Below are 72089 nucleotides of genomic sequence, written 5' to 3'. Positions count from 1 at the left end.
TGTCCAATCTTCATAAAAATCACGTGAAAAGCTCGTGATTGACCCACAATTGTGCGCCCGCGAAGACGTCGCGCAGAGGTCGCGCAAACCTTCTGCCTTGACTCTGTTTTGGGCTCCAATTTGTGCGCCTTCTGACAGGGATGCGCGGCCGCGAGTAGTTGGGTAGCTCCTTGCTGTGAATTTGTGCGGTGTCGGTGTGATTGGAGATGCGAATTGGTGGTGGCTGCTGTAATTGGAGTTGAATTTGAGGTGAGGTGGTGCGTTGGGAGGCGTAGCAGGTGTTGCGGTGTTGGTTGCGGTGGTGTTGGTGATGTTGTGTTGTCGCTGCTGTTGGTGTTGTTGATGGCGTGAAGCAGGGAAGTGAGGGTTGCTGTTGGTGTTGGTGTTGGGTTTGTTGCGGGGTGAAGGTTGGTGCTGGTAGGTGGCTGGTGTAGTGGTTGCGGTGGTGTTGTTGTTGCGTGAGGTGCAATTATTGCTGGTGATGTTGGGTTGCTGTTGCTGTTGCTGTGTGTGTGTGGGATTGCGTGGGTATTGACTGGAGGCAGAGGTGGCGCGTTGGGAGTGTGTGGTGGAGGATAGGCAATGCTGTGGTGAAGGATAAGGCTGACAGCAGGGGCTTGACTCAAATTTGTGCCTCGAATCCCGGACTTTGAACTCGAACACGACTTTAAAACCCGAAACACCAAACTCGTCCTACAACGAAAACACGAGGGTATTATCAAAAGACAAAATAAAATAAAAATAACATAAAATAAAATAAACTTAAAAATAAAATCAAAAGAAATTAAGTAAAATAAAGTAAAACAAATATGAAAATAAAATAAAATAAGAAAATAAAAGAAACTAGGAACTTATTAAATAACAAGAACTAAAAACTTAAAATAAGAACAAAGAAAATAAGATAAATTAAATAAATTAAGAAAATAAACTATAAACTATTAAAAACTACTAAAATACTCGAAATAAAGATAAAAGACGAGAATAAGTAAATAAAAGAAATAAAGGACAACTAAGGTTAAATTATTGGAAAATAAGCCGAGAAACGACTCGATAAATACCCTAAAAGTGACATAAAAGTCACTTATCAAGGCTGGCACCCACATGTGTCTCTCATCGTACAACCCCTCCAACCAATCATTTCCCTCGAGGTCATACTCTTTCATTAAAGCACACCAACTACTTTCAAACTCTTCCGCCGTAAAGCTCTCGTATATGACGGCCTTCAACGGATTTCTGAAGTCGTTGTATCTGCTCAAACATTACAAATATTACTAAAACCATATCATTGGAATACAACAAGGGATTTTTGAAGTCGTTGTATCTATGCTCTATGTTTATTTCTTTTCCATTTTTAGATTTCAAAGGCATGTTAAATAAATCTATTCCAAAAAAATGTAGTTAAATAAATTCCGTCAAATTTCAATTGTAACAAAATAAAAATGTAGTTAGAAATGTAGTCTACTCCGTCAAATTTCAATTGTAACAAAATAAAAACATTTCTTTCTACTTTCTAGTTCATTTCTGTGTACTTAAAAAAAACAACTGTCAGGTTACTCCTCATGAGCCTCCCGTTTAAATATTATGACAATTTCAAATCTACCAAGTTTAATAATGATTAAACTCTAACTAAAAACTATAGCAAATTATGAACCTAGGAGCTCTCACAAGAGACATTACATACAACAAAGTTACCTGTAGGAATAAGCAATTTATAACTAAACTAATAGACATTAAAACATAGACAAACACGTATTGCTAAACAACTTACAGCTCTAGCTTCCTAAGTTTCTCTGGCAGTTTCTTCATAATATGCCAAATGCACCATCTATGCCTACAACCGGGCATAACTTCAGCCAATGCTCTACGCATTGCAGGTGCTTGATCAGTGAGTATTGCCTGAGGAGCTTTGTTGTTCATGGCCAGCAACCATTGCTCAAACACCCATATATAAGTCTCTGTGGTTTCATGAGAGATAAGAGCACATCCAAGGAGGATGGATTGGCCGTGATGGTTGGCCCCCACAAAATTAGCAAATGGCAACTCGTACTCGTTAGTCAAATAAGTTGCATCAAAACACACCGCATTACCAAAATCCTCATAAGCATCACGGCTACGAGCATTAACCCACATAACGTCTTTCAATCGACCCTCTTCATCTAACCGACTAGCATGATAAAATTTTTGGTTGTCCCGTTGCATGTATTCAAAATACCTCATCATGGCGGCAGCATCTCCACCTTGCATTTTAAGCCTCCTCTCCTTGTACACCTCATGTTGGAGGTCCTTAACACTTGGCATGTTTTCAACACCCCCTTTATCCACAGCTAAGCAACCATGAATCTTTCTAACAGGAACCCCTACACCAAAATAATTGGCTAACCTCCTCTTCACTGTAGCGGTGTACTTCTTCATACGGTATTCTTTGACTAATTTAGACAAATCAGGGTTCACCTCATGCACATGATTCAACTTAACCTTTCTAACCTCCCAAGAACCTTCTGCAGTAACACCAGCATATAACATTGCAAGGCAAAAGCATTTCTTGGACTTCCTTTTCCCACAGGCAAGCTCATCCTCACCAATTACACCATTCACAACACCTCCAGTACCACCCTCACTCATGGCCTTCGCCCATTTGTTTGCTTCCCTTCTGGCCCTGAGGTTAGGTGGGCCCCAACACTCACACCTCCATGTACATTGAACCTTTACATTCTTATCTTTCTTAGATGAAGACCACTGACACCTAGTCACCCCTAAACCTACTTGTTCAACATACTCTTTATAATACCTTTCAACATCTTCCCAGTTTTTGAAAATCATACCTACCTTCGGAGGCTCTAACACAAGGACACCCCTATTACTTGAATGTATGGTGTCAATTGTATGAGTAGTACCAATGGGTGGTGACATGACAGCAGTGCAAGTTTCTACAGAATCTAGAACCAGTAAGTTCCACTTTGGGGAGTAATGCATTTATTTTCATCAATCGAAACCAATGGGGATGTACTAGGACTGCTGCACAACTCAGTTTGCATAAACGCAATAAAATCACTAAGTTCCCCATCAATTGCATCCATTTAATCCTACAATCACAGATTGAAAACCATAACTAACCCAGAAAAAAAAAAATCAAATCCACACTACAGACCACACAACAATTGCATCTAATAAAACTTAAACACAACCACACTAAAATGGAGTGCAACATAAAACAAAAATTCAATGCAAACTCAACTCCTTTATACACCAATTCATTGTGCAATTGCAAAGGAGTGCAGGACAAAAACGAAGGCAACATCAAACAAAATTTCAATGCAAGCAAAGCTAATTAATACAAACGAAAACAATCCACACAAAAATTATTACCAAACTAAAGCATACACCAACCAAAAACAAACCAAACCAAACTCCAGCCGAAATCACAATTAATTTCAGCGATTAATCAACCAAACAACCCCAAAATCAACAATTTCAAACTTCAATCCAACAAGTACACGCAAATATGTCCGACAAAATTTAAATAACAATAAACACTAACAATTTTGCAGCTAGCACAGCAATATCAGCAATTACGCACCTTAAACAACGTCGTCACTTGCCTACACCACAGGACATTCGTCGATCGTCGACCTAATTGAGACACCACAACTACGGCTGTCGTCGAGCCCCCCTTTTTGTTTCCCCTGTCTTCGTGACTTAACCCTTCAAAACCTCAAGTTAACCCTTCAAAACCTCAAGTTAACCTCGTTAAACATATAACTCTAAACTCCTTCTTGCCAACTCACCTAGCCTCATTAAAATAACAGATTTAATTGCAAACCAATGCCATTATTTACGCTTAATGCCATTTGAGTGACATTTGAAGTTACTCATGATAAGTAACCTGGGCAAGCTCCTTTTATAGTAATGATGTTTTGAAATTTTGGTGATTATAACTACTATTAGTTTAACTTAATTCCATATTATTTTGAACACGTAAATTCGTGTTTTAATTTTTAGATTTTGGTTCGTTAATATTAATCCCGTTTTAATCTCGATCAGGTTCTGAACTCATCCGATTTTGATAAAAAAAGTAGTTATTTCCATATGGAAACAATGTTTTAAGAAAGACTCACTACAATTGGTAGTGATCACCACCCTCTCGTGGCCAAATTCAGCCTCTAAATATGATTTTCGATTTTTAACGAAGTTTTTTTATGCTTCAAATTTTATAATGAGTTTGATTAATAAAATTAATTATTAGTTAATCATAAATATATGTTTTTTGAAGTTTTAAGAGGTTTTTCATCATATTATATTTTTAGAAATTACTTGGGTTAGTAATATTAATTGTTGGTTGTTTTCTAGGAAGTGATTCTTCTCTAGGAGAATTTTAAGTGATTAAAAGTAGCACAAAGGATTGTTTATACGAGATACGTACATGTCTACTTCGTTACAAATAGTATCATGTTTAGGTACCAAAAGGAAAAAACTTAGTTTCATGATTAGGGAACACTTGGATGGAAAGTGTTTGGTTACACATTGATTTAATTCATGTGCTTATGTTTATGAGACATGTTTTGGTGAATTGGTTATGTTTGTATGGAATTATGGATGCAAACATGTTGAATTATATTGGATTGATTGTATTGTTTGCATATGAGACATCACCAAGTCTAAACCTGTAAATCACGTAAAGTGCAAGATGGATGAGCAATAAAACTCTAGATGGGTGCACTTCTAGATTAATGACAATCAGGGGTTAGGGTACATGGGGTATTAGCCGTGTACTTTTCTCGAGGCCGTCTGATCTACAAGTCTCTTGTTTCAAATATTTTTCAAAACTAGGAGTTAGGTGAGATCTCATATTAACTACGGTCACAGAGTCGCGACCGTGGTCATTAGATGTTTATTGATGTTTTCGAAAGGAGGAATGGGGTTTTCTTTATTGATGTTCCAAATGGAGCATGGGTTGGACAACCTTGTCTATTGCTTACTCCAAACTAAATAATTAAATTGAATATATAGAGTCAAGTGTTTGGAATTAGTTAGTAAGTATGTTGAGTCAATTGAATTGTTTAAGTGTAGGAAATATTTCAAGCATCATAACCCCAAACTTGAACCCCACTGTGATCATACACTAAAGTATGGTGACGTTCCAAAGGGAAGAAAGCTAGAGCAAAAGAGTCGCCAACAAGTTTTAGGAACTTGTAAACCAAAAACGATCCAGGAGATCGTCAACTCCATAAGGTCAGGAACCAAATAGGGTTCGGGGATGAGGGTACGAATCCAATCTACAAAAGAAAGGACCCGCCCTATAAAATAGGCCTCTACTTTGTTCTACTCGTATTCATGTGCGCTTTTTGACTAACATGCAAACATTAAATTAACCCTAAACCTGTTTAATCTATGTTAGTGGAATATTAATGCACAAATAAATCTATTATTGGCGATCACTTGAATTAAAATCATATTAGCCTAAACCAAATTATTAATTATCTTATTAAGCGTGATTTCAAGTACAAATTCCCTTTAACAAGCATAAAAGGCGTGATCAAGCAATAACAATAATATATCAAGCAACATAATAATAATCATAATCATGATAACATAATCAAAATCATGTTAATAATAAAGCTTAAATAATAGCAAGATCCTAGGCATGATACTAACAAGATTAATAACAAATCCTAGCATGTAACTAAGCAATAAAAATAAAAGCTTTAAACCTAACATGGTACTAACATAATATTAGAAATAATAAGAGGCAACCTAAACATGATTCTAGAAAGCAATAAAAACATCCTAACATGAAACTAGGAATATTAAACATCCTAACATGATACTAGGAATATTAAACAATAATAAACATGCTTTCTACATTGTGAATGAAATAGAGAGTAAGCTAATCTACTTACTTTGAAGCCTCGTACCTCTTTCTAATAACAAAATACACAAGTTTGTAAACTTCAATAAAAATATTAAATCAAAGAATTAAATTAAATAAAGTTTTGACTAGATATGGACCAAACCCTCAGAAAATATTAAACCTTGCACATCTAGGGCGAAGGCAACTTCGAACTTGGCTAGATGATTCTAAATCTTGTGAATGCGGAATTGTGTTTGTAAAAAGCTAGTTTAGAAAAAGAGAGAGAGAGAGAGAGAGAAAGCATATATTGCTCAAGAGAGAATAGAGAGAATTAGGTGATTCTGAATGAGAGTTGATGATTGAAAAAGGGGAGATATGACCTCTATTTATAGGAAAAAAGAAGGTCGAAGAATAAAGAAAAGAATCCGAATCGAAATAAAACTCGTAGACAACAGTTTTTGCGAATTTTGTTTTTATCATATCTTTTGATCCAGAAATCCAAATAAGGCATATAATATGTCGTTGGAAAGCTCTTGAAGTCTACTTTCCAACCAAATTAAAATCAGATTAAAATATTTTGTAGATAAAAAGACATGGCTGAAATAGTGGAAGGGTGTCAGTTTTGGATAGAGTTTCATATTCCTTTCATATCTTTTTCGTTATAGCTTGGAATTTAATATTATAATATATCATTGGAAAGATAATTTCAAGATCTATCCAACCATATAAAATTTGGATAAAAATTATTAGGCACGAAAATAATATCTGACTGTCTTTAAACATCTTTAAAGTCAAATAAAATTAGGACTTTAAAAAGGAAAGTTTTTTTTAAAAAAAGGAAAGTTTATATAAAAAAAGGAAAGTTTATATTTAAATCAAATTCCTTAATCTTATCTTTTCAAAAAAGGATAATCATCTGGTGCACACGACTTTAATGATGGTGATGAACATCGAAGTAGGCAGCAAGTTATGGACATTTTGCTGGGTACAAGGCATAGATGGTGCCCCCACCGCTTGCGTGCACCGGTCTTGAAACTTGCCCTTCGAGTTCCTCTTGACTTGAAGCTCAAAATACTAGCACAAGGCATTAAAAGCAATGATAATCGTTGAAGGGAAGCTCGGAAATCTTTGGATAATCTATCATAACCTACAAACAAAAGAAAAGAAACAAATAATAGAGAAAAACAACAAATAAACAAGAAAATGCACAAAGTAAAGAAACTAACTACGAAAAGCACAAAGTAAAGAAATAAAGAGCAAAACTAAAGAAAACTAAGGAAAAGAGCTATAAAATGAAATAAAATTCATCCAAAAAGAGATCAAATGAGTGCCATAAATGTCACTCATCACACTTACAGAAATGTTACTCTTAATAATCTAACGCAACAATATTTATTTGTTACCTTAAACTAAAGTAACAAAAAAAAATGTGTTGCTGTAGACACCCATTTGTGTCTCCCCAAAACCAAACCCAGTGATGAATACCTTTTGCGTCAAACCATAATCGAATGAGGTGAAAGTGTGAAAAGTTTAGTGTTGCGGTTACTTTTATTAAAATTCTCCTCTTTCTGTTTTCGAGAACAACTCTATTTTATGAAAACGTCCAATCCAGTTTAGTTTGGTCCATGATAAGGGTCCAATAATAGTGTAGTTGGATGGGGCTTGAAAAGACCTTTCCAACAATATATTATAAGCCCGATTCTGATGAATAATGAGGAAGTTATGTCCAAAATACTAAACTAGGCCCGGTTAATTATTTACATACGACCCAATGATCATGAGGAGGGTCCAAGGGTTTAATCCTATTCCTAAACTAATTAGGATTGATTAGAATCTTCTAAAAGTTTCTAAAAGATCTTAATTATCCTTTTTTGAAAAGATAAGATCAAGGAATTCGATTTAAATATAAATTTTCCTTTTTTAAAACTTTCCTTTTTTAAAGTCCTAATTCTATTCGAATTCAAAGATCTTCAAAGACAGTCAGATATTATTTTCGTGCCTCATATTTTTTTATCCAAATTTTATATGGTTGGATAGATCTTGAAATTATCTTTCCAATGATATATTATAATATTAATTCCGAGCTATAACGAAAAAAGATATGAAAGGAATACGAAACTTTATCCAAAACTGACACCGTCCTACTATTTCGGCCATATCTTTTTATCTAAAAAAGATTTTAATCTGATTCTAATTTCATTAGAAAGTAGACTTCAAGAGCTTTCCAACGACATATTGTATGCATTATTTGGACTTCTAGATTAAAAGATATGATAAAAACAAAATTCGCAAAAACTGCTGTCTACGAGTTTTATTTCGATTCGAATTTAGATTCTTTTCTTAATTCTTCGACCCTCTCTTTTTTCTTATAAATAGAGGTCATATCTCCCTTTTTTCAATCATCAATTCTCATCAACAATAATCAATTCTCTCTATTTTCTATCTTGAGCAATACTTGCTTTCTTTCTCTCTCTTTCTAAACTAGCCTTTTATTAAACACAATTCCGCATACATAAGATCTTGAAACACCTAGCCAAGTTCGAAGTTGCCTTCGCTCTAGACGTGAAAGGTTGATAATTTCTGAGGGTTTGGTCCCAAATCCAGTCTAAACTTTTTAACTCTTTCTTTCATTTATTTAATTTAATTCTTTAATTCTTTGATTTAATATTTTCATTGAAGTTTACTAACGCGTGTATTTTGTTATTAGAAAGAGGTACGAGGCATCAAAGTATGTAATCTCATTGCTCTATTCTTGTAGAAAGTATGCTTAGATTTGATTAATTCCTAGTATCATGTTAGGATGTTATTTATTGCTTTCTAGTATCATGTTTAGGGTGCCTTTACTCTATTCTAATAGCATGTTAGTATCATGTTAGGTTTAAAGCTTTGATCTTTATTGCTTAGTGACATGCTAGGACTTGTTATTAATCTTGTTAGTATCATGTCTAGGATCTCGCTATTACTATTAAGCTTTATTATGCCTTAACATGATTATGATTATATTATTATTATTATTATTATTATTATTATTATTATTATTATTATTATTATTATTATTATTATTATTATTATCATCTCAAAAACAAAAGCCATACAACCTACAATAAATTAGTGGGAAGCCGAGATACAATCTGGGCCCCCACTCCTCTAGCTATTGCAAATCCTACCTTAGTGAAGATATGAGCTGCAGCACGAGCCCCAATGTCTTGCGTCGTCGAGAACCTTTGAATCCGCTTCAGTAACGCAACAGCCTCTTTCTCTAATTCCCCAAGAGAAGAAAAGGAGAAGGGAATGAAACCATATCCAATCGCCTGACATCGAGCTTCATACTTAACCCGCTTCCGATGAGCTGCATCAGCCACAACCCGCCCAGGAATGAAGTCAGATAGCCCTGACTGTGTCAAAGGAGAAGACCCTGTCAAATCAACACAGACATCGCGACCACGATCCCATGAATAAAGTAACACATCCGCGGGTCTGAGGGCCTCGTCGTTCCCTCCGGCCAACCCAATGTCAACCTCTTTTCTCGCTGAAATCCCAGAACGAAAGCAAACATCAACAAGGGTATCCCGAACAACATTATGCCGATGTTTAATACCCACAATACCAGCACAAGACACTGCGTGATCACCGAAAATATCTCCAGCAAAAACCCTCGAACAAGCAGAGCACAACGTCGAGATAGAGAACAATGGTACACCCAACCGATAGGACAACACACAGCGATAAGTCTTGGCGTTCATCGTCTGACCCAACCCTGAAATAGGAACCGCTCGAAGCCAATCAGAGGCGTGATCACCTTGCTGTGATTTCCATAATGCTGATTGTCGAGGAGTTAAAGAATAAGCAGATTCTGCAGAAGCGGTAACCTTTGTGAAATATATATCTGCCAATTTCTTCATGAGTTTAGGGGCAGCGACCTCACTAGGATTACTCAAAATGTCAGACTCCACTGTTCCATTAAACAGACTCAACGCATCCTCAAAGGCTCGTCCAAGACCAACAATGCCAGCATGCCGAAGAAGTTGTGTCTGCAACCCAGCAGACTGTAACCGAGAAGCAAGAAAAACATAGTGACGAACATCACCTGCAGAATAAACACCAAGCCCTCCAAACTCAAATGGTAAGGTGGCAAGTCGCCACTGCCAATCACCAAACCCCGGCCCCGAAGCAGTAACAATACGCTCCATGGAAGATCGAAGAGCTGCATCAAAAGTGCGCTGAGCCACCTCAAAAGTACTAGGAGGACAAGTACGCAATGCAAAGTAGAGTTTTGAAACTCCAGTACATGCCCTAAGTAACAACAGCTCACACTGAGGATCATCGAGCATAGCGACCTTATCCATAAGGGCAATGGTCTTAGTCACCCTCTGCATCACAAGCTCACCACTAAAACCAGAATCGGAACTAGCGGGGCCTCCAAGCAACCTAACACCACGCAAAGGTCGAGCAATATTAGGTGGAAAGACACCCACCAGCCTGCTTCGAGGGTCTTCTGTAGGCCAGAAAACTTCAGTTTTTTCCACATTAAGACATAACCCAGAACGAGGTCCTTCCTCCATAATCAACTGCAGAACTTGCCCCACCACCAGAGTGTCACCAATAATCGTGCCGTCATCTAAATACCAAGCCTGAAGACATACATCAAAAGTCTCTCTGATTTTACACACCAGGGGTTGTAAAACCAAAGAAAAAAGCAAAGGACCAAGGGGATCAACCTGCTGCACCCCTTGAGATGACCATAAGGTTTGGTCCCCATAGTACAACCTGGCTGGATTAGAATAGCAGAATTCTACCCATCGCGAAATGCCCGGACAACGACGACGTACCTCACGTAACATGACCGAACGATCAACCAGATTGAAGGCATTTTGAAAATCCACCAACAACATAGATAAACCAACATCAGAACCACGGTCCTCAATCAACCGATTCACCGCATGAAGAATTGCCTCACCACCTGAAGAAACCCCAACACCAAATTGAAGGCCATCAAAGTAACTCCCTAAAGACTGACCAACCATAACAGCACCCACCTTCGAAACGAGACGCCGCCAAACCGTACCCACAGCAATAGGACGGATACCACCACCGGGCTTGACAAGTGGCGTAAGAGGAGCACTAGCAATGTACTCTCCTAATTCCATAGGACATCTCCCAGCTAGAAAGAGATTAACCACCCCAGTAATAGAGTCAACCAACTCATCTGATACTGCCACAGCCGCACCACTCAAGCAATCCATAAGATGTTGAGCACGCAAACAATCCCTACCACATGATGTGCCACGAGGGAAACTCCTAATCCGATCCAAAACAACAGCAGAAGTCGTAACGAGATGAAGGTGATCAATAGGTTTATCAGGCAAGGATGGAGCTGGAGATGAAGGGTGCTTTGACTGTAAATCTGCAAGAGTGGCGTCATTATAAGGTGCAACACCTGCTGAAGAAAGAACCCGAACCGCAGCAGTGTAATGGCCATCGCAAATCTTCCTACGACACTGCTTAATATTACACTCTTCCAAATCAATGTCCTCATCATCAACCATCGACAAAGTAGGAGAATCCTCTGCCAAAATTTCCCTCACAAGCTGCAAATTACCACCCGCTACACTCCAAGAACAAATAGCACGGGAAATACTCTCTTCTTGATGCCGACGTCTTACCGAAGACCGAGACTCACGACTACTCCGCGGGCGAAAGATTTTAAGGATGCAAAGAGGTAACACCAACAAAGAGACCCAATTAGAAATGTCATCAGGCTTAGAGATCACCTTATCAAGAGCACCTTTCAGAACCCGAGAAAACCCCAAACGACACTTGGGAGGGATAGACTTAACAGAGCGAAACCCCTTAGAAAATAAACAATCAAGGAGGGCCACATCAAAACCACCGTTATGATCTTGCACCAATCCATCCATACGATCAACTCGAGCAGGAGAAGAAGGAGATTGCGGCTTGGTGAAATTATGAAGCACAAAACGAACAACACCATCTCCTTCATCAGGGGGTGACACATCCTCATCCCCACGATGACGACACTTAATACGTACCGTGTGCGTTTTATAGCAAACTCTTTATTATTATTATTATTATGCTTATGTTGCTTGATATTATTTATATTATTGTTATTGCTTTATCACACCTCTTATGCTTGTTAAAGGGAATTTGTACTTGAAATCATGCTTAATAAGATAATTAATAATTTGGTTTAGGCTAATATGATTTTAATTCAAGTGATCGCCAATAATAGTTTTATTTGTGCATTAATATTTAATCAACATAGATTAAACAGGTTTAGGGTTAACCTAATGTTTGCATGTTAGTCAGAAAGCGCACATGAATACGAGAAGAACAAAGTAGAGGCCTATTTTATAGGGCGGGTCCTTTCTTTTGTAGATTGGATTCGTACCCTCATCCCCGAACCCTATTTGGTTCAAGACCTTATGGAGTTGACGATCTCCTTGATCGTTTTGGGTTTACAAGTTCCTAAAACTTGTTGGCGACTCTTTTGCTCTAGCTTTCTTCCCTTTGGAACGCCACCATATTTTAGTGTATGATCACAGTGGGGTTCAAGATTGGGGTTATAGTGCTTGAAATATTCCCCACAGTTGCCCTAGACTATATAAGGCAACAATCTCTTAAAGTGTAACCTTTTTCTTGTCTAAGACAACAAACATAATAATTGTTGCATCAAAAGATAACAATAGCAAAACTATTGTTTGAAAATATAACACTAATATCTATGTTGCCAGCTATGGCAACATTTATGTTAAAAAGACAACATAATTTAAGATGTTGCTTTTATAGCAAGCAAATATATATATATAGCAAGTTTGGTGTAGTTCGTGGGAAACTCACCTTATAACTTTGAGGTCACGAGTTCAAGCCCTACCAACTACTAAATGCTAGGGGGTGACAACATTTAGAAACATTTTTGAATTGTTCCCTTAGATGGCAACATTTTTCAGTTGTTGTCTTTGTAAAAGTGTTGTCTTCTGTATCATTTTACCTTGGCTTTCAAAATTGTTGCCTTTGAATAAAAATGTGTTGCCTTATGAATAGACAACGGGGGCATATACTACGCTTCATATGTGTTGCCTTAGCTACAAGGCAACACTTTTTTTACATTAGGCAATGGTTTTGCACTGCTACCTTTGCTTTATTTTGTTGTAGTTATGCCGACCACTAACACTTTTCTTATCAAACTAGCGCCTTATATGATGTTAGTGTGCGTAGGGGGGGAGGTCACTCCTCTAGTTAATTACCCGTATGTGCCGGCCTAACAAAGGCATGTGCCATCTTGGGGTGGTGACAACCTCCCTACGTACCCATATTGGTCGGGTGTCTCGAACCCTGATAAGCCTAGGCGTGATTTTTCTGATGAGTCCGGTCATTATGACTACCAGGTTTCAGGAGGGAGTGACAATAAGGTTGATCCCAACTACCCCTATGTTCACTCCACTTACCCCAAACTTTGTGTTCAACCCGAGGCATATGACCAATTGTCCGCATCCCAACTTGACCTCTTCAAGGGTCATTATAGGTGGCCACCAGGTTATACCGGTGGTTACCGATGGTTGGGACCCCCATGGTGTTGGGGTTTGGTGAGTCCGACTCACCGCGGAAACAACCCTGACCCAAGGAACCACTCGCAATTAATAAAACCATAAAGCATAAATAAATAATCACAAGAAAGGAAAAACGAATCATACCCTTGAAGCGAGCTTCGCCCTTACAAAACGGGCTCTTACTTGAAAGCCTCGAGCACCGCAAGCGCCGTGCCTCCAACGGTATCCACCCACAAAGGACGAACACGACTTTAAGGTCCGCTTCCTTGGAGTTAGCAAGGTCCGACCACAACCCGAGTGTTATTAGAGTTTAAGAGTTTTCCCAAAAATATGGAATGCTCTTTCTAACTCCCACTCAAGCACTTTTCTCCAAATCCCAAGGTTGGTATTTATAGAGGAAAGTATGAGTGGGAATTTCTATCCCATCAATGTGGGATCATGAAATTCCACAAATTAATTTAAAGCTAAATTAAATTAAAATTGCAAACTAATAATAAATCTACAAGTGGCATTACCATGTGAGATGGGTTGGTGAGGACCACATGGAGAGTAGGGGACCATACTTGCTCCCAACTCAATACTCTCCTTGTGCCACATGTCCTCACCCACTTGCTCCCATATTCCCATGCTTCCCCTAATGAACGGCCCTATGGCCCGAGCCTAGCCACGAGCCCAGCCCAGCCCGCACCCAGCCCCGCACCAAGCTGCGGGCTGCTGCTGTGCGCGCAAGCCACGCACTTGGTGCGGGCTTGCTGCTGCTATGGTGCGGCTGCTTGTGCTACTGTGCTAGCAAGCCTAGCCGCGGCAGCTAGCTGCTGCACGCACCACGTGCTGCGGCTGTTAGCTGCTGCTTGCCGCGGCTGCTAGCATGGTGCGCTAGCACGCACCAGCCAGCCATGCTAGGCTCGGCTTGGTGCTTGCTAGCCACCTATGCTAGGACACTTTTGCCCCTAGCATTCGGATGCTCGGGGCACTCCGATGCTAGGGGTATTTTGGGAATATGGTCGATTTATTATTATTTTTGCGCGTCTCGTCTTTTATTATTTTAACTCGACTTCCGACGATCGGTTTCGACGCTCCAAGCTCGAATTACCAACGTCTAAATTTTAACACTCGGGCAACGAATTAATTTCTTCCGAATTAATTCGTCGAGTCGGTTCGTATATTTTGCTTGGGTGTGACCCGAAGGGTTCAGTCAAGATTAAGCTGTAATATTAATTATATTAATAATACTGATCGGAAGCGGCCTCCACCTAGGCATTCCGATCACTTGACCTTGCTGAATATATTAGCTTTCTAATAATTCTGAACCCGCTACCAATATAATACACTTGTTCGAAGGACACCATTCCTTTCAATCTCCCACTTGTCCTTCCGGACAAGTGTGCATTTAGTGTATAGCCCCTTTCCTATGTCTCTTCATGTCTCTTCATGAACTACAGAGTAAGATTACTCGTCATCTCTGTTACGTCCAAAAGTATTTCTCGAAATCTGAGTTTGACTGTCAATAAGTAGATGATTTCTAAAATCCATCTGAGCACGGCCATGTGTTTTTACAGTCTCGCTCTTCGAGAGGCCTTGTAAACAACAAGACATGTTCCCTATCGTTAGTAGGGGGACATTTCCAGTCTTGTAATGTAGCTTCTCTTACTAAGAGGACTCACCCGCCTGATATCTGTCTTTATAATCCCCTGTTACGGCAGACGTTTGGGGATACCAAAGCGGACCAGTACTCAAACAAGAGATCTCCCATTACTCATGGTCAAAGGAAAAGAGTTCCGATAGTAATAATGAGAAAATACTTATGACGATTTTTAAATCTCTTAAAGTATCCTCATAGGTCGATCCAGTATGGTTCTAAACCAATACCTGTGCAAATGATTTATATCCTCATAGCACAAGAAACGGTGCTATAAATCATACTACACACTAATCTCTGATGGTCATCAATCGTCCACAAAATATGACCTTGATTAGGGATAATTTTCGATTAAAATATTCAATGTTCACTTAATAGGTGTTGCTTTATCCAAGCCATTGACTTGATACCCTATTTTGAATATTTATTAAAATCGAATGGACTCGTCATTTAATTCTAAACCACAATTAAATAGTTTTGTGGAATATTTAGAAATATTTTATTCCACTATGAAACTTCACAATGTTTCATCTTATGATAAATGGTTTTTCTAAATGTTTAAAGAGTAATACCCTTCATAAAACATTCATAGAAATCACACCCATATTTGATATGCTTGATTTCTTTCATGCAATTATGAATGCTGTCGTTCACTTATTGCAAAGGTTTAGTTATAATTACTTTGCAAACCTTAGCATCTTCATTATCCACCATTTCCATAATAAGATGATAAAATTTTGAGAATGTTAATGGATTACATGTGATACAGGATTTATTGTCCAAGCAATGGCTCTCACTCATTTTCATGATTTGAGACCTTCTACTTGACAACCTACAATCATTAATATTCAACAACGAACCTTTCCATTTAACATCTATCTTATTATTGCCTTTAAAGCAACAATATTCTCAACACATATTTTAGTAGACTCCCCGATGATGCCTTGCTTGGGTTTTACTCCAAACGACTCACAACGATTTAGGATACCCTAATCACTTGTGATCATGGAAATTTTCCTTAGATTCCCGCACATTATATATGGATGCACATCCATGTTACAATTCTCAAGCCACAACGCTTCTTGCCTCGTGCTTATAAATGGCTTCCTTGCTAAGGATCTAATCCTTATAAAGGTTTGTGCTTGCAACATCAAAACTCAAATTATATTTGTTTCCATGCGTCAAGAACTTCATCCAACTACTTATCTAAGTTCTATGGATGTTCTTGACTATAATCTAATGATCTAATACTTAGATTAATGTCGATTGGTATTATATACGTACTTCATATGCTCTAAGCACATAAGTCATCTGACGATTCCATATCATAGCTTTACATGATGGATTTAATTCTAGAATGATTCTCAATTTTATTCCATCCATGTGACATTTAGCTCATACAGTTGCACTGAGTCTTGCCAAATTGTTCGCTATATGATATGATTGAAAGTCTCTTACTAGAGTCTTTCTTGTTTGATTTAGTACTTAGCCTAGCTTATACTTAGTTCAAACATTTACTTAGCTTCATACATATGGGTCGAAAGCCTTTCAAAGTCCTTCATGTTTAACATGGTAATTTCCTTTACTCATTTAAACATTTTAATTAAGTCTATACCATAGAACTTAATTCCCAACATGTACTAAGTATCGTCTTTAGCTCAGTCCATTGTCGAAAATACTTTCAAATCTAAGCATTTAGCATTTGATAGTTGTTTCATAATAGAGTTCGTAAACATCTTGTTGGACCATTACTTTTGCTCCCACTAAACTTCTTGTTCATCAGAATTTCTATGTTTCTCCATAAGTCAATCCTCTTATTAACTTTATGAGAAAACACGCAGTGCTTCCTTTAATCCCATGACGGATTCCATGTGCTTGCTTTCAAATCTAGCATTATTTAGATTTTCAAAACCCTTAGACTATTCCATAGTCACTTCCAAAATTCTATTTTGGGAAGGCGGTTTTGGTATCTATTTTGCCATATTTCATATGCGCAATTTTGCTAGATCAATCACGAAAAGACTTGAGCATTCCGATTGGTGAATGGGATTTTATTAAAATCAACTCCTTGAAATTAATTATATCCTTTAAAACCAATCTAGCTATGTATGCATATACATTTCCACATTTGTTAGTTTTCTCCTTGAAAACTTATTTGCAATCGATGGGTCTTTCACCTTTCATGTAAATTAATCAAGTTTCAAACATGATTTTCAAACATGATTTTCAAACATGGAGTCTATTTCGGATTTTCATGGCTTTTAACCATTATTCAGAATTTGGATTTGCCGTAGCTATCTTACAAGACATTATTCCTTTACTATCTAATAGTAAATAGTATGCTTGTAAGTCTTAGGTTTGTTTCTAACTTAATAGAAAATTTATAGGATTCAATCCAAGCCTTTGGTGAATTCTATACCTATACGGGGCAATTGCATCAAACACTGAGTTTTAAGGCACTTTCAAAGCCCTTTTATTATGTTGATCTTACTCCAACATCTTTAATGTTTTGTGAGTAATGAATTCTCTTTTAAGGCACTTGTAAAGTCCTTTTGAGTATTCTTGATCAAGCATTATCACGAAGTCCTTTAAGGTTTTCCGAGATTCTCAGTTCTAGTTTGTTGCTAAGCTCGATGGTCATCGAGTTCATTTTCCTCCCACTTGTCGTTTTGGAAACGTGTTACTTTCCAGAAAGACACTACTTAGAGCAACATACATTTTTGTTCTCAATTAGGATGTGGAGGTAATACCCGTAGTCTCACTTGAATGCTTACAAAGAGACATGTATATTGTCTTTAGGTAAAAGTTCGTTGTGAAACAAACAGTTAGCTCCCACTTGTTAGTCTTTATTGAGTCATTCAGCTCCCACTGAGCCACCTAGCTCATACTGAGCTAGTGTACTCCCACTAAGACTAAGTGCCTTAGACATATACTTGAAAAGACGTTTAGAAGTTATTTCTATCCATAACTGAATATGGCGTCCTTTCTTAGCTTTGACATTTTGTTTAGTGTAACATTAGTCATTTGTGCAAATCTTTAAGAACTTTATAGGAAGGGTTGTGAACCATCATCGTTCGAGTCATTTTTAAATGACATCGAGGTCTCCGTGAGGACACACTATGTTCTTTGTGGAGTTCTTTATGAAAATTTCCATTCATAACTTTGAGATGGTCACGCTTGGCTCAAGCAAACATCGCTCGATCTAATCTAGACGTTTTGATATCTTGCCAAGTCGATTCTGTACTTCACTGGACTCTTGAGCTACTCAAGTCAAGTTTGTTCACATTTGATGAATATAGCCATATCCTATCAAATTCTTCGTGAAACGTTGAAGTAATTGAATCCTCTTTAGCTTTCGGAGTCAATTGTCTATACCAAGAACAATAGCTCTCTGTTTTGTCGGTTTCAACAAGTAAGACTTGCTTGTCTTAGAGCGATTCCAAATCGAGCAACTATCAAGAGCCTATCTAATAGAGCCTTGAGTACATTCTTGTCGATGCGACATTGCTAAAGATGTTCGGAATGCAAATCAAGCCCATGACCTGAACTTAGTGAGTTTATCATGTTAGGGAAATGTTTTTTATAATCAAGCATTCTTGACTCAACGCTTGGATAACCATCCCATTCAAATAAATCTCGCAACTATTGCTCATTACTTTGAATGTGAGTCTTTCCGTGTGTAAACGGATCAATTGCTGATTATGGAACATAATAACCATTACTTGTTCCAAACTTTGTCTTAAAAGGTCTTTAAACAAAAACATACGACCTTACAACTGATGTAGCTCTTCTTACTTCATTCTAAGCTTGTAAGTCGATGACTTAGCTTAACTTCAATAGTTTGAGGTCACTATCATAGTGGAACACTCAAGTAGTATCCGATGCTTGTGAAGATAACGAATTGCTAAGTTAACTACAATAACATGAACTCATGAGTTGAAATGAAATCTAATTCCTTTTCTTCGTTCCTTCTTTTCTATATTTCTTATCATACAATATCTCATAATCTTACTTTAAGAATCATTGTACCTTGACTCTTATACTTTGTTAGGCATAATCAAGCACCTAGTGCGCCGTTAAACAAAGTTCCATCTTTTCCATTAATTCTTACTCGAATTACTACATCAATGAGTCCTACTCAATTATGATGCGAAAAGATACGTTGGTTGTCAAACATTGACAATCTTGAGTTTGCAACTCAATACCTCATGTTTTATCAAAACTACCTAGTATTTTGAATACATAATGTCCAACCGTCCTTTCGGACTTAGTTATAAAAGTCATTTATGAGAATTGTATTTTAGAAATGCTTTTCCTTTCTTTGAGAACTATTCTCAAGGATTTCCTTTACCAATCATGGAAAACAATATCATTTGATTTAGAGTACTATAAATATAAGTGCAAAGTATAACCATTTATCAAGAACATAATAAGTTTGAAATAACATTCATGCAAACTTCAATCTTATTAAACGTCTTATTTACGCATAAAAATTGTCCCTATTTGGCGAAAATAAGGCGATAGCAGCGGAGAAGATCCCAACAACGGCTATTTGAACACCGCTTACTGTACCAGCGGTTGCTGATTCAATTTCCAAGATCCGAAGAAACAAAGAGTGGTTAAGCATGCTTTGGCTTGTCTTAAACACTCAATCTTCTAGGGTAAGCATTGCCTTGCTAATGGCTCTAAGCCACTCTTGGTTAGACAATCGTCGCATCTAATGCATCTTTGACGATGTATCTCTTTTGCCACGGTATGTGAGGACTCCTCACTTATACCGATGAGTTAAACCAAAACCAACGTGCACACCCGGTGTGCCTTACGCGCCTTGGAGAAGTGATGGCACCTCGCTTTGGCGTAGCCTACCATCATCCTCGTCCGGTCAATAAGTGTCGTTTTGGAAAGGCAAGTTTGACTCAATATTATTAGGGACCTAGGATTTCTATGTTGGTTGATTTAAGTGAACTTAACTAATCATCGCAACATCAAGAAAACTTAAACATGCATCTAACGAATAATTCACACATATATATAAGCATAAAATATAAAGCGGAATTATAGATGCATATTGGCAACTAGCATGACCCCTTGAATTCTTCAAATCTTCAAAAGGTCTTCATTTGCAATTCACAGCTTTGTCTTCCAAGATACGCCGTCTTCAAGACTTAACCAAACTATGCAAATACTAGTGTCTACGACTAGAAATAATCTAAATATAAAAGTACAAAAATACTTTACGGTGCGCAGACCGTATTTAGATTTACAAAAATACATAACGGCACGTAGTCCGTATTTTCTATCCTAGTCGGGTCCCACTAGTTGCCATTTCATAAAACCTATGAGAGAGAATATACATTCCATTCATCCATTCACTATTTGTGAATGGCCCATGCAATTTACAAAATCAAACAAGTAAAATGCATTTAAACAACGCGCGCACTAGTAACTAATCTAGGTGGTTAATCCAATTAACACACCTAATTAAAACCAGTCAAAGTTGTTTAACCGATTATGTAATTGACGTCATTAATAATTGAAGCTCCCACTAAATTCCGCATTTCCCTTAATTAATCTAATTAATTAAGTCGGTAGCACCCAAACTTGTCAAAATAAAAATTTTGCCAATGCCGCTCAAAACCGAGGCCTAGCCTTCCAAAATTTTAATTAAAATAAACAAAATTAATTAAAATAAATAAAACAGCAAAATAAGCAACATTAAGCCTATTACGGCTAGTCACCTCACCGCACTAAGCATACGCACACACCTAAAAAACCGCACACGCTGCTGCCACTGCACGCACGCGCGTGGCTGCTGCAGCCCGCGTGCTGCCGCCGCGCGTGTGATGCTGTCGTGCGTGTACTGCTGCCGCGCGTGTGGCCGCACGCAAGGCGGGGCAGCCACATGCGGGCTGCTGTGCAGCCCGGCTCGCCAAGGTGGTTCTTTGCCTCGTTTTGCGTGCCATGGCCTCGGGATTTGATCCCTTTTCGCGAGATAAAATTAATTAATTCTAAATTAATTTTAGAACTAATTTAATGAGCAAAATAAAAAATTTTAAACAAGTCTAACTTAATAAAATTTTCAAAGTGTAATAACCAAAATAATTCCAAGAACCATTCTTAATTAAATTGGTTTAGCTTGGTGCAAAATTAAATTGAGGCAATTTCTCACTTTCAATTTAATCAATTTAAATTAAACTTGAGAATTTGACAAAGTAAGGAGAAGTTGGAAAAATATGAACTTTAATGTTCAAATGAAAATTCCAACATCTAAATTTTGTGAATTTTTGAAATTACATCTTCCAACATGAAGATAACCAAAATTCTATCACAAAAATTGAAACTTTATGTTTCCAATCCACTCAAAATGATTAAAACAACAAATTTTAACATAAAATAACATGGAATTTAGTGGTTTTTAAAGTTTCAATCACTTATCACAAATAAAGATTGAATCTTTAACACTTAGGAAGCCTCAAAAATAAAATTTTCACACTAAAAAGCAATTAATTTGCAATTATGTGAAAATAAATCAACATTTAAGGTCCGCTACCTTGGAGTTAGCAACTTAAACCAGAAAATTAAGCTAAGATAAACCTTGAAAACCATGATTATAAAAATAAACGAGCGGGGCTCCGATACCGCTGTTGGGGTTTGGTGAGTCCGACTCACCGCGGAAACAACCCCGACCCAAGGAACCACTCGCAATTAATAAAACCATAAAGCATAAATACATAATCACAAGAAAGGAAGAATGAATCATACCCTTGAAGCGAGCTTCGCCCTTACAAAACGGGCTCTTACTTGAAAGCCTCGAGCACCGCAAGCGTCGTGCCTCCAACGGTATCCACCCACAAAGGACGAACACGACTTTAAGGTCCGCTACCTTGAAGTTAGCAAGGTCCGACCAAAACCCGAGTGTTATTAGAGTTTAAGAGTTTTCCCAAAAATATGGAATGCTCTTTCTTACTCCCACTCAAGCACTTTTCTCCAAATACCAAGGTTGGTATTTATAGAGGAAAGTATGAGTGGGAATTTCTATCCCATCAATGTGGGATCATGAAATTCCACAAATTAATTTAAAGCTAAATTAAATTAAAATTGCAAACTAATAATAAATCTACAAGTGGCATTACCATGTGAGATGGGTTGGTGAGGACCACATGGAGAGTAGGGGACCATACTTGCTCCCCACTCAATACTCTCCTTGTGCCACATGTCCTCACCCACTTGCTCCCATATTCCCATGCTTCCCCTAATGAACGACCCTATGGCCCGAGCCTAGCCACGAGCCCAGCCCGAGCCCAGCCCGCACCCAGCCCCGCACCAAGCTGCGGGCTACTGCTGTGCGCGCAAGCACCGCACTTGGTGCGGGCTTGCTGCTGCTATGGTGCGGCTGCTCGTGCTGCTGTGCTAGCGAGCCTAGCCGCGGCAGCTAGCTGCTGCACGCACCACGTGTTGCGGCTGCTAGCTGCTGCTGGCCGTGGCTGCTAACATGGTGCGCTAGCACACACCAACCAGCCATGCTAGGCTCGGCTTGGTGCTTGCTAGCCACCTATGCTAGGACACTTTTGCCCCTAGCATTCGGATGCTCGGGGCACTCCGATGCTAGGGGTATTTTGGGAATATGGTCGATTTATTATTATTTTTGCGCGTCTCGTCTTTTATTATTTTGACTCGACTTCCGACGATCGGTTTCGACGCTCCAAGCTCGAATTACCGACGTCTAAATATTTAAAACTCGGGTGACGAATTAATTTCTTCCGAATTAATTCATCGAGTCGGTTAGTATATTTTGCTTAGGTGTGACCCGAAAGGTTCAGTCAAGATTAAGTTGTAATATTAATTATATTAATATTACTGATCGGAAGCGGTCTCCACCCAGGCATTCCGATCACTTGACCTTGCTGAATATATTAGCTTTCTAATAATTCTGAACCCGCTATTAGAATAATACACTTGTTCGAAGGACACTATTCCTTTCACATGGCCCCCCTTCTGGTTTTTCTTATGATTAGGGGGATGCGGGTGATGGTGGTGCTGGCCCTAGTGGCCACTAGTTTTCCCCTTGGATGTTTGTTTCCACTTTTTGATCCCTCCCTTTTATTTCTATTTGCTTTTGTACATCGTGGTCGATGCCTTTATTTTGAGGGGGGGGGGAGTCAAAAGGGCGAATTGTGGGTAGGTTTAGGGGACGACCCACCATGGACTCGGGGGGATATTTAAGGATTTGTGTTGGTGAGTTTTTCATGCTTAGCGTTTGGTAGCTTATTTTGGTATGTTGTTGTTATGTTGTCTTGGTTTTGATGATGATGATGATTTTGGGATCTTTGCATTGATGATGATGATGGTTTCTCTAGTTTGTTTACATACTTTTTGAGTAGTTTTCATTTGTTTGCTTTTGTTTTGAAGTTACTAACAATTTCATTTTGTATATAGTCTATTTTTCTTTATCGCCTTGCCTCGTAGTTCATGCTATGGTTTTTGGAGCTTCATGACGGTGGTTGTCCTTTCACCTTATTTGTTATAGCATAGCTTGGACGCTCAGTGAGATCCTTCTTATTTTCCTTTATTCTTTACTTTTCTTGGATGCTTAGATTAGGATTAGTTTTAGGAGAAGTTGAATGGTTCGAGGATGTATGCTTATAACACCTAGAGTGTTTGGGATCTTTGGCGATGTTGCCATTTGATCACTTGTATGAAGATTGGGAATTCTGTGTTATACTTGCATCTTTGTTCCTTTCTTTATTTTCCTACTTTTCCTTTATCTTTGTTTTCCCCCCTTTTCTTTTCTTTTCTTATTGTTTTTGGTTTTGTACATAGCTTTTTTAGGCTTTATTTTTCACTTTTTCTCTTTTAAATTAGACAAAATATCAACGGACTTTTGCTTTTGAATAACCAACTTCCCAAGTGGTAATGGTATGCACGGTTTGAGAGTATGCTTGGTTGATTCTAGGATAAAGCATGCTAAGGTAGTTGTCTAGAACTAAGGGGATCATGAAGCCGGATTTTACTTGTTTGTGGCATGTTGGTAGTTGCTTCCTATAGTTGAATTGACACCAATAGTGAGTATTTGCTACATCCATGTGAGGTTCATTATTTTCAAGCCTTCAACATATAATTGCATGAGCGGCATGGATCCTTGACTATTACGGACCTAATCTAGAATCTTGACTTATGGTTCTCAAGACCGAGACCAAACCATTTAGGGAAGACAAAGCTTCGAGCCGCCTTGGGATTCTCGCCTGACTTGGGTGCCGCCTCGGCTCCAGACTTGCCTAGGTCAATTCCTAGACTGATGCCCTGCAGATTTATGCTCTTCCCCCCCCCCCCCCGATATTGAGGCAGGTCTTCCCAACCTGAGGCATAGAAGCCGTTTGGGTTGAGGAAACCTTCTGAGACTTAGATGAGTTGTCGACCGTCTCATCCGATTTTCGTTTGAAGAGTTTTTGGAGGGATCGAGGAGCACCCTGCAAGGAAAATGATACAATGAGTAAACAGCCACTAATAAACCGGCACTATCAGAAGACAAAGAAAATTTAAAGCAAATAGGTCAAACGGTGGATAATTGACCCTTGGTTGTCAAGTCACTCTTTTGTTTCACCGCCTTATCTTTGCGGATCTGGGCTGCAGAACATCTGGGAGTCTTCTCTTTAGAAACCATCTCTCTTCCTTGTTCTTCCCAAAAAACAAAAGCAGTTTGTCAGTACAAGTGAAGATGGGGAAATAAAAGCGAAAGCAACACAATAGCAGTACAGACGGCAAAATAAATGTCAATTGTATGAAAGACGTATGCCTAGTAAACGCGGTACTAAGACCGTAGGCAGACAAAAAACACCTCAGTTCTCAACCACACATGCTAAGAGATCATTTTCTTTGGCACAGAAATCAGCTCCCCGGTTGAGATGGGTGTAGTAGTCAATTCAAAAAAGCCTGACTCTAAAATCTTGTCATGGTCCTCATCCGGGATTCGGGGAGGACACACTTCTAGCCTAATAGCTCAGGCTTCCGATTGTACCGCCTGTACTCACGGTTCTCTCTTTCCTTAGAAGAAGACACCAGATAGAGACGCTCCTTTAATTATCCCACTGCACTTAGACTGCTTGTCTAAGGTCATTTTATACTTGGGGTATGTGGTGAGAGTATACCATACTCTCCACTCGCCTAGGCTTCTACTTAAGTAGTGCATGTGTGAAAAAGCCTCCCAGTCGGGGTGGAGCCCTTGCCATTCACAGGTAGCTACGTAACCTAGAATGTTGACCCAAGAATTTGGAGCCAACTACCATACGCCCACATTGTATTGAAGTGGGGAAAACTAGGTCGTTGGGCTAATCTTCCCTAAGCCAAACAAATTTTATAAACACTCAACAAACCTAAATACAAGTATAGAGGTAAGTCAAGGATCGAACCCAAAGGAACGGTAATGTCTAAGTGCTTCCAATTATGTGCCTAAGCTAGGTCGAAGACTAAGGGTAAAAGAAGACAATAACAACTACTAAGACAAAGAAACCAAACAAGTAAAATGCTAGGGATTAGGATTCACTTATAATAGCAATGAACAATGCAAATTGGAATGGAAAGTCGACTAAGTCAAGCAATGTGAGGGAAGATCAAACATGCAACCAAAAGAGCATATCAAGCTATTCTCCTAGAGGTCTAACTAGCGTCAACTACAATAAACTCTAGCTAGGAAACATCACAAGACACCTCAATCGTGTAAATGCAAGCCACAAATCAATGGTCCGTATCAATGTGAACCTACAATGCAATCTAGTGCAATAATCAAAGTTAGCTACTCTTTAATTAATCACACACATGCACATGATCAATCAACCAAGTTTAATCACATCATCAACTCCATCAATTATCCCCAATTTACATCAATCCATTACATCATAAGCTTCTAAACAACTACTCTAACATCATCATCAATCCAACAAACAACTAAAGAAATTAACAATCAACAATCTAAGAAGAACAAATCCACTAATCTAAGATCAAATATCAATATCAAACCAAACAAACATGAATATCAAATATCAATCATCAAATCATAAAATTCCAATCAAAATCAACAATCCAAACAATGAATATTAAACAAAACAATAAATGAGATAGAGTTTAGAAATTCTCATTGATAATAGAGTAGATCTCCAATACAATTGTCACCATTGAATCTTCAATCTCTCAATCACCATTGAAATTCTTCACTTTCTCTCTCTAAAATCTACTCATAAAACTAAACCCTAAATCTAGAGAGAGAAGCTCTCAACTAAGCTAAGAATATGATCTAATTCTCTTATGAAACTTGCTTACAAAAATTGGGTTCAAATAGGTAAAAGAAGAGAGAGAAAATCGTCGAAATCCGATCGGAAAAGACCCACGCCGGTGCGGCCGCACTACAAAAGGATGTACGCCCGCACCACCATGGTGTGCGACCGCACATCCTTCGTGTGCGGCCGCACCATCTGCGCGTGCGGCCGCACTCAGCTGGGTTTCTTCGAATCTTCAACTCTTCAAGCACAAGGGGTGCACACATGATTTATGATGGTGATGGGCACTAGGAGTGGCAGTAGCTAAGGCTTAATATTGGAGGGCACACACTCCCTTTGAAGGGAGCACCACAAGCGAGCACAAGAGAAGAGCCAAGACTTGGAACTTCCACTTCTTTGCATCTTGAGCTTCCCAAATTCCATGAACTTGATCCAAAAGCTTCTTCCACACTAGTGGATCACCAAAATCAAGACCCGAACCCCGTCCAATACCTACAACCACGAAAATAGAGCAAATAAAGGAGAAAAGGCTAGAAAACCAACGAAATGCACAAAAGCTACAAAATAAGAGAGGAAAGGTAAAACTAAGCAACAAAGCATAAAACTAAGCACTTATTAAGCATGAAAGCTATGAAAAGAGGATAGAAAGGACCTAAATGCTCGTCAAATGTGTGCCATTTATGACACACATCATGTATCCCCGGAGGATGGATTTAACTGCGTCATGAAGAGGGAAGCGGAGGCCGGCTAAGAACTCCGCATCATAACAACCAAAATACCGGTTGGCATTCATCTGTTCGTCCTCCCGAGCAATGGTTCCTAACTCAGACGCCACCCGGATGTCAAATCCGTCTACTAGAGGGTACTTAAGCTTAAAATTGTCGAAACCATCCACCATCGCAGCTCTATCATTGGCTGACACATGTATCTCAATCAGGTCGTTCTTATTTAACCAGTCTTTGCGCTCTTTCTCCTCGCTATCCTCAAGTGGAGGAAGATCATCGTCCTCACTACTATCCTCAGAGCTAGACCTTGAGGCGGTGTTTCCCCTGTCTCTTCCCTAGGAAACCTCTTTCCCGTCTGACCCTGAGACATACGCGGTGTCTTCCCCGTCTCCATTTTTAGGGTCGACTTCTTCAGACCCATCATTAGAGGCGGCCTCCTCACCATCTCTATCCTTATCCTCATTCAAGATCTCGTCATTTGGGGTCCTAAGGGTCCTAGACGGGGAGTATTCCCCCCAAATCAACTTGCATGTACTCCCCCTTAGTTGGAACCACTTCATCAGACAGTACCTCTAATGTATCGTCTCTCCTTTGCCGTTTAATGGTTGTTTGTTTGGTTCTAGCCATGGTGTCCTGCACAGACACAGAGACGGTCGGTTTGGGGGATGTATAAAATTGCTCCATTCACCCAGAGCTGGCACCCCTAGTCCTAGACTTAGCCGTACTAAGGGACCGGCTAACTACTGACCTAGGCTATGCCGTGTGTGTTGGTGATGAGCCCATTTATTGAATGAAGGTATGAAAACAGAAAAAACAATAATGAACTGAAGGGGGTAGAGACGGTACTTTTCAAATCGACTCTGAAAAAGGTCAAGCATTGACCAGCTGTAGTCGGATTGAAGGTAACCTTGCATGTTTATAGCACAAGCGGTTGCTAAACCGGCTAGGCAGTCAGTGGAAGGGGAGTTGCTTGTGTTTAATACAGACGGTTGTTAGAGCGTCTCTCTCTAGAATTCTTTGACTTTGTCTCTCTAAAAGTCTTTGGAAACGTCCAAAATGAGAAGGGTAAAACCCCTAAATTCACAGTCAAATTTCAACCAATGGTAGAGTGACACGTGTCACATATGCCACATGGTGTGCCACGCCACATTTGTGAGGGGCAAATGTTTTGGGTAATTTAACCATGCCACGTGGGCCAATCAGAGGGCAACACGTGTCACCCTAATGTTAGTCTAAAATAGACCTATCCTTGCTTGACACATTTCCCCAATATCTATCATGTTTAGACTTCATTTGTCTAGCCATATTTCTCACCCCTTCATTATCATTTTCACATAAATTAGAAAACACTTGTCCAAGACCATACACATCAAAAACATTTGAAATTGCAGTCACAAAATGAGAACCTGACAATCTCAAAGTAGCATCATAGAAAATTTGCAAAAAAAGGCACAAACACTTTCACTTTGTTCCAATCTTCCTCTTCTGGTTTACCACCAGATTTTTTAAGCTCTTTCACACATGTGCTATCTCGAGAATGCATGTTTGTAAACGCTTTTTTAAACCTCAAAGCAGATTCAAGCATAAGGTAAGTTGAATTCCATCTTGTTTCCACATCTAAACACACAAGACTCTTTGTATCCAAACCCTCTTCACGTGCACATGCTTTAAATTTTTGAAGTCTAGCAGGAGAAGACCTAACCTACTTCACACTATTACGGATTTTCATTATAGACTCATCCATATCTTTCAAACCATCTTTAACTACTAAATGTAAAATATGGGCAGCATATATATCTCATATGTAAATAGTCCCCATTCAATACATTAGTTCAACGATGATTCATTCTTCTTTTCAAATATTGAATGGCTAAATCATTTGAACTAGCATTGTCCACTGTCACAGTTAGTATCCTTTGAATCCCCCATTCAATCAAGCATTTTTCAACAGATTAACCAATAACGTCTCCACTATGACCAGAGACAGAACAAAAATTCAAGATTTGTTTATGCAACTTCCAGTTTTCATCAATAAAATGTACAGTGAGACACATATAACTCAAATTTTGACCAGAAGTCCATGTGTCAGTGGTAAGACAAACTCTGGAAGAAATCAACCATTTTCTTTTTTTCTTCAATATACAAACTATAATAATCCCTTGTAACAGTTTTACGTGTAGGAACAACAAAGGCGGGATTAAGACTTTTACAAAAGTTTCTAAAACCCTCTTTCTCCATAAAAATGAAAGGCAGTTACATCAACAATAATCATCTTAGCAAGTTCTTTTCTAGTGAACTCTTGATCAAAATCCCATAATTTGGAACATGTTGAGTTTCAATGGATCCATCTTCTTTTACAATTGTTTTTTTTTTCTTCAAAATCAATCATCTTTTGTTTTAGATCTATATTAGCAGGAGCCATTTTACATCTTTCAACATGATTTTTTTAAAGGGAGTAGTTCCCTTGCTAGAAGCACAACCAATCAAAGCACCACAATATTTACATTTAACCACATTAACATCAGAGGTATCATCATAATGAGCCCAATGTGGAGACTTTATTTTCCTTTGACGAGTTTGAGAAGAAGTTCTATATACATCATTTGGTAAAGGGGGGTTTTTTTTGGTTGGTTTGAGCTCATTGTAGGAGCTCTTTTCTTTCTCTTTGATAAAGGGGCAGATTTCCCTCCCCTTCCTTTCCCGCTTTCAATGGTTTCATCTCGTCATCATCAGATAAACACACATTAGGTATATGCATATCTCCTCCATCATCATTACTTCCACTAAATGTACTGCATTATAAACAAACAAAAAATAAAAAATAAAAAATTGGTTGAGACAACAAGTTGGTCTAAATCTAAATTAATTTAAAGTAATCTAAATGATAAGAATGATAAGAACTTAAGTAATTGCTGCCCATATAATCATTACATAAAAAACAAATTAAAATGTTAATTGAATTTTAACAAAATCGAAACAAATCTAAAGCTAAATCCATCTTAGCAACTTATAATAATTTAATTTCTAGTATTAATTTTATGAGCAATATAGAATTTTCCAAGAAAACAGAAAAGAAAGAACAATAAATATTAAATAACTTAATCAATTTTTTTAAAAAAATAAAAAATCAAATTACCTCATTATCAGTGAGGAGACGAGTGTCGAGTGGTCGACTGGTCGAGTGATGAGTGACGGTGGCTTGATGAGGACGGTGGCTCGACGAGGAAGGTAGATCGATGAGTGATGGTGGCTCGATGAGGAGTTGAGGACGGTGGCTCCAGTGAGATTTTTGGGTGGGCACACGTTTTGTGTCTTTGCGGCTGCGTGAGGGACTGAGAGGTGAGAGGTAGTTTGAGAGTGTGAGTGATAGAGTTTTAGGGTTTGAAGGTCTTTTGGGTTTTTGTCTTTTGAGTATTTTGGCAGCAATTTTTTTTAATATTAAAATATTAAAAATCGGATCGGATCATATATCCGATTTTTCAAAAATTGTGATCCAAATCCGATATGAAAATTTTCGGATATCCAATCCGAAACATCCGAAATGTTAGAAACCGGATCGGATATCCGAATTTTCGGATCGGATCAGTCGGATCTCGGATCGGATTTTTTGCCCAGCACTAGGTCAGAGTGACCTAAGAAAGGGCACGCTTTGCAACGACCCTATAAATAGGAAGATTCCCCCATTTTAGGGAATGTCCAATCATTTATTACAGCCCTACATTATCTCATATTAGAGAAAACACGTGATCTCGAAATCCGAGAAGATCTCACTTTACTTTCTGCACCTTTTCACATTCTCCTATGTATTCTAACTTGATCGTCGGAGGCAAAGCTCCAACCACCCGGAGTTTCCGTTGTTTTGCAGGTATATACACCACCGGACCAGTCTTCGAGCTGTAACTCCCCCGAGGGACTAAAAACACCCAAAACACATGCGACATGTAAGCTTGCAACTTTATTTAACCAAATAAATAAATATAGCTTGATCTAGATTTGAACCCACAACCTCTAACAAATAAGGTTATATACACGCACCATCTTTTCCAACTTTTATTAGTGTTTTAAAATACACGTAATTGACATTATTCTTCATAAGATTATAAAGTAAATACACATGAGGTAAAAAAAAAACCGTAACATTCGAGGTAATGCTCGGATCCCACACTAGCTACATAAACAATTGAATATAATAATCAAATTAAAGAAGTAAAAAGTACAAAAATTATGCGATCATCGCACAAGATTAACCTTCTTAAAAGAAAAATTAAAAGGAAACCCAATAAATCATGTTAGCCTACATACATTCATCGTTTGATTTGTTTCTCCCACAAAAAAAAAACCATCCAAAATTACCAAATTAAAACTCAAAACACAATGGACATAAACACAGCATCAGCAGCCCGATTAATTTAGAAAACCAAGCCCGTAAATCAGCTCAACCCAAACCCACTGAAACAAAATCCCCATAAAAAACCCTAGCAACAATTTCTCACCCTAAATATAAAACCCACACTTTCCTTCATTCCGGCCTCCCCACTTCCATCAAATTCTCTCTCCTCCTCCCAAAAACCAGAGTCTCTTCCCAAAAACCTCCGTCAATCCGCCATGGGAGAACAACTTCAGCTCCGCGGCACCATGCGCGCTCACACCGACATGGTCACCGCCATCGCAACACCAATCGACAACAGCGACATGATTGTCACTGCTTCAAGGGACAAATCCATCATTCTTTGGAAAATCACCAAAGAGGACAAGATCTATGGTGTTCCTAGTCGCCGTCTTACTGGACACTCTCACTTTGTTGAGGATGTTGTTCTTTCTTCTGATGGTCAGTTCGCTCTTTCTGGGAGTTGGGATGGTGAGCTTCGTCTTTGGGACCTTGCTGCTGGTACCACTGCTCGTCGTTTTGTTGGTCACACCAAGGATGTGCTTTCTGTCGCTTTTTCGATTGATAACCGTCAGATTGTTTCTGCTTCTAGGGATCGTACTATCAAGCTTTGGAACACCCTTGGTATGTATTTTCTCTCTCCTCACATTCAAATGTTTCGCAGATTTTTGTTCATTTTGTCGGATTTTTATATTAATATTTGATTTTTTGTGGAATATTGCTTAATTGTTTGTTTAATTAATAATATGTTTGTGTAAATTTTCGATAATTTGCTGTAATATGCTTTGGAAATGTGTCTTATTGTTGTAATTTGTATTTGGTATGTATTAATTATATATTTTGCAATGAAAATAATGTTTTTGATTATATGGGATTTGGTTTGGTTAACCTAAATTGCTCCTGAGATGTTTTTCTGTGTTGTGTTGTGTTAGGGTTAGGGTTATGCATTTTTACTTTCAAAGTATGGTTGAAGTTAGGTGTTTTGTTAGGGGATTTATGCAATGTGAATATTAGATATAGTGGGACTTGGATGGTATTTGTTTAGGACTATTGTTGTTGTGGAAATGTGGATTAGCTCTGTGAATTATTTTGTGGTACTTGTAATACAGTAGTTGTATACTGTTTAGGATTTTAACTATTGTTTAAAAATTTTGGGATCAATCAAGTTATTCGATTATTGTGTATATTCGTGGATTTTTTGTTTGGAAGAGAAATGGTGTTATTTGTTTATGTGTACTATGTTGGGTTTTATACTGCTCTGTTTAGAAATTGTCTAATGAATTTTGGCGATGTTGAATAACAATGTAGGTGAGTGCAAGTACACTATCCAAGATGGTGATGGTCACTCTGACTGGGTTAGCTGTGTGAGGTTCAGCCCTAACACTTTGCAGCCAACCATTGTGTCATCCTCATGGGATAAGACCGTCAAGATTTGGAATTTGACCAACTGCAAGTTGAGGGCAACCTTGGCTGGTCACAGTGGTTACGTGAACACTGTTGCTGTGTCCCCTGACGGTTCCTTGTGCGCTAGTGGTGGCAAAGACAGCACCATTTTGTTGTGGGATTTGGCCGAGGGCAAGAGGCTTTACTCTCTTGATGCTGGTACTATTATCCATGCCCTTTGCTTTAGCCCTAACAGGTACTGGCTCTGTGCTGCTACTGAGGGCGGTATTAAGATTTGGGATTTGGAGAGTAAGAGTGTTGTTGAGGACTTGAAGGTTGACCTTAAGACTGAGGCCGATCACGATGTTGAGGGTGCAGGCACCACTGCCTCAAAGAAGAAGGTAAGTCATGTCATCTACATTAATGATTGCTTTGTTTTTTAAGGTTGTTTAGAAGTAATTTGTATCTGTTTTATGCTTTAGCTCAGCTTGCTAGCTACAATATTATGTAGTAAATGTGCCCTACATCACTGCTGGGTATATTACTACATGGCGAACTTTGCTCTTTGTTGCAATGGTTTAGACTTGTTGATAATTTCTTTTCCGTTCAGCTTATTAGTGCATGTTTTTTCTGCTGACTAGCTTGATTAATTGTGATACTATTTGGGAGTTTATGCAGTATTTTGAAAGCAGCTTTTTAACATAAGCTAACTCACTTTTGTTTTACCAGGTCATTTACTGCACAAGTTTGAGCTGGAGCGCCGATGGGCAAACACTGTTCAGTGGATACACAGATGGTGTTATTAGAGTGTATGGAATTGCCCGTTATTAGGAAGTAGGCTTCTGTGAGGCAATTGGCATGGACAATTTCCAATGTAGTGAGCTATAATCTACTAGGGTTTCTCTGTGGGACTTGTTTTCAGATTTTTGATACATGTGCGTATGGCGTTTTAAGGCCTTTTTTGATTGTCATTCCTAAGGTTGATATTTAAACTTGAATCATGCTATTTACTTTTACATCTGATTTTGGATGTTACAGTAGTTTGAATTTCAACTTGTCACCTGCCTAAATTTGCTTGACCAGTGACTATTAAAACTGTGCCTGATAATATGCACAACTTATATTCTCAGAAGTGCATGATTAGTAGAAAATGCTGGTGTACTATCCTCAAAAGTGTGATTAGTTTACGGCATGTTCACTTAAGTTTAATTTCAATTTAGTTCAGCTCTAATCAGTTCAGTTCAGCAGGTAAGAAGCATATAGCATGTTTTGTTCAATGCAGAAAAGGGTTTGATGGAAAGTTTTATTTGATTGAAAAATTCATAGTAATATTATGGAAAAATTCATTGTGTTATTATGGAGTACGTACATTAGGTTATGATCTTTCGCTGCCCTTCACAGTTTATCCTTTGTGGGTTGCACTCGGATACTCGGGATAAACTAGTGTGGTATTGTTATTTTTTTTGTGGAGTTAATTATCAAGGTAAACAACAATTAGAGTTGGATATTGGTTTTCTTGAAAATGTGTGTTAAAAAGGAAGGCTTTCATTCAATAAAGCACTATATATTTGGAAGAATGATCCCCCAACTCTTGCTCTTAAGCATTAGCCATACAGAAGTGGATATGATAGGTTTGGAGGCTCAAGCAGCATCAGTATGATTTTTCAAGTTTCAGAGCCTTGCTCAATCTTTCAATAAAACTAGTGTAATATTTTGTGTGTTGACAGAGAAAAAAAAAAAAAAAATCAACAACAAAAATCTTATATCATATCAACTAAAAAGAGTTAAGCACACAATTAGGTACTCAATTCTTTAAAATTTTACCTTTTAGGTACTCAATTATTTTTACTTTGCTTTTGGGTACTGAGTTAAGAATTCAGGTGAAAAAAATTAAATCAACCAAAGAATTGAGTACCTTGGGTTAAAGAATTTGGCACCCTTGGTTAAGTATGTGGGCCCCACCTGATTAAAAAATTCGCGGGTCAACCCATTTTTTTTCCCTTTCTATTTCTTTATTCCCCTTTTTGCGAGTTAATTTTTTCCCTTTTCTAGAAATTTGCTGCGCACTCCACTGTAGAAGAACAACGACACCAGAAGCTTTCTCTGTGCTCGAATCTGGTGAATACGACACCAAAAGCCGCCATTTTTTTGAGGTAAGCTCAATTTCTCATCATTTATGTTGTGAATTTGATATAAATTTTGGATTTTTTTCCCATTTGATGATGTTTGTTGCGACCTAGGTTTTTCGAATTTTGGGGTTTTTTTTGAACAAATTTTGGGTTTGCAGCAACCCTTCTGTTTCTGTTTTTTTATTATTATTTTTTTCTACAAAATTTGGCAAAACCTTGCAGAATTTATGCCTAAATAACATGCTCAATGAACCTGTTTTGTTGTTGGTTAAGCTGTTGTTGTTGATGAACTTATGGCTGGGAGCAAGTCTTTTTTTGGTTCAATTGGTGCTTGTAATGCAGAAGCTCATGCCATGTTTTTTGGCCTCAAAAATGCGTATGATGCTGGGCTTAGGAGATTAAAGGCCTTTTCGGATTGCCTTCATCTAATCAACTTGCTGTTGTCTGTTTGATGTTCTAAGCATGGCTAGTTTGTTTGATGTTTGTTGCTTTTCTTTTCAGTCTAGAACTTGTAATAAGGTAGCTGTGGATGATATTCTAAGCAAAACTTTCCCTCAATTTGATTGAGGAGCAGCCGTGGATGGAGGACTGCCCATCTGTTTCTTTTAATCGAATGCTTGCAGGTTTACACTAATAAAAATTTTTGATGAATTTTCTTGCTGTTTTTGATGAAATTTCTGCCAGGTTCATGCCTCTTTAAATAGAGAAACCAACGACTAGTTTCTTAGTCTAATTTAATACAATTTTTTTTTTTTTATAAATATCTATTTTTTAATCGGGTGGGGCCCACATACTTAACCAAGGGTACTAAATTCTTTAACCCAAAGTACTCAATTCTTTGGCTGATTTAATTTTTTTGGCCTGAATTCTTAACTCAGTACCCAAAAGCAAAGTAAAAATAATTGAGTACCTAAAAGGTGAAATTTTAAAGAATTGAGTACCTAATTGTGTGCTTAACTCAACTAAAAAGAAGGAATCAAATGAGGTATTTTTAAAATTTTTTTCGGAATAATTACTTTTCCACGTATACATATCAATCAATTTCAGATTAAAATTTAAAACCCAATGTTAAACACGATAATGCCGTTCAAATGATAGAGATCTGGCGCATATGCCCTATGGATTTAACATGCAAATAGGATGACATTTTTGCAAATAATGGGAATATGAGAGTAAAAAAATATGATAACAAAAAGTATCACTACATGCATAATAGTACACAAAAAATACTATTCAGACAACTTATACTTTAATGATACATTATACCTGCATAATAATACACAAAAATATACCATTGTACCATTAAGAAAGGGAAAATGTACCACCAAACCCCAAATTGTTCTCCTATGTGCATGACAAATACATAGGCTCTATGCGCTTAGATGCATGGAACAATCAATAAGCACTCCATCCGTTTTTATAATAAGTGTTCCATTGCATTATTTGCACTATGTACTTGAAATATTTTGACAAATGTTTTTATACATAGCTCTACAAGCATTAAAAATACTTTACAAAATTGTTTAAATTTTAAAATCCACAAAAAAAACTAATTACACTTATTTGCGCGTGTTTTTATAATGAATTCCTAAATTTATATAATTTTCAAGAGTATATTTAATGCTTATATGCAGGCATGCAGCTCTAATGGTTATATATAGCATTACCCTTAAATATATATAATTGATCAAAGATTTATAATCTCTTTCGAAAGACAACGTTTTTCGAACTCCTTCGAAAGACATGGTGTTCTCTACGCTTGGAAGAACAACAGTTTATGCAGGGCTACGATTGATGTTGATGACTCTGATTCATGATAAAAAATTGTCACAAGATTTTTCTTCCTCCAAAAACTACGAAGCGTCGACGAATCCACTCAAAAAATTGTAATAAACCACGAATCGAGAATGCGTCAAATTGCTTTATCTATGTATTTGGATTCTAACGGTCTGTTCTCATTGACTGAACTCAGCTGAACTGAACTGAACTGAATATTTTATAAGAGAAGGAAATTATGAGCTGAACTCAACTGAACTGAACTGAACTGAATTGAACTGAATTTCAACGTATGAAAACAGGCCCTTAGTCTTTCTCCCATTTGATTTTGTTAAATCTATTTTTTTTCGTCATATGACTTTAATCAATGAAAATTAGTATTCTTTGTAAATTCTTTTAAAAAAATAAAAAAATTACATCTATACAAGTAGCAAAAAAAATAACACTGAGTTAAAAACAGAGCAAGCAACACATTGTAAATAAGGCGATCAATATTGAAAAAGGAAGACAAGCAGTCGATAAAACCCACGGGCTATTAAAAAACACCTGTCAAATACAAAAAAACAATAAAAAAGACAGCGGTATAGTGCATTGTTTTGCCCTCACACGTGGTGCACATTACTCATCCCACTGTCTCTAAGTTTCTCCCTCTATGCTCCTGATGCATGCATGCATACTAGTGTGTTTTTTTCCCAACCTCCTGTCCTATATAATACAACACAACCCCGACTTGTTTTCTTCACAACTCCCAGTCTCCCATTTTCACATACCAAACGCCCCGACTGTCTCTTGCGCTCGTGCTCGTGCGCGCACACATACATACACAGATACACTTATATGGCCGCATCAGTGGATCCGTTGGTTGTTGGTAGAGTGATTGGAGATGTGGTGGACATGTTTGTGCCGAGTGTAAGCATGTCTGTTTACTTTGGAGCTAAGCATGTTACCAATGGCTGCACTATCAAGCCTTCTATTGCTGCTGATCCTCCTCGCCTTCTCATCGGAGGCCATTCTGATGTCCTTTACACCTTGGTTAGTTTGTCCATTAATTTCACTCTATATATGTATGATGTATCTCTATTTTTCATCTTTGTATTAATATTTAATTCTGAACAGTTGCACCATTATACCTTTCATACACTGTTCACTTGTCTTACTTTAAACTAATGAATATAGCTATATGCTGTCAGGTAAAATCGAATGTATGTGTGCTAATACACGAGGTATAGTTGCAAAGGGATATAATAAAGCTATGATAATTTTTGTTTTGTTTTGTGTTTTTTTTTGTTAAGAGTATCAAGGGATAGAAAAACTTTACTTGAAGATTAAGGGTACGGTTGTAGGGATGTGATTTAAAGTTTTTTTTTTAAAAAAATGAGTCAAATGACATTCTCATTTATACGTAGATGTTGTTAGGCTGGTCTCAATGTAAAATTTTATGCATCTAAATTTGATAATTTGAGTTAATACTTCATAGATATTAATAACAAAAAAATAGTGCAATTACTTTGTCCTTTTTATTAAGCAACTATTCCTGCATGTAATCGGTGTTGTTATACTCTGTATTTTTTATTTTTAAATGCAACATTTCTAATTAAAAGAATTTCTTTTTAGTTGCTACAATTTCTTATTTTTAAAAATTTTTATTTTTGACATTTTTTCCTCTCTATCTCTTTCCTACTCACGTGGGTCTATCTTATTTTTTCTCTTTATCTCTCTCCTCTTATAAAATTGTCTAGGAGATCATGAAAATAAAAGTGTAACAATTAAAAAAACAGAGTAAATATTATATATTTCCTTACATGATCTCCACTCTTATCTCAATCACATTTTTTGTTAATATTTTTCTTCTCTCACATCCCTTACTTTTACATAAATTGTCACTTTTTTTCCAATAAACTCTACAATTCTGTGTGGGTCAATGTGTCTCGAATTAGCTGTCATATTGAACCAACACTTGTAGAGGAAGTAATTTAAAATCAGGAAAATATATTACATGCATATGTTATGTCTCGAATTAGCTGTCATGTAGAACCAACACTTGTACTTATGCATGTTATGGGCCGGATATTAGGCAATTAAAAACACGCGTTCAATGAATGGAATTATTCGATTTATTTCCATTTTAATCCCTCATATACTCCTTTTGTCTCAGAATAATTAAACTTGACACACGTGCCAATGTACTAGTTTGACGTTAGATTTATATAATTTAATATTAGTAAAATAAAATAACAAAATTGATAATTATTAACTTTATATATACCTATTAAACAATATACTTCATGATAAAATTCGTTTGGTATATGTTACCAAAAATATGATGGTCAAAAGTAATATGTAGATAGTGAAAAAAAAAAAAAAAAAAGTTAAGCGTGTCAATTATTTTGGAGCAGAAGGAGTATATTTTTAAATGTTAGTTACAAAAATTAAAATTGACATTATAAAACCTTATATATTAATACCTACAGTGTATAACAACATATTTCATTGTAAAATTTATTTTTAATACATTACTAAAAAACTGTGGTCAAAGTTAATATATGAAGGTAATAGCTAACAAACCCTAGGGCGTCGGATATATTTATATATGATGACTAAAAATAGAAATATTAACTTGAAATGAATACCCATTGCACCGATAGATGTGTGATTTTGGCATGCATTAAAAAATTATTACCTTTAGGAAGTCTATAAATTAGATTGTTGTCTGTTGCCTCGTTAGAAAAATCCATATATGCTTGTCGAAAAAAAAAAATCCTTACATGAATAATGAAAAAAGTCAAAAGTGTCAATTATATTAGGCTGGTGAGAATACCAAGTAGCTTAATTTCTCTTCAAGTTCAAAATATTTTATCTATAAATTAAATCTACACACTAATTAACCATAAATTATGAAGCATAAACTTGTTCTCGTCAATAAAACCCAAATATTATCAATAAATATACTAAAACATTAATGAGTTAGGGTCTATTCTCTTCAGCTTATTTTCAGTTCAGTTCAGCTACAATAAGTTCAGTTCAGTTCTTATTTTAATTTCCTTCTCTCATAAAATATTCAGCTCAGCTCCAATAAGTCCAGTTCAGTCAATCAGAATAGACCCTTAATATGTATAATACATTGATCAAACACGCATGTCGATAAAATTTGACCATTAATTTATCTTATTATATATGAAATTATAGTAAAAATATATGTAATTGGATTATTCAAAATTTCAATTTCTAGAAATTTTGTATTTTACCATCTCAAGAAGCACAACAATCTGAGAGTGAGGGATAGCTCAAATGGTTAGAGCTCCCTTCACGCAGGTAATCCTGGGATTGATTCTCATCACCTGCCCTTGTGCCCTCTAAACACCAATAAATAATAAAAAAAATAAAAAAAAAAAAAAAAACATAACATTTTAATTTCAGCACTTGTTTTATGTTTATTTTAAAAACCACTTATCAACAAAAAAGAATTTCACCACCACTGATCTTAAGAGAAAATTTTCGTGTCAATAACTTGCTCTATTGAAGTTTTGGGGTTTATTTTTGCCCTTTAGAGTCCAATCAAATTAAAACATAATTCATATGTATTGTTTTACGTGCTAAAAAGTACCTCAGTTTGTGTGACACACATAAAAAGAGGCATTTTCATAAATTTTTTGTCAGTCAGTTTTGAATTTAAATCGGACTTTAATCGACCAAAATAGCCCCAAAACCTTAATGTAGTAAGTTTGGCATAATAATTCGTGTAATCTGAACATCCTTGTGCATAAGATAGTGTACGGAAATGCTCAAAATCATTAAATGTATACATTTTGACTTTGACATTGCAGGTGATGACAGATCCTGATGCTCCTAGCCCCAGCGAGCCCTCCATGCGAGAGTTGGTACATTGGTACTATTCCATCCTTTTGTAATTAGTCATGTATCACTAATAACACATTAAATTGTAGTAATTTTCTTTTAATTGTCTCTTGTAGTTGCATTTTTAGTAATTTAAGAGTTAAATTTACACTTAATTATAATTAAATTTTCAGGATTGTCACTGATATACCTGGTGGTGCTAGTACGTCTTGTGGTAATTTTTACACCCTTTATTTCATATTGTTATTTTTTTTGTCCGAATGAAGCATAAGGACATCTACAAACGGGAAGGGAGTTTACATGTACTTTGTGACTCGTCGTACAAAGACCTTGTACCTAAGAATTTTAGTACTACCTCCGTTACATATTATTTGCAACGATTAGACATTTTTCCATGTAGTAATATGGACTTGTTTGAGGATGCAGGAAAGGAAGTGGTTGCGTATACTGGGCCAAGGCCACCCGTGGGAATACACAGATTCATACTGGTGTTGTTTGAGCAAAAGCAACCATTGGGCATGGCCGTGGAGCCACCAATTAGTCGTGCTAATTTTAATACGCGACTCTTTGCTGGTAGACATGGGCTTGGCCTCCCGGTTGCCACTGTCTACTTCAATGCCCAGAAAGAGCCTGCTAATAAGAAACGATGAACCTGTCAGGTGAATAGGTGATGATATATTTGTATGATGAGGCATATGAAATCCTAGTACATTGGTTTAAGTCATCATTGTTGTAAAACCTTGTCATTTTAAGTTATGGTATGGTATATGTATGGTTTTTATGCATGTACATTTTATAAAATATTTTACTTCTTTATTACCCCTTTTACTAGTTCTTTTATTCAATCTATCTGTTTTTATACATATTCTTCATGTTTGGCATATTGGATAGTATTTTTAAAAAGTCAGTAAATTGTTATATAAATGCAAATATTGTAATATGAGAGGGAAACAACCAAATAATGTAGATTACCTCCCCATAATTCACCATCATAGTGATTTATACTTTAATCTAACCTAATTAAGCAAATGCACGCTCTATCTCTCTCTAACCTACGCTCAAATGAAGGGTTCGTCTACTCCGTTATTTCTCTCTAACCTAAGCTCAAATGAAGGGTTCTCTCCAACCTACGCTCAAATGAAGGGTTCGTCTACTCCAATATTTACTATTGGACGCCGACAAGCCTAAAAAATCTTTGTTTTAATTTTTCTTTTTTTGCTATCTATTGTAAGTTATGTTGTTAGTTTGTTGAAAATTTGTTGTGTAAATAATACATGTTGGGTTATTCATTATATTTATGTACGAGGGATTGAGGGTTTTTTTTGTTAAAAAAAAAAAAAAGTACAGATGAGGGTGTGGTAGATTAGTAGAAAATCAAGTGATGTGGAAGAATTTTTTTTTTTTTTTTTAAAAAAAAAAGGGGGAATTTTGCTAATTACCTCAAAGGGGGGTTTTTGTGAATTACTACTCTTAAACAAATTGTTAATTAATTATTACCCCTAAAACAGATTAATTCTAGTAACTACTACATTTTTCCTTAGTCAGCCTACTTAAGCTCTTAATGACATCATTATTTGTCCAAAATTGTAATTAAGAGCTTCTGGACCTTAATTAATTAGATAAACCCTTACACCACCTATCCACCACCTCCGGCAGCCCCACTTTACCACCACCGGGAGCTCACCCACCACAAAATCCACCCCCTCTTGGTCATCCACCACAAAACTTTCCCACACCATGAAACCCAACGCAATTACCGCCCCTCCCTTTGCCCCAACCCTTAAAACTAATCCCCTCCCCTTTTCCCAACTTCGATTACCGCCCCACCCCTTCTTCTATGATGGAATAGGAAGGGAGATGGGTTGTAACACCCCCGATTTACTAACTAATAATAAACAATAAATAGAGGAAAAATAGACAACCTTTAAATAAAATTGCGGAAGCATACACCTAAATCGGAGGTATTACCGCCACACTCGACAACCTGTCAAGTGTTAAGGCTTACAAAATCCCAATAATTACAACCCAACAAATCTAGGTGAGCTATATATACAACTTTACAAACTCGATTTAAAAACACTAATCGAAACACTTGAGCTCCTTTAGCTACGATCACTTGATCAACCTGCTTAGAAAATCTTGACTGCTCACCATTATGGACAAATTCCAAAATAGATCGTTGCAGGGCCACCATAAGAAAAAGACATGGCCGCAAACACAAGTAGCATAACAAAACAACACACACACGTCAGCAAAAAGCTGAGTAATCACCACTTATCAAGATATTATGATAAATAATAAATTAATTAATATAGTAGCTCACTTTAAAATGTAGTTCAAATCTACATTACACATTGTACTCTGAAAATAACATTTGTGAACTCAACCTCGAATAATAATACAACCCTTCACTCAATTAACTCATAACCAATAAGTGTGCCACGCTCTTTATTTTATACCTAGTCTTGGACAAGGGTAATTCGAATAACAAACCAACAAGTATAAAAACTTGAATACTCCCAATAACCAGAAAACACCTTGAACCAGACCACATACGGGCCAATTCCCACTATAGGGGACCATAGAAAAATAAATAATAAAGATTGTACCTCATTCTTAACTCATGATCATTATCTCATTACCAAACATGCCAAGCACTAAGGTCTATATATAACGCCGAGCCTCAAACCAATAACAAAATAATCACCCTCAACCTTTTGATCTCATACATTGATCAAATAATCATTCACAAATTAATAAATAATATCTCAATACTGGCACAGGTTCCCAAATTAAATAACATAACAATTTGATTCATAAATATCTCAACTCTTAGGGAAATAATACTAGCACCCAAAAGTAATTAATTCTCAACCCAAAATAATACTCTGCATTAATAACCCAAAAACCTCGAAACAATACTCCCTAAAACAACAACATTAAAAACCCTAGAAATAAAACACAATCAATCAATACAACAATTAAATTATACAATACAACAACCAAACACATATATATAAATTTTGATCATACAAATAACAAATCATAAAATTTACATACAATAATATGGAATACAATTAATGCAAACAATATAATAATATATAATCAAACAACTCTAAGAATTAAGGTTCGTGTGATTACCTAGTAATTAAAGGGGCTCAACTAGGTTCTACGCCTCCACTTACTTGCGGTAATCTTCTCATATACATCAATACATGACACATACAACACCAATAAACTATGATGATAGTTGTAAAAAGAATGTCACTAGTATCCAAATTGTGCATGACAGTGATTGAAAAAAAACAATTCCATTAGTGCTCTTGCTACCCAATATTCACACGCCAATCAAGATTGAGCTTCAACAACAAAATATGAAGGAGTAAATCTAAAGGGCAACCAAAATAAACGGCAAGCGGAAACAGAAGCTATGTGCAAGGTTTTATATAATTATAGCTTCTAGGGTTTAAAGATATATATACTAGTATATGATAAAAAAAATAGAACAGTCTATTTAAGTTAAAATAAGATTCATAAAACTAAAATACTTGTAAAATAATTTTTTTTTTTACAGAATATATTATATGATCTCATAAAATATTCGGGTATTACAATCTTCCCTCCTTAAAACAAGTTTCGTCCCCGAAACTTAAAATAGAAAAATTTAGGGTATTACAATCTACCATCCTTAAAACAAGTTTCGTCCTCGAAACTTAAAATACATAAATAATTTTGTAAAATTGAAAGAGAGTAAAAACTAAACTAAAGTTTTCTTAATAGAATATATAAATAGAGTACTGAAATATTAGGGGTATTACATGGGTTTTGTGGTGAGGCAAGGGTAGGGGGTGGGAATTGTGTCGGGGGTGCGGGAGGGAGGTGGGAATCGTGGTGGGGGAACATGAAGGGATAGATTTTGTGGTGGGGGAACGAGAGGGGTGGGTTTTGTGGTGGGGGATCAAGCTGTCGTCGGTGGTAAGGGGTCAAAGGGGGGCGGCCGGAGGTGGTGCAATGGTGGTGAGGAGGTGGTGCAAGGATTTATTTAAATAATTTAGGTTTATTTAGAATTTAGACGAATAGTGATATCATTAAGAGCTTAAGTAGGTTGATTAGTGAAAAAGGTAATAGTTGCTAGAATTAATCTATTTTAGGAGTAGTATTTAACAACTTTTTTTAGGGGTAGTAATTCACAAAGACCATTTTTTGAGATAATAATTAACAAATTTTCCTTTAAAAAAATGAATTAAATGATTGAATATTGGACTATAGGAAGAACTTTTTGATATGCCTAAAACAAGCGGCCTGTTTGGGTGTAAGCATTTCATTTCAAACAATGGATATTAATACCTACACCCCCATCCTAAATAATTACTAGTCTATTATCAACATGAAAAAAAAAAATACAATTTTCTACCTTTTATTTCTCCTCACTAGATTATCCCCGTGCGATGCACCAAAAAAAAAATATAGTGTGTGAACTTGTATATACAACAAATCTTTTCAATTTTGTTCTAAATTCATTGAATGAAGATTTCTTGAAAGGAATACAGTTTGAATATTTCAGAAATTTTTGGACGTTTGAATATCAATGTTAAGGAATTGAGGAGAGGGATTGATAGATTTTTAAATTAAAAGAAAGGAATACAGTTGCTATTCAATTTACTATACTCCGATTTCTAAATAAAAGTTGTTGAAAGAATTTACTTAGCTTGTTTACGAAGTATCACAAACACACACACACACAAAAAGTATAAAAAAATGACATCATTGGTGGTTTTAGGCGGGAAAAAAATTCATTAAAAAGCGACACGTATACAATTTTGAAAAGAGATGATGTCAGCAATGTTTTGTTTTAGTATTAGTTAATAGACTAGATATGAATGCAACTTTTTTTTTTTACTACTACATTTTCTCTTTCTTCAAAATTTTGCTTACTTTTCTACTTCATTTTCTTTGCTCATCCGCCTAAACTAATCTTACCATTGTCTCATCCGTCCAAAATAATCCATTTTACCTATTTAACAGGTTATTGATCACTAGAGACCATTTGAAGTGGACAAATATTAAATGTCGGATTGTTGAAAAACAATAAAAAAAAAAAAAGGTGGGACTATGTTGGACGGATGAGGCAAAGGTCGGATTATTTCGGGTAATTTTTAAAAAATTAAAAGACGATATTCAAAGTTCCCTTTCATGTTTAAGAAACAATAAATATGTATTAGTTTTTTTCAAAAAAAAAAAATATGTATTAATTTAAAATGATTACAATTGTAATTAATTAAATAATAAAACAAAAAATAAATAAAAAATTGTCTAAAAACAAAAGTGGAAAAAAAAAATTATAATTTAAATATAACACATTGTGTTAATAAAATTGAACATTTAATGATATAAAAATAAATATTTACATATACAAAGCTCAACAATTTATACGTGATTCAAAACCGGAAAAACTATAGAATAACGTCATTATAAAAAGAGAGAGGGTGCAGGTAGTGCTATGTACGTATTGGTGTAGGCAAAAATTTGTAGTTTAATAAAGACTATCTAAGATTTCATTATATAATCCTATTAATTTTTCTTTTTGCTCTGCAGTAACATTTCAAAATGATAAGAAACACATCCTAGAACTAAGAAATTAATGTTGAAGAAGGCATAAACTATGAAACTAATACCAATCTATTGAGAAAAATACTATTTACAAGTACATGATGATTCTCTCTCTAATCTTATACAAAGTCATCCATACAAGTAAAATGTTGCTTGTATGTGCTACGAACTAAACTTAATACAACTAACATGTACAATGCTGTAAAATTAAGCATGCTCAAAAGGTACCTTGGTACATACTTTACATTGCACAATATCAAAATTTGGTGTTAATAGCTTAAAATTAATCATTCAACCAAAAGTACAGAAAACAATGATTGGCTCTTAATTAAATGCGAGCAAAGAAATTCAGTATACTACTTTTTTTATTTCCTGAAACTTTGCAGTTGCTTATCTTACCTTTTTTCAGAACTTTGAACTGTTCTTTGTTGTCATCTAACGATTGAGTTGTAGAGTTTACACTTTCCTGGGAATCAAGAGTTTTTTTCATCAACTCGGACTGATCATCCTCAGTCACTGATGATTTTGTTGTAGGGGTAGTTTCTGTGTTCTCTGAATGAAGTTTCCTTTTTCGGAATGGATTGTTGTCTGGTGTCTTTACCGGTAACTCCTCAGAAACACTAGAGATTTCTTCATCATTGTGAGCCTCTGATGCAAGGACTAATTTTGAAAGAGCAGCAGCTTCATCCGAGAAATTTCTTTCCTTCAAGACTTGTCTAGGTGCCGTCATAGTACTTGTGCCTATAAAAACAGTTGCATAATTATCTTGTCAATTTGTGTAACTGGACTTTTAAAAAGGCAAACAGGATATTCTTTGATGAACTTACTTGAAATGCTTCTCTCTTTTTTGCTTAGGTATGAATATACAGTAAAACAGCTCTGCTCTTGTTTCTCTTTGTCCCCATGAACTTCGAATGCTGGATAAGGTTTCGCTGCTCCTGTATGCAGTAATTGTTGCAGCTACATGTTATTTTCGAAACCATATCTTAAAGTAATAATTATAGGGTCTTTTCTTCACTGTTTTTTTAAGGCAGAGGTGGTAGGAATGGAGGGAAATGAACTTACGTTCCTTATTTCCTTTTCTGGTCTGTTGAGATGAAGCAGCACGAGTCTCTACAGCATCTGCTGGATCAGACGCCTCATACTGTTCAATTTCAGCCAATCCAGAATTTTTCTGGCTCAGTGAACACTCGTATGCTTCCATTGTAGAGGGGTCTAAATTTCCTTCAGCAATAGCAGTTGCAATTGATGGGGGAATGATTCTGAATGGTTTCACCAGTAGTTAAAGAAAAAGCGAGTGCGCAGCACTAATACACAGACACAAGTAAACAACCTTAGGAATGGGGGAAAATTTATAAATTTATTATACTACGTACATATATTTTTTCATATAAAGCATCACAAATAATGTTGGTAGGGAAAATTTTGGCTTTAATCTCAGCTTTATAAATGGAATTTTCATTTAGTGTTAATTTTTTGTCATTTCATTTAAGGTTTCTCAATAAGCTAGGTTTGTAAGTGAGCTTAGACCACAGCTTTCATGTAACCACTTGCAAAAACATCATTTCAGATACAGAAGCTTAGACACTACTCCTAAGAGCAGTGGTAAATTTACACTCGGTATTTGAATAATATGTCCAATGTCGATGGACATTTTGAGGTTATTTCTAATAATTTTGGATCTAGAGGCATTTTGAGGTTTTCCTGACTTAGTTGTAAGAAGGCAGTTTTGGAATGAAAATAGGATCAAATGGTTCTATCCTGGAGTAGACAAAAGTTCCTCCTTACTGTAGTAGTTAATATCAAAATGTGGATTATTCAGTCTCATGTTCAAATAACCTCATAAGAGGTATATGATCATTGGCATATGCATCTCCAATGAGCCTAGTTAAAGGGAAGCAATAAGAAGGATACGGTCCCAAGAAATCAATTTCTCCTCCGAGTGACTCCAAAAGTGTTTCTGGGAGTTCTTTCATGTGCTCAACTTTCTTCTTTTCTCTATTATATCTACAGATAATGTAGGAAAAACAACATCAGCAGTAAGCAAGAATAGAAGAGGTAAATCTACCATTACCCAGTTTGATGTATATATTTATAGGAAATTGCCAACTGGTGAGGCACTGAGGCAGCCCTTTGAGTATCATTTTCTTACATTGTAGCATGTTGGAACACCGCCACTGCTTCCTTGAAAGATCTTGCATAATCATCAGGCACTTGCTTACGCTTGTCAGTCTTTAAAACTGATAGCACCTGCAAGAGTAGACGAGCAGGTGGAAAATGCAGTGTTTTAGTGTCTTGTTCAGATATAACTCAAAATGTTATGACATTTAATGATGCACCCTTGTCTGCAACAGAGAATCTATCATACAAGAAGTCAATGGCAGAGTTCAGGTTATAAAACCAGAAGCAAGCAAGCAGGTGTAGGAGGATGCCATGCTAGCCATTTTATTCTGATATGTTGACTGTTAAAACTTAAAAGACTAACACAGAGCGGGTCTAACACTCTAGCCTGCAAACCATGGGTTTAGGTATCCGATTAAATTAAAGATAATTAAGGTTAACATGGATCTATAAGGACATAGTCTTTGATAAATTCACAATAGTTCAACATGACAAATTGGACATATTGAATTTTTTTTTCTTCAGATTTTAGCCAACAAAGCAGAGCTATTGGAGAAGCTTCAAGGTAAAGAAAAGGGAAATATTCTCACAAGTTTACAGCAACATTTGAGTTCCATTCACACTAAAGAAATAATTGATGGGAAATCAGCATTCTTGTTACAGAAATTGCAGTTATTGTATTTTCAAAATTCTTTTGTAATTGTTTGAGAGTACTAGCTCAGCTATCTGTAAATTAAGTACTTGAAAGATGTAAGACTATAGAAAGCTAACTTAATGCTGAGAAGAGGGCATAGACACTTCTAGAAAATATTTCAAGAATTATGCTCTTTAAAAGCTGGTTGTATTCAACAGTGAGGAAGGTCTAAATTTCTGAAGGGTGAAGCTCCAAAGAACCATTTTATATCTAGACAGCTTAGGTAATTTTATTTGATTTCCTTTAGCCTCATATGCACATAAATTCAATTGCATTAACTTTAATCCAATTTACTTCTTTTCTCTTCTTTCAATCAAATTTCCTGAGTATTATTTCCATTCTGCACGAAAAACATTCTGAGAGAAATAAACATGAAATCTAGAGTTATCCTAAGGGTTATAATCCTATTATGCAAGAGCTAAGGAGATTCAAACAATTAGGGTTCAAGAATTGTGTCGTTAGTCTTATTTGAAACCTTGGATGAAGTGGAAAGAAGACTAACAAATCCTAATATGATTCTATGTCTGATCTCCTAGAGAATAAACACTCATAATTCTGATATGCTTGGCTGACAAAAGACACTTACACGATCTATGTTGTGGTACTTTGCGACCAGCGCATGAGCTTTAACAATTCCAATACCAGGAATAGATGGAAGAAAATCACAGCCTGCCAAGACGCACATATCTGTGGGCAAAAACACCATAAGTCACAATTTGAGTTCAAACATCTACGAAAAGAATATTTAAAAAAAAAATGCCAGATAAAGTAAAGAGGTTTCCTTGTTTAACCTCTCCAAATACATAATACAGATGCTAATGCAAATTATAGGGAAGAGATCCAGCTTGAGTACTTCAGCATTTAAAACTGAAAATTTTTCGAAAGTAATAAATAAAAAAAAATTGTTTGAAAATATACCTATGAATAAATTGGTGTTGAAGTTTTGGAATGATGGTTTATTTTCTGTCGAGTTGAAAACCTTATCTATAATGATCTCCTCACCATTGCCAAATCGATCCATTTTAAAAATGATCTGTTCACCAGCATATATTATTAGGTGAAACCAATGAATGAACCAAAGTAATGGAATTGGAAAGTTGCCAGCAAGCGGTATAGCTCCCATCTACAGGGACAGAGAGTTTACGAAGTTCTTACAGATGGGCAACCATATGCCAACAGATCACTGTCTTCACTAATTATAGCCACGATACCACCATGTTCTTCTCCAAGGCTAGACAAGTATGCTAATTGTGCATCAGCTTCATATGGAGCAACAATAAACTCAACATTTTCTGTTTTCAAAGTCTGAACATAATTACACAAGTGAGCCAAAAGTCTTATTAGAAGCAGGTTAGAAGCATTCCAAAGAACAAACTCAAAAATATTTATCGTGTCAATGGGTAGAAAAACATTACTTGGGTGAATGACATACCTGTATCAATAGGTGTGCCATAGATGGAGTGATGCTGATTGCTCTCTACGGATAAGAACCAAACTAGTCAATGTCGGAGTTTATGCATGCTTTAGGCAGACACATATAGGAGATGGATGGGACTTCACTCAACAATCAATATTATGGAGTACAAAGTGAATTTTAGTTGTTAATTAATCTTGCAAAGACTTAGTTAGGAGTTATACCTACAATTAAAACAAAATAAAATAAAAAATGTTAATAATGTTTATACTATCACATATTCTGATAATAACATTCTGCAAAATAACTACAAGATTAATATTTGAAGTACTGCAAGATAATATAGCATTATTAGCATACTACAAAGTCTACAATATAAGATATAAATCCCCTAAAGCAATTAAGCAACCGATCTGTGCCGGAACGGGTCCATTTTAACATTCCATTATGGAGTTAAAAGAAGATATTGGTTATTTAGGTTGATGTACATGATATTTTCAATGGTACAACCAACAGACCAGCTCATAAGAACTGCAGGACAGGTTGCATTAGTTCCTTTACACAGTGCACTTGCAATGGAGAATTTTACTTCCTCCTCTTAAAATTTATCTTAGAAGATCTACACTAATTTTAGTGTCTAAAGAAGCCAGTTGAGGCTCTGGTAAGTCTAGGAAGGAACAGAAAATAACCAGTAGCTACAACTTTTGTCCAGAAAGTAATACTCCGTAGTGTTCCATATAATTTGGTTCAAGTGTGTACAATGTACATGATAGCTGATCTAGAGATCTCTTTTGTTGGCGATGTCAAAAACTATTTCTAATTGAGAGACACACAAGTTATTCCTCATTTTGGTGAATCTGAAGAAGGTGAGGCTCGTGAGAACTACTGAAATAGTGCATAAAACTAAACCTAGCAACAAACATGCCAGTCATTTGAGAGTCAACTTGCACACATTTTCTATTTTTTAGGACTTCCTTTTTAAGGTTATTCAGCGATACCCACTTCACATCAAGTTTAACAATAATTTCCAGTCCTGCTGACTCATTTGATATCTTAGAAATTGGCAGAACTTGTAACAATAGTATAAATTAGGCTATCTTAGGGTCAACAAATTAGTTTCATATGTGGGAATGAGAACTAAATATATTTACACTTTGATGATAGTTGGAAGTCCAAGGTAACCTAAAGTTTGATTTTTTAGAAAAAAAAAGCCAAAATAACCCTTATTTCAGGATAACATTGAAGAACAGAAAAAAAGTTACAACCTTTTCAATCTCAACATCTTCTTTTTGCTCCATATCATTTTTGTTTCTTCCACATCCAAAATATACCCTATTCTGAATCCTCCATGGTAGTTGTTGCAACACCACTTAGACTCGTAACACTTTTCTATTAGTCCTCAAGACTAAAAGCTATCACAAACTTGCTGCATCGAGCACAGGGACCTGACTGTCCAAGTTATGGCCCTTTATAAGAGCTATTTACTGGCTTTAGTGTTCATAATGAATCCTAATGACATAGTACAGCAAGTACAAAACTAAGTAATGTTTATCTCAAACATTTCCATATTCCACATTGTAAAATTTGAAGTAGTAGCCCAATTTACACAACTGGACATAGTGGAACAAAGAACTTTTCAAACGTTGCAGGGTCAGACCTTTTTTCTATAATCCTGTGCTCCGAAACTTGCAAAGTCGGTCAACATCAAAAATAAAGATTCCAAGATTTACAAGCTTGGTTAGTATAGCTCAGATATATCTCGGCGTGGTTATATCCAAATTATATAAAACATTCCTCACAATTTCCAAACTTGATATGTTAACTCTCCATGTATGCTGCAAGCAGCCAATTTCATTTTCAACTAATGTAGCTAAAAATTAAGCAAAGATACCAGCAGAAGAATAAAATTATCCATCAAACTACTAAACATGAGAGAAACTAGGCTGATTAACATAATTTAATATGTAACCAAACAATTCAAAACAAGAATAATCACAAATGCATCCAATTAACAAAGGTAATGATTCATCGAAATTATACAAAGAGACATTAACCTAACCTGAAAGAGCTCAATGGCACCGCCAACATTCCCCTCTTTAAGTTTCTCCATTGCCATTTCCTTGTTAACTTTTCTTCTCCTGAATCAATATATAGTATGACAGATCAATTACTCAATTAGTCTCTACCACAACCATAAACTAAGCACATAAAACAGGAAATCGACTTCACATTCGAACAAGCGGTATTAAAACATGCCTGTATCGCTCGTTCTCAGTCCCGGCTTTACAAGGAATGTTCCCACCATCAAAAACCACAACTGGGGTAATCTTATGGTGCTTTAGTAACTTAATTCTGTGCATGAAATAATTAATGTATTGCAGTTTCTTTTCTCCCTCTGAATTTAAACTCAGCTCCATGCTACATGAGTATGCTGTAACAAAATTTAAAATGTAAAAAAAAAAAAAAAAAAAAAAAAATCATTTGTACTTCTAAAAATCAAACCCATTTTGAACTCCAATTGAAAATAAAAAATGGCAGTAGTTGGTACCTCCTCTGTGAAGCCAAGCATAAGCATCAATACCCACCTGCAAAAAAAATATAATATATTAAGTCCGATAAATTGAATAACAGAAATTCTTATATGTGACGAGCCACATTATAAATAGATGGTGTGACGAATGTAAAGAAAGGGAAAATACTCGTTTGCCGGCGTATTTTCGAACGTGGATGGGTTCGGTGTATGGTTTAAGAAATTTGAGTAGATCTTTGATGCCCATTATTGAGGGTGTTGTGTAGGAGGAGAGGCGGAGGAGACAATGGCGGGAAGAAATGGGGTAAAATGTGGATTCTACTGAATGAGTATGTTTTCTGTGGTTCAAATGATAAGACAACAACTGGGTTTCTGGGTTATTTGGTTTGGTATTGTGTGACCCGGAGTTTGACCTCAATTTACCGGGAATCAAATTCGAATTGGGGAAACAATTAAAATTCAACCGCGCTCTTTTGTTGTTCCTCATGGGACTTGTATAGTTGTGTTTGGAGTTTTTTTTTTTTTTTTTTTTTTTTTTTTTTTTTTTTTTTTTTTTTTGGACAAAGGACAACTCGAAACAAAACAACCTAGAACAAATAAATAATTAACTGACGTCACCTAGCTGAAGTAGCCGGGAGGTGAGTAGGAAGAACTAGGGATGGCAGTGGATCTGGACCCGGCCCGGATCCGTGGATCCAGATCCGTTTTTCACGGATCTGGATCTTCAAATTTTGGACCCGGCGGATCCGGCTCGGATTTGGGTCCTGCTGAAAAAAACGGATTTGGATTCGGGTCTGGCCCCCAGATCCGTTTAGCCTTTTTTATTTTTTCAATTTAAAAAAAAAAAAAACTATAATTGTTTGTTTCCTTATTAAAAATGTTGACAATGTTAGTATTGATAAAGCCCTTTCAAGAGATAAATTTTGGATGCCTCATATCAGATTCACTAGCTCATTTGTAAAATCGTACTTTTATCGTTATTTAGAATTTTTATTCAAAATATAAGTGTATAAGTTGGTTACTTTGTGTTTTTAGATTAGTTGTATAACTATAATTTAGGTTGAACTTAATAACCCCCGACGAAAGTTTTAAATGCATTTTTTGACCCAAATATTAAATTTTTGTAAAAAATTAGGCAAAATATATTGGACCTGGATCCGTTGGACCCTTCGGATCTGGATCCGAGTCTTCATTTTCCAGACCCGACGGATTCGGGTCGGATCTGGATCCTAGACACCAAAACGGATCTGGATCCGGGTCCATCTAGACCCGGTCCAGATCCGACCCATTGCCATCCTTAAGAAGAACATCATCTCTATAAACCTGCTAATTAAATAATACAAACTTGGAACGAAGAAAGGATGTCTCGAAGTTGTGTTTGGAATTAATACTAGAAGAAGTTTGGAAAAAGTTTCACTTAGACCATTATCACTCATGGTATAAAAATTTATATCACCCCTCTCTCTCTACCACTTTTTCACTCCTCCACATCATCTATACCACAAAACAATATACTTTCGCCAAAAATCACCCCACCCATGGTATAAAAAAGTTTACCAACACACTTTCTCTCTCCTATATATATGAATTATACACTTAATTAAATTATAATTATATTTTGTTTTATGTTGAAAATAACTAATTACTATTTATAAACTTAATTAAATAAAAATAAGCAATTTAGGTAGAAAACAGTGAATTTCAAAAATATATAAAACTAGGTTAGATCACGTGTCATGCACGGTAATTTTCAGTAGTATTATCAATACTATTTTAATTAGCGTAAAATAATAATCTAAAATTTTGTGAAATACTATACTACCAAAATATTTAGTAAAATAAAACATAATCATGAAAAAGACGATAATAAAATAATTATGTACTTAGAAATTATGCATTTGATCGTATGATTACTTTTATGCATTTCAATACGATAAAGTTAAAGCTATATATGTATCTAACCCCGCGAAAATGTTTCCTTTTACGCACTACATATTATTGAAGATTTTCTCAAAAATAAATAAATAAATAAATAAAAGAAGTGAAATATGACATCTCTAAGGGGGCGTTTGGTTCGCAGAGTGGTATGAGGTTGCAATAAGGAATGGGGTTAAAGTGCTATTGGGTTGAAACTTAATACTTAATACCATGTGTTTGGTTTAATTCTGGAATGGAATGTCTCACTATTCTCTACTTTTATTTGATACCTAAGGGAATGGAATGAGCCAAACCCACATCCCCCCTAAGGTTTCTAAACCCCATACCTTATGGGTTTGAGGTATGGCTTTAAACTTTAAACTTTTGACAACTAAACATATGGTATGGGTTTTAGTCATTCTAAACTCATACCTCATACCTATTTTCCACGAACCAAACGCCCCCTAAGATATAAGGTTTATGCCGGAAAGGTACGAATGTGGACTAATTTGGAAACATTGGGTGCTTGAGTTGAACCACTTAACTTTGACCTTATCTTTCTAGAACATTTTATTAGAATCGTTTCAATGTAGTATTTTATTAAAGTATTAGTATATATCGATATCTTAAATAGTGGTAGTATTTAAATATCGTTTCATAATGGATTATAAAAAGATGCAGAAGAAAAGTATAAGATATTGATTTGATATCTGCATTTCTTAGTGGTATCTTCTAAGACATAACTAAAACAAAAGTAGCTAATCTTATGTAATTTTACTTTGTTGTTGAATAAAAGTTCCCATCTTCCTTTATTTATTTATTTTTTTAAAAAAAGTAGTTTGAAATGGTAGAACATGTTAAGAATATATTTTTTAGATTATAATTGTCAATATTTTTTGAGGAATGATATGTCAAATCCCTTTAACTTAATTTAAATATATAATTACTATATAATAATATGGAATAACAATAAAAGTAATATTATTTTTGTAAGAGATTTTTTTTCCTTAATTAATAGATTTATTTTTTAAAAATTTAAAAAAAGAAAAAAAAATAAAGACGCAACAGGAGATGACACGTGTCATTGCTGGTGTGTCTTTTAGTATATTGTTATTGACTATATCAATATGGGTGTTGTAGACACCCATTTGTGTCTCCCCAAAACCAAACCCAATGATGAATACCTTTCACGTTGAACCATAGTCGAATAAGGTGAAAGTGTGAAAAGTCAAGTGTTGCAGTTAGTTTTTATTAAAATCCTTCTTTCTATTTTTGAAAACTCACTCTATTTTATGAAAACGTCCAATCCAGTTTAGTTTGGTCCATGATAAGGGTCCAATAATGGTGTATTTGGATGGGTCTTGAAAATACCTTTCCAACGATATATTATAAGCCCAATTCCGATGAATAATGAGGAAGTTATGGCCAAAATACTAAACTGGGCCCAAACCGGATTTTACCTACAACCCAATGATCATGTGGAGGGTCCAAAGGTTTAATCCTATTCCTAAACTAATTAGGATTGATTAGAATCTTCTATAAGTTTCTAAAATATCTTAATTATCCTTTTTTGAAAAGATAAGATCATGAAATTTGATTTGAATATAAACTTTCCTTTTTTAAAACTTTCCTAATTCTATTCGGATTTAAACATGTTCAAAGATAGTCAGATATTATTTTCGTGCCTCATATTTTTTATCCAAATCTTATATGGTTGGATAGATCCTGAAATTATCTTTCCAATTATATATTATAATATTAAATCCGAGCTATAACAAAAAAGATATGAAAAGAATACGAAACTCTATCCAAAACTGACACCGTCCTACTATTTCGTCCATATCTTTTTATCTACGAAAGATTTTAATCTGATTCTAATTGCATTGGAAAGTAGACTTCAAGAACTTTCCAACGACATATTATATGACTTATTTGGACTTCTGGATCAAAAGATATGATAAAAACAAAATTCGCAAAAATTGCTGTCTACGAGTTTTATTTCGATTTGAATTCGGATTTCTTTTCTTATTCTTCGACCTTCTCTTTTTTCTTATAAATAGAGGTCATATCTCCCCTTTTTCTATCATCAACTCTCATCAAGAATTACTTAATCTTAATTCTTAATTCTCTCTCTCTCTTTCTAAACCAACCTTTTTACAAAATATAATATTCCGCATTCACAAGATTTAGAATCTCTTAGCCAAGTTCGAAGTTGTCTTCGCCCTAGACGTGCAAGGTTTGATAATTTCTGAGGGTTTGGTCCAAAACTAGTCAAAACTTTATTTAATTTGATTTCAATTTAATTATTTAATTATTGTTTATTATTTTCATTGAAGTTTACTAACTTGTGTATTTTGTTATTAGAAAGAGGTACGAGGCTTCAAAGTAAGTAGATTAGCTTACTCCCTATTTTATTAACAATGTAGAAAGCATGCTTATTATTGTTTTATGATTCCTAGTATCATGTTAGGTTGTTATTTTATGCTTTCTAGAATCATGTTTAGGATGCCTTTACTCTTTCAATATCATGTTAGTACCATGTTAGGTTTAAAGCTTTGATCTTTATTGTTTAGTGACATTCTAGGATTGGTTATTAATCTTGTTAGTATCATGCCTAGGATCTTGCTATTATTATTAAGCTTTATTATACCTTATCATGATTATAATTATTGTTATTATGATGATTATTATTTAATATTGATTTATGTTGCTTGATATATTTTATTATTGTTATTGCTTGATCACACCTTTTATGCTTGTTAAAGGGAATTTGTACTTGAAATCACGCTTGATAAGATAATTAATAATTTAGTTTAGGCTAATGTGATTTTAACTCAAGTGATCGCCAATAATAGATTTGTTTGTGCATTAATATTCAACCAACATAGATAAGCAGGTTAGGATTAATATAATGTTTGTATGTTATTCGAAAAGCGCACATGAATACGAGCAGAACAAAGTAGAGGCCTATTTTATAGGGCGGGTCCTTTCTTTTGTAGATTGGATTCGTACCCTCATCCCCGAACCCTATTTGGTTCAAGACCTTATGGAGTTGATGGTCCTTTTGGATTGTCTTTTGGGTTTACAAGTTCCTTAAACTTGTTGACGACTCTTTTGCTCTCCTTTTTTTTTCCCTTTGGAACGCCACCATACTTTAGTGTATGATCACAGTGGGGTTCAAGTTTGGGATCATAATGCTTGAAATATTCCCTACATGTGTCTATGTGTATGTCTTGAAAAATTATGAACAACGGTAATTTTTTCATAATTTTTGACTTTATAATTTTTTCTTAAAATGCAATTGAAAAAAACTACATAAAAGATGTATGACAACCAGGCCACATGGCGTGACTTGGTTGGTTCATTTTTCACGTGGAATGAAGCAAAAGTTTACCATGGGATGGTATACCATTTGATGGTATACTTTTATGCCACCAAGGTACTAAAAATTTGCAACTTTTGGATGAATATTTACACCGTGGTATAAAATTATATCACGAGTGTTGATGCTCTTAAAGTACTGAGTTTCACTTAGATTACTTAACCCATAAGTGGCCTACTACAACAGGTAAACATTTGCTAATAAAAAAGGAAAATAAAAATGATGACATAAATGCAGAGGGTACTAATGTTTGGCGTTCTTCAATAATTCTGGTAAATAATTAAGGGTAAAAGAGAGAAAGTGAATTTAATTAATAAATTGAACACCACCACTTCGGCACCACCAACAGCAACCATCCTGCATCCATCGCCCAACATCATCCACACCAAAACCGCCCAACGGCTGCCTTAAACCACCCCCTCTCAGCCCGAACCACCCTAAAAAACCCACACGCACCTCGAACAACCCTCAAACCACCCCCTCTTAGCCTGAATAACACCAAAATTACCCCCTTTCAACCCCAACGATATCAAAACCACCTCCTCTCACCTCGAACCACACTGAAACCAAAACCCTCTTAGCCGAACCGCCCATATTCACCAACACTCACCATAAAACACCCCAAAACAACCACCCTCACGCAGCCCCCAAAACCACCGACACTCACCCTAAACCAACCCAAAACTATATGTACTCACCTTGAACCATACCGAATCCACCCCAAACTAGCCCATTCACCCCTCAAACCATCAGATCTAAACAATTTTAAAAAAAAAAAAGAAGAAGAGAGAGAGAAAGGAACACTCAGGCGACGACATTTGATATGGTGATGAGCAGCGACGACTAGAGGTGTCAAAATCGAACCGACCCGAAAAAATTATCCGTTTCGTACTGTAACCGATCCGATTTGATCCGAGAAATTCAAGACCCAAACCCGAACTGTAACCGAACTGAACCCGAATCCGAACTTGACCCGATCTGAACTTAACCCGCCACTGATTTGATCTGACCTGAACTCAAACTGAATTCGATTTGACCCAACTTGAACTCAAACCGAACCGATTTGACCCGACCCGAGCTCATCACAATCCGAAATTGATCCGACAAATAACCAATCCAATCCGATTTGTTTTGACCCGAGCTGATAATAATCAGACCTAATTTTAACTCGATTTGACTTTTTCCCGATCCGAATTTAACCCGACCATAATCAAGTATTAACCTTTTTATTCAAGTTCTTATACTACAATATTTACTAATTATTAATAAGTCAACTATTTTCTTTATGTACATACCAATTAAATAAAATTATGGAAATTTTGTCAGAAAAAACCATTTATAACAACCATTTTGTTGGAAAAAACCTTATAAAAAATTTTTGGCAAGGAGAAACCATATTGTAAAATATTTTTGTTGAAGACAACCTAACATCTCTAATCACTCAATTAACCACTAATTTTCCCTTAATTCTTTTAATTACTCATAACTCTCGTTAACTATTTAATAATTAGGTTGATTTATAAATTTAAAAAAAAAAAACAAAAACAAAAACCAGCCTCACCACCACTAGTCAGCCACCCTCTCCTTCTCCCCCTCCCATGGCAACAACCCCCTCTCCCATCCCTGCCGGCGTCCAACTCGTCGGCCGAACCCTACCTCCATTTCCTAAACGCAGCTAAAGCATGATCCAACAACATGAAGACTCATTGCCAAATCCAAACTGGGTTTACCTAATTACCTTCAACCGCACATCTCGATCTCTAACAATTTCAACGCTTAAATTGCAAAATTTAAGCCTTAACCGGACATCCTCAGAAGCAATAGTATCGCTGGCAAGCTTCAAAAGAAATGGGCCTAAAACAAGGGAAGATTCATCTAAATTGAGTGGGATTTTTTGTGGGTCGGATTTTTTATGGGTTTAATGGAAGAGAGAGAAAGTGTTGGAGGTGGAGTTTTAGCAGAGTATGGCATTTTTTTGGGGTAGAAATGGAGCAGAGAGAAAGAGAGGATGAAATTGAAAGGAAGTAGATGAAGATTGAAGAGCTTTGGGTTTGAACTGCTGGGTCAGAGCGAGGTCGCCGGCGGGGCAGAGAGGGGCTGATGGGTTCGGTTCGCCGGGGGTGAGGGGTTCTAGGCAGCGGCTGGAGATGGGGTGGGGGCTGCCGCCATAGGAGGGGGCTGCTACCATGGGAGGGGGCTGCCTGGTGGTGATGACTTGGTGAGGATGGTTTTTGTTTTTTTTTTTTTTTTAAAAATAGCAATTAGCTTAATTATTAAATAGTTGGTGAGAGTTATGAGTAATTAGATTAATTAAGGTGAAATTAGTGGTTAATTGAGCGATTAGAGATCCCAGGTTGTGTTCAACAAAAACAATTTACAATATAAATTCTCCTTGCCAAAAAAATTTTATAAGGTTTTTTCCAACAAAATGGTGGTTATAAATGGTTTTTTCTGACAAAATTTCCTAAAATTATTTCTAAGCTTTATATTCGTCTCATCTAAAATTTGCTACAAATAATTTGTAATACTTGAACATTAAAACCTCTACTTTCAATTCGATAAAAAATGATACATGAATGACTTGATATTGACCCAAAAAATAAGGTAAAAACTCAATAATAACTCTAGTTTAAAAATAACCTTATTTGGATATGTATTGGGTAATCTCGATTAAAATTCAGCCAAACACAGAAAGGAATCGAATCGAAATTGACCAATTAATGAATCATAGGATCAACCTTATCTTAATCAAATCGAACTTAACCGAACCATCATCCAAACTGAAATCAGCCCTACCCAAATTCATCCTACTCGAAATTAACCCGGTTAAACCCGTTTTGAACCCGATCCGAATTTATCCGAACCAAACATGAACCAATCTGGAGTTGACCCGACCCATATCCGACCAGGACTCGACATACCATGACCCGAATTTGACCCGATCCGATCTGACCCAAATTTGCATTTTTTTTTTTTTTTTTTTTTTTTTGCATATGGTTTCCTGTTGTAGTAGGTCACTTATGTATTGAGTACTCTAAGTGAAACTTTTTGCAAACTTTAGGACTCTCTAGTAATATTAACTCGTTGTGTTTGTGTATGTAGAACTTTTATTTTTTTAATTTTTTTTTAATGGTAAGTAAGGAAAAGGAAAAGAAAAATTATCCAAAATAATCCGACCTTAGTCTCATCCGCCCAAAATAATCCCATATTTCGATTATTTTTTAATAATTCGACCTTTAATGTCAATCTGCTTTATATGATCCCAACCAGTCGTATAACTTGCTATAGCAGGTTATATGACACGTGTCGGTATCTGATTGGTCTAAATAAAATAAAAATAAAAAATTATTTTTTAAAGGAAAAAATTAAAAATGCTTATACTTAATCTTTTTTTAAACAAATATTATACTTAATTAATTAAATAAAATTTATAAAAAAAATAAAAAAAAAATAAAAAATCATCCCACCAGCCCAACTGCCCAACCACCCTCTACTACTGCCCATTCCCACTAGCCCGACCCCCTGCCTTCCCCCGGTGCCAAACTGTCGCGCCGACCGCCATCCCCCCTCGTTGAATCGCAGACTCTCCTCCTCCTGCACTACCAACCAGCCTCAAAATAATTTTTCACCGCTCCGATCCCGACCTCCCTCCCCTTCCCCACCACGTTTCCGGCCCTATGCCCTTCCCCTTCCCCTCTCCCCGATTTCGGCCCCCATTTCCTTCCCACGCATCCATTTTGGGCACTCTATCCTACAATAACTATTCATCAATTGATTATATCAGAGTTTTGGATCGCAATTGTGGTGATTTAGGGCCTGTTCTCATTGACTGAACTCAGCTGAACTGAACTGAACTGACCTTATTAATTAGTGATTTTTAACTACGGATTAGTGATATTTGATTATTTATTGATTATTTATTATTATACATATGTGTATATACAAATATACATATTAAAATATTTAAGAAAAATATAGTATTATTATTGTTATTTATTGATTATTATTATTATTATTTATTGGTTATTATTAATAATATTATTATTATTATTGTTGTTGTTGTTGTTGTTGTTGTTGTTGTTGTTGTTGCTGTTGTTGTTGTTGTTGTTGTTATTATTATTATCGTCGTTGTAATAAGAGCTTAAAAGAATGAAATTTGGCTTTATATATCATTAGCAATATCATTAGACATAAACTGAACTAAACAGAACTGATTAGAGCTGAGCTGAAATGAACTGAACTGATTAGAGCTGAGCTGAAATGAACTGAACTGATTAGAGCTCAACTGAACTGAAAATAACCGTATGAGAACAGGCCCTTAATTAGAGGCGACGGAAAGGGGTAGGGGCGGCGACCAGCGCAGAGATTACGGCTGGTTTGGTACTGTAGGGAATATTTCAAGCATTATGATAACCCCAAACTTGAACCCCACTGTGATCATACACTAAAGTACGGTGGCGTTCCAAAGGGAAAGACAAAGAGCAAAAAGAGTCGCCAACAAGTTTTAGGAACTTGTAAACCCAAAAGACAATCCGAAAGGACCATCAACTACTCCATAAGGTCTTGAACCAAACAGGGTCCGGGGATGAGGGTACGAATCCAATCTACAAAAGAAAGGACCCGCCCTATAAAATAGGCCTCTACTTTGTTCTGCTCGTATTCATGTGCGCTTTTCGAATAACATACAAACATTATATTAATCCTACCCTGTTTATCTATGTTGGTTGAATATTAATGCACAAATAATACTATTATTGACGATCACTTGAGTTAAAATCACATTAGCCTAAACCAAATTATTAATTATCTTATTAAGCGTGATTTCAAGTACGAATTCCCTTTAACAATCATAAAAGGTGTGATCAAGCAATAACAATAAAATATAAATCAAGCAACATGATAATAAATCAATAATAATAATCATAATATAATGATAATCATGATAAGGTATAATAAAGCTTAAATATAATAGCAAGATCCTAGGCATGATACTAACAAGATTAATAACAAATCCTAGCATGTCACTAAACGATAAAGATCAAGCTTTAAACCTAACATGGTACTAACATGATAACATGATATTAGAAATAAGTAAAGGCACCCTAAACATGATACTAGAAAGCATAAAATAACATCCTAACATGATACTAGAAAGCATTAAAAGCATCCTAACATGATACTAGGAATTAAACATTAATAAACATGCTATCTACATTGTTAATAGAAATAGGGAGTAAGCTAATCTACTTACTTTGAAGCCTCGTACCTCTTTCTAATAAAAAAATACACAAGTTATTAAACTTCAATGAAAATAAATAAAGAATAATTAAAGAATTAAATTGAAATCAAATTAAATAAAGTTTTGACTAGTTTTGGACCAAATCCTCAGAAATTATCAAACCTTGCACGTCTATGGCGAAGGCAACTTCGAACTTGGCTAAGAGACTCTAAGTCTTGTGAATGCGGAATATTGTGTTTAAAAAGCTAGTTTAGAAAGAGAGGGAGAAAGAGTAAGCTATATTGCTTAGAGGGAGAATAGAGAGAATTAAGGAAAAATTGATGAGAATCGATGATTCTGAAAACAGGGATTCGGACCCTATTTATAATGAAAATAGTCCGGAAAAACATAGAATTTGATAAGGAATAAATCTACACGCTGTCGCCAGGAATCGACTCTGTCGCGACGCGACAGGGTCTGTCGCGAGGCGACAGGGTCTGTCGCGCGGCGACAGAGTCTATCGCGTGGCGACAGACTTGTCGTTTGGCGACAACCTGTATTAGCGCGTTTTCTTCACGCGGAATCCGATCTTTAATCAACTTGATCTACGGAATCCGTACAGAAGATAAAATACGTATTTTTAAGATAATAAAACAATATTTTACTCCAAATAAAAGTCTATTTTAAAATAATTAATTATTAAATCTAATAATATTATAATTAAAAAGAATCTTCTAGAAACTTCTAGGAAATTATAATTAATCCTAATAATTTTAGAAATAATAATTAACATTGGGCCCTCCTCTAGATCATTGGGCCGTATGTACATAATTAACCGGGCCCAGTTTAGTATTTTGGCCATAATTTCCTCAATATTCATCGGAATTGGGCTTATAATATATCGTTGGAAAGGTCTTTTCGAGCCCCATCCAACTACACTATTATTGGACCTTAATTACGGACCAAACTAAAATGGTTTGGCTATTTTCAAATAAATAGAGTTATTTTCAAAAACAGAAAGAAAAGAATTTTAAATAAAACTAAACTGCAACACTTGACTTTCAACCACTTTCACCTAATTCGATAATGATTCGACGTGAAAGGCATTCATCACTGGGTTTGGTTTTGGGGAGACACAAATGGGTGTCTACAGAAGCCCCCACTTTGACTGAGTTTGAAGAAACTTAGGTTTCGAAAAACGAGAGTCAAAGTATCGATAGGGACGAAGAATGATTCAAAATGTTCTGCAATTCCAAATCATTCTTATAACGCCGATACCTGCAAACTAATCATTAGTTAAAACAGATAAGAGAGTTAAGAAACGCGTATCTTGCACCGTCGAGCACACGTCTTTGAGCGTAACCGTTTTGCCGTTGCTTTTGTTGTTGTGACAACCTCCACAGTGCCTCGTGAACGCCATCTTTGAAAATAACCATATGTCGTCTTCTTCAATATTCTTGGTGACAATCCTCCAAAGTATTTCGGGAACATCGTCGAAAATAACTGTATGTCGTCATCTTCAGGGTTGTGGCCGTACGTCGCCACGGCAGTGCATCGCCGCTATAGACGATCTCTTCTTTACCTTAAGGGACCGTCGAAGGTGACCATATGTTACCATCTTCAAAATTTGTGAAAACTCTCCACATCGTAGGGAACGCTGTCTATCATTGCTGCTACATCTCGAACTTTTCCTTGAATCATGGTGACAACCTTCCCAATCATAGCGAATGTCGTCGAAGACCGCCTCATCACGAACCGCTCTTCTCAAATATAGGTGACAACTTCCACAATCTTAGCGAATGTTGTCGAAGACCGCCTCATCACGAACCGCTCTTCTCCAATATAAGTGACAACTTCCACAATCTTAGCGAAGGTCGTCGAAGATCGCCCATCTCGTGCTATCTTCTCAAATCTTGATGACAACTTCCACAATCTTAGCGGACATTGTCGAAGATCGCCCATCTCGTGCTATCTTCTCAAATCTTGGTGACAACTTCCACAATCTTAGCGGGCGTTGTTGAAGATTGCTCATCTCGTGCTATCTTCTCAAATCAAGTGATAACCTTCACAATCTTAGCAAAAGCTATCAAAGACCGCTTCATCTTGAATCGTTCTTCTCTAATAATAACCTCCCCAATCATAGTGAAAGCTATTGAAGGTCGCTTCATCTCAAACCGTCCTTCTTAAATCCAAGTAATAGACTCTTTTTAATCTTAAAGCCCCCTGTTGAAGGCTTCGTCATCTCGAATCGTCAAATCTTCTTCCATCCTAGGAAATCGTTGTGAACCGTTACTTTGGTGCTTGCGATGTGCCAATACTTAGGCGCTTTAAGCTAAGTGAGACGATCTTTTGTCAGGTCGATCACTTATTGTTGTTGTAATCGAGCTGATCACTAAATCATGTCAAATTGCTTAGAGGGGCTAACTGGCGTACCAAGGAACCCGAAATTTCTGTAAAAGGTCCGCATAATCCAATATGGGGCCACACATTCTGTCGCTGCACTGGCGCATGCCAAAACCTTCTGTCGCCGCGATATCGTTTTGTCGCCAGGCGACAAACCTTGTCGTTTGGCGACAGATTTCTTTTTCATTTCTACCGTTGCTGCTGCTGTTCATTGTTTGGTTTCACTCCGAACTTTTAATTTGGTCGTTTCCTTACAACCAAATCTGCTCAAATCTTTTGGAAATTAAAGCTCTTTATAATTTTGCTCAAACTTCTCTCATCTTGGAAAAGTTTCATACATCTATATTCGCGTTCTAAAAAATCCGGAAATATTCTTGCTCGCTGGAATGTACCTGCATTTATATTTTGGACTATAGGACTTTGCTAATCTTTTATTATCTTAGGGTTGACCTAAGGCTTAGTGTTGCTTGACTCATTGATTTGACATGACTTAACTCAAATCGTTTGACACATGTGTTAGACTCCACTCGATGTGATATGTCACAACATGACTCAATGTACATGACTCGTGTGTGATGTGCGACTCGAAAATGCAAAAAAGCAAAAATTTTATTTCCGTCATTTTTGTGGAGGGTACCGACTTTCTCCCGAAAAAGAAAGACGCGAAAAAGAATCGAAGTGTTTGATGGTGCATGTTGAATGAGCTTGATCAAGTATATGCATTTGATACTATCCCTCGAGGTGCAAGGATTAATTCCTCCTAAACTATCTTAGTTGTTGACTCAATGATGAAATTATTTGGGTAACTTAGGCATGGAGGCTAAGTACTTCATACTTTGATACAATGATGATTACAAGCGATGAGTGATGTTGATATGACAAAGCATGCTTCAACGTTAACATTTCATGACAAAAGGTTCCTAATTGGAAGTTCATTTGGTCATGTATCTGTGATGTGTGTGAAAGTGACACTAAAGTTAAGCTGCAAAGGCTAACGGTGTGGAAAAGTATTATTTGATAAGAGTCAAATAATGATGACTCTTAGGCTAGGTAGGCTAATGATGTAAGGATCAAGCCCCCAAGTCTAGCTCTAAATAAATAGGGATGAGCATTGAAGATCCCTTGACATGATCATGGTGTGAGTGTGTGAATGTGAAAATGAATGCATTTTTGTTATGGCCGCACCTCAATGTGAGGTTGCCTACGTATCCGTTAGGAATCAGGCCAAACGTAGCTTTAGCCGAACCTCGCACAAGTGTATGTATACCTCAAAAAGGTCTTTTTTAGGGGTTGTAACGTGGTTAGGCTAAAGGTTAGAGAAGAAAGGGATAAAGGCTCAAGACCCTAGATAAGCCCCCAAGGTGTGCAACCTTGCTTTTGAATCTTTGTATTTTTATGCTTGAGGTTTCTCATTTTTGAGCTCTTTTTCTTTGTTTGTTTTTGCTCTTCTTCTTTTTTTTGCTTTTGCATTTTTCATATTCGCATTTTTTTATAAGTGTGGGCAATCTCGATCATGCGGTCTATCACTCACTTGGCATTCATGTTTCTCAGGCACGGTACCGAGCACTCGATAAGAGACGCAATTTGAGACGTGTTCTTATCAAAGATATTTTCATATCATAGACATTGGAACACTTGCCCTTTTGTACACTTTTATTATTTGCTTATTTTATTATTTTATTCTTTTGAGATCACTCAAGCTTTCATATTTGGAACTTGCATAAGTTACACACCATCCCATCCCAAGGTTAGGTAGATATGGGTTGAAAAATGAAAGGTCTATCGTTAGACGAGGCTCAAAGTGGTTTATCAAGAAAAGGATTATATATTTAAAGGGCGAGAGATATGATACAGCTACAAGGGGTGCCTCAAATCATTGGTATACCTTGTGCTTAATTCGGCGATTTTTTTTTTTTTTTTTTTTTTTTTGAATAATACAATGTAATGATCATATGCAAGAAAATAAAATGCTCATTTTATTAAAAGGAAAAAATTAAATGAAAGTCCTACAAAGTAAAAACTAGGGGAAAAATGAAAGGTGCATATGCTAGACTTTATTGGGGAAAGGAATAAAAAAAAGAAATAGAAAAAAGAGGTCACGAAATCTTGTCGTTGAAGCTCGCCTCTTGTCTTGTGCTTTATCATCACCCGGTCTTCTTGCCGACTGGAGGTATAGGAAGCTTGTTATTGTCAATCAAATATTGGATGGCCTCCTTTAGCTTCCAACAGCTCTCAGTAGTATGACTCCTACCTTGATGGTACTTACAATGTGCGTCTGGATTCCAACTAGGCAATCTCTTTTCAGGTGCGGGATCTTGAATAGGTCCAATAGGAGTAATGAGCCCCTTAGTATGGAGTCGATCGAAGGCAACATCATAGCTCATCCCAATAGGAGTGAATTCTTTCCTTAATTCTTTCTTAGATTCCTGGTTATTCATGGCTAAGACTTCATTGAGGTCAAAGGTACTAACATTGTTACTAGAGTGGGTGTTTTCAGAAGAAGAAGGATTGTCGTTCTTCTTTCCTTTCCAGCCACTTTGGTTACTATTGTTAGTAGCTTTTTGTTTTGCAAGGTCATCTTCAATCTCAATGCCTATGTCATAGACTGCCTTGAAAGTGTTCAAGTTGTGTTGATATCTCAAATGCTTCGAATACTTCTCTTGTAAATTCTTGATAAACAACCTCACAGCCTCCTTCTCAGTAGGGACTTCAATCATATTAGCGGAAGTTTCCCTCCACTTGTTGAAAAGGGAAGTGAAACTTTCATTTTCTTTTTGTCTTAGCATCTCAAGCTGTCTATGGTCAGTTTCAACTTGAATGTTACATTTATATCTATTGATGAAAGCATTTTTTATTTCTTCCCAATTGGAGATCTTCTCTTTGTCCAGAAAAAAGTACCATTGTTGACATATAGCTTCTAAAGACAAAGAAAATACAGAATGAAATGCTTTTCTATCTATACCTTTAATGTTCATTATAGTTTCAAAAGCTCTTAAATGAAAATAAGGGTTATCCATAGCCTTAAATTTAGGGATGTCATTGGAATTGAACTTCTGTGGGAGAAGGTCCTTATCCACCGAGACCCCTTGGGAGCTAATCTCTTGGAATCTAAAGTCGTTGGACAGCTTGCCCAAGCTTTCTTGGATTAGGTCCATTTGTTTCTGTTTTTCAGGATTACTTATTTGCAGTGATAAGTTTTGTAACATCTCAGCCAAGTTGGCTACCTGTCCCTTGACCTCATTAAGTTCTTCTTGACTAGCCATTGCCTTCTTAGCTTTCCTTTTCCTACTGATTGGTTTGTCAAAAAGTAAAACTTGAACAAAGGTGTTGTCCTTGATTAAACACCCTTCTCTCCTTGACCAAGTACTGTAGGAAGGGAAATTAGGGATAAGTTTCATACCAATTATTTTGACTCAAGCTTTATTCAACATGCAATAGATGGCAAAAGATTATGGAAGAGTGAGAGGTATGATATGCATGGGGAAAGAATGTAGTGAGTGGGAAGGTGATGGAGATGGAGAAATATTGAAGAATTAGTAATAGAATGAACCCCCAATTCAAATGACGGAAAAACGATTTATGCATGAACCTAAGACATGGTCATGGTGACATACACAAAGTGTGTGCTAAGACTAGTGAGTTTAGGTGACATGTTAAGACTTGCGTCATGACCATGTGGCTAGACTATCTGACTAGACTTAAGCAAGGACTAAGTTAAGACTTCACGTATGTGCATTAAACTGGACAGGCTGTGGTATTTTAGTCATAACTTTTAATCTGTGACTCTAATTGGGACGAAACCAACGCCAAATTAAAGATAAAACTCGGGGCTTACAGATCCATAGGTTGTACGACTCGTGGTTCTTCCTAGAACTCCGGCTATAACCAAAACAAGTTGACGCATGTGCAGTATACGGGAATAAAAATTCGGGTTGACTTAAAGGAACTATGACTCGACTTTAGGCTTTTTTTATTAGTTCTAATTAATTAATTAATTAATTAAACAAGGTCTTTGACTCTTAGTGTATGACCATTGGACTTTAAGTGCCTAAACTCAATTAAAGACTTAAACATGGTTTGAACCATTAATAAATTGATAAACTGATTAGTAGACTGTGAATTAGATTCGTCGTGATGACTCGAGCAAGAAAACTGGACTGTCGCTAAAACAACAGGACTGTCGCCACTGTTTAGAGCCTGTCGCCAGACGACAAAATTGTCGCCAGGCGACAGACACTAAACTGCAGCGCCACAGTCCAAATTTCTGTGCCATTGTTGGAACATTAATCTGGACTGTTTCCAGTAATTTTACTCTAAATGGACATGCCTAAAGTCGTACTAAGTCGAATTGATTAATTTATTAGCCTTTAATTAATTCAAAATTAATTAATTAGACAAAGTCCTTTTAGTCATTAGTCAATTTTATTTAGTCTTTAACACAAGTCAAACAAACGATTAACACACATATAATATATACAAGCAAGGGTGCACAAGTAGTTCACATAGTCACAATATGATGAGTTTGCAACCTAACCATGGCTCTAGTTCTCTAAAGTTCGAGGATATGGGTTAAGTCAAAAAGGTCCATGGTTATGAATCCATATGCATTGCACACAAGCCTACCGGGAGGGTTGAAGCGAATGGACAGGATTCCGCGAGTTCGTGATGAAATCGAACTCGACTCCATGGTTTGGTGGATTCACAAACTTTGCACGTACCCAAATCTGAACTTTGCACATGATAGTGGGATATTCCATTGGGCAGGTGAAGCAGGAACCCCCAGAGGGTTATTTCCATATGTAGAACACATATGGGTTCAGAAAAGTGAGAAAAGGACTCAATCAATAAGCAAAATCAAGCCAACAATGCTAGAATGGTCAAAGCAAGAAGGCAGACCCTTGGCTCGGTATTGGAAGAACTTGGCGCCAGACTACAGGGACTGTTGCCGCAAAAAAGCTCCTGTCGCCAAGCGACAGAACTGTCGCCAGGCGACAGAAACTTTTTACAGGCGACAAGCCCTGTTTTCTAGACGCTAGTTCCTACATGCCTTGGCAAGTTTCTGTGTTCTTCGAATTTTCCAGATTTCGCATCATCTTTTCGATTCTAGTCATGAAAGATATTTCTCAGCGTGTAAAATTCCTATGGATTGACTCATAGGGTGCTCCCATGAGTACCTTTTAATGCATATGACAATAATGTTAATCAAATCACGCACATGAAATACTTAGAATTTTTCGAGTCTCATCCGCTCATTCTAAATAATTGCCAAAATTAAATAAATTTCAGAAATATAAATAGAAATCCTCCCCAGCGGAGTCGCCAAAAACTGTAGGGAATATTTCAAGCATTATGATAACCCCAAACTTGAACCCCACTGTGATCATACACTAAAGTACGGTGGCGTTCCAAAGGGAAAGACAAAGAGCAAAAAGAGTCGCCAACAAGTTTTAGGAACTTGTAAACCCAAAAGACAATCCGAAAGGACCATCAACTACTCCATAAGGTCTTGAACCAAACAGGGTCCGGGGATGAGGGTACGAATCCAATCTACAAAAGAAAGGACCCGCCCTATAAAATAGGCCTCTACTTTGTTCTGCTCGTATTCATGTGCGCTTTTCGAATAACATACAAACATTATATTAATCCTACCCTGTTTATCTATGTTGGTTGAATATTAATGCACAAATAATACTATTATTGACGATCACTTGAGTTAAAATCACATTAGCCTAAACCAAATTATTAATTATCTTATTAAGCGTGATTTCAAGTACGAATTCCCTTTAACAATCATAAAAGGTGTGATCAAGCAATAACAATAAAATATAAATCAAGCAACATGATAATAAATCAATAATAATAATCATAATATAATGATAATCATGATAAGGTATAATAAAGCTTAAATATAATAGCAAGATCCTAGGCATGATACTAACAAGATTAATAACAAATCCTAGCATGTCACTAAACGATAAAGATCAAGCTTTAAACCTAACATGGTACTAACATGATAACATGATATTAGAAATAAGTAAAGGCACCCTAAACATGATACTAGAAAGCATAAAATAACATCCTAACATGATACTAGAAAGCATTAAAAGCATCCTAACATGATACTAGGAATTAAACATTAATAAACATGCTATCTACATTGTTAATAGAAATAGGGAGTAAGCTAATCTACTTACTTTGAAGCCTCGTACCTCTTTCTAAT

At 36.3% G+C, this 72089-nt stretch overlaps 4 protein-coding genes across 4 annotated transcripts; 2 read left to right on the top strand and 2 right to left on the bottom strand.

Annotated features, from left to right (window-relative positions):
• Positions 1–1764: 1764 nt before the first annotated feature.
• LOC145596911 (protein FAR-RED IMPAIRED RESPONSE 1-like) lies at positions 1765–2973 on the bottom strand. Its single transcript, XM_081653103.1, has one exon. The coding sequence runs from the start codon at positions 2971–2973 to the stop codon at positions 1765–1767; it is 1209 nt and encodes a 402-aa protein (XP_081509229.1).
• Positions 2974–31579: 28606 nt separating this feature from the next.
• Positions 31580–33899, top strand: LOC145597898 (small ribosomal subunit protein RACK1). The gene is made up of 3 exons (XM_081654166.1): positions 31580–32061; positions 32746–33221; positions 33550–33899. Exons 1-3 carry the CDS (start codon positions 31656–31658, stop codon positions 33649–33651), a joined length of 984 nt encoding a protein of 327 aa, XP_081510292.1. The 5' UTR covers positions 31580–31655; the 3' UTR covers positions 33652–33899.
• A 3663-nt stretch (positions 33900–37562) lies between these two features.
• On the top strand, positions 37563–41230 carry LOC145598782 (protein MOTHER of FT and TFL1-like). Its single transcript, XM_081655172.1, has 4 exons — positions 37563–37757; positions 40550–40611; positions 40754–40794; positions 41007–41230. Exons 1-4 carry the CDS (start codon positions 37563–37565, stop codon positions 41228–41230), a joined length of 522 nt encoding a protein of 173 aa, XP_081511298.1.
• Positions 41231–46224: 4994 nt separating this feature from the next.
• LOC145598486 (exonuclease 1-like) lies at positions 46225–53288 on the bottom strand. The gene is made up of 13 exons (XM_081654846.1): positions 53119–53288; positions 52968–53004; positions 52676–52850; positions 52479–52557; positions 50438–50482; positions 50161–50310; positions 49924–50038; positions 49592–49692; positions 48343–48440; positions 48105–48197; positions 47256–47452; positions 47018–47128; positions 46225–46931 (listed from the first exon to the last, which is right to left on the bottom strand). The coding sequence occupies exons 1-13, from the start codon at positions 53194–53196 to the stop codon at positions 46519–46521; spliced, it is 1692 nt and encodes a 563-aa protein (XP_081510972.1). The 5' UTR covers positions 53197–53288; the 3' UTR covers positions 46225–46518.
• Positions 53289–72089: the final 18801 nt, after the last annotated feature.

This window comes from Chenopodium album, chromosome 20 (assembly GCF_948465745.1).
Source record: "Chenopodium album chromosome 20, dcCheAlbu1.1, whole genome shotgun sequence".
Classification (NCBI taxonomy): Eukaryota; Viridiplantae; Streptophyta; class Magnoliopsida; order Caryophyllales; family Amaranthaceae; genus Chenopodium; species Chenopodium album.
This window is presented reverse-complemented; position numbering and strand designations above follow the sequence as displayed.

Bases quoted from the DNA above. Each gene is read 5' to 3' on its own strand.
- LOC145596911 (XM_081653103.1), bottom strand. From the start codon at position 2,973: ATGCATTACTCCCCAAAGTGGAACTTACTGGTTCTAGATTCTGTAGAA.
- LOC145597898 (XM_081654166.1), top strand. From the start codon at position 31,656: ATGGGAGAACAACTTCAGCTCCGCGGCACCATGCGCGCTCACACCGAC. The intron at 32,062-32,745 runs GTATGTATTTTC...ATAACAATGTAG, and splicing joins CAAGCTTTGGAACACCCTTG to GTGAGTGCAAGTACACTATC. The intron at 33,222-33,549 runs GTAAGTCATGTC...TTGTTTTACCAG, and splicing joins CCACTGCCTCAAAGAAGAAG to GTCATTTACTGCACAAGTTT.
- LOC145598782 (XM_081655172.1), top strand. From the start codon at position 37,563: ATGGCCGCATCAGTGGATCCGTTGGTTGTTGGTAGAGTGATTGGAGAT. The intron at 37,758-40,549 runs GTTAGTTTGTCC...TTGACATTGCAG, and splicing joins CTGATGTCCTTTACACCTTG to GTGATGACAGATCCTGATGC. The intron at 40,795-41,006 runs GTAATTTTTACA...TTGAGGATGCAG, and splicing joins TGGTGCTAGTACGTCTTGTG to GAAAGGAAGTGGTTGCGTAT.
- LOC145598486 (XM_081654846.1), bottom strand. From the start codon at position 53,196: ATGGGCATCAAAGATCTACTCAAATTTCTTAAACCATACACCGAACCC. The intron at 48,441-49,591 runs GTAAGTGTCTTT...CTACTCTTGCAG, and splicing joins AGTACCACAACATAGATCGT to GTGCTATCAGTTTTAAAGAC. The intron at 47,129-47,255 runs GTAAGTTCATTT...TACTGCATACAG, and splicing joins CAGAAAAGGAAATAAGGAAC to GAGCAGCGAAACCTTATCCA.